At 39.0% G+C, this 72089-nt stretch overlaps 1 protein-coding gene across 1 annotated transcript; it reads right to left on the reverse strand.

Moving 5' to 3' along the window:
- Positions 1–6804: 6804 nt before the first annotated feature.
- Positions 6805–36542, reverse strand: CPO (carboxypeptidase O). Its single transcript, XM_025850510.2, is given in 9 exon segments — positions 6805–7169; positions 8007–8091; positions 13766–13949; positions 15084–15179; positions 16540–16649; positions 17517–17621; positions 18544–18664; positions 26473–26602; positions 35775–36542. Coding segments are annotated over 8 exon segments (1032 nt in total). The 5' UTR covers positions 26541–26602; positions 35775–36542; the 3' UTR covers positions 6805–6906.
- Positions 36543–72089: the final 35547 nt, after the last annotated feature.

Genomic DNA, 72089 nt, shown 5'->3' on the forward strand with positions numbered 1-72089 from the left:
TTTTTATTATTATTGTTTTAAATGAATGACTCCTTAGAAAGAAATAAAATTCCTTTTTGGGGACAGCTAAGAAAAGACTGTGCAGTCTGGATTACAGCAGAGTGGGAAACTGTGGTAAGTGGCATTATTTTCTCATAAACTTTTATCATAACACCAAATACTTCAAAATTTACAAGTCCATAAAGGCTGATCTTTTTTTACTTTGCCTTCAATAAAGACAAAACTGGAAATGCATATGTTTTCCTGAAATAAAAGTCTTATCTGAAACAAGATTCCTCATATTCTAGAATGATAACGTCTTCAAAATAAGAATATTTCTGTCTATACAATGTTCATAATCCCCAGACATATTCTGATTATGGAATCCTAGTATGACTTTTATTAAAGGTCATTTTAGGAAATTAAGAATATATTTTGTTTTGGTAAGAATTCCCAAGGGGGTTGTCCTACGTTGGGTTCCCCAGATGTAGACCCACAAGTGAGGATTCACATACAAATGGTTTACTCAGGAGGTGCTCCCAAGAGAAGCTGGTAGGGGGTGGGGGCAGCACGACAGGAGAAGGGAAGAAGCCATGCACAGTTGTAACCTCAGAGAAACTTCTTTGGAGGGTAACTTCAAACTCATCCCACAAAATCTCTGCAACATGAGTTATACTTCAGAGTTTTCCCCAACCCACTACAAGGCAACAGGGTGTTATACTCGTGAATTTGTCAGTTCCCATCCAGGCAGGTGCTAGGGGTTTCTAGGGATGGGAACAAACCCCATACATGTCTCACTCTCTTTGGCTGCAGGCAAAGTATGTGCAGTAACCAAAGGGCAGCCATCAGAAGAAGAGTCACATATGTGTGAGCTATTAGAGGCAAAAAAAAAATGTCAAGGACAGAGAGAGATACAAGAGATGGGGTCCAAAGGGATCTGTATGAACCACTGATGGTGGCCACTAGAGCTTCTGATATCCTAGAGCCAGAAAATTCCTATAAATATGAAATTCTCAATAATTATTTGATCAATCAACAATTATTAAGAACAGTGTCAGCATGGGCATGCTACTTTTCTTTGTCTCGATTTCTTCATCAAATAAATAGAAGTACCTAACTCAGGATTCTTATGAGTATTACATGAGGTGATATACATAAAGTATATCAATCACTTCATACTGTAACAGAGATTAATAATTATTCATTTTAGTTTTTTAACTCCTTTATAGTTAGTATTGTAATTTTATATATTTGGGCAGTGGGCTCCTCTTAGTGTCATGATACATTTAGGCCAGATTCAAATTATACATATGAGATAAGAATAACTGGGGTGATATGAAAAATATATATTTTAGTAACATATCAGAAGATGGTTAAACTACATAAGAAAAGGAAGGGGAACAGGAGCTTGGTCATACAGAGTGGTAACAAAAATATAACTCATTTTGACACTGATGTAGAAAAAATAGGAGTTAGAGGCTTGGATACCATCTGAATTTATCATTTTGCATCATTTTAAACTCTAAATTTACCTGTAAGTCAAGAAGATTTAGATCCTTTGTAGGAACATTTATGGAAAAAAAAAAAAAACCACCAACAGGGTTTGGTGGGAGAAAAGAAATAGTAACAGAAAATGCAGTATATTCAAACTTTCTAAAAAATTTTTAAAAAGGCACCATGGAGGCACCTTTATTAACACTGAGAAATTATGTTGAACCATATAAAATCACCAATACTTGGAATTTTTGACCTATGAAAACAGCAATTTCACATGATTCAACCTAATACATAAAGCCTGTTGGAAGACAGTCATCAATGGGCTTCTCTTGCTCCTAACACCTTGCTGTCTTTGCTAAGGATGTGAAGCTCTGGCCCATTTCTCAGAGTTGTGTTTGAAGCAAGCAACTGTGAATAATGAGGAAGTGTCTCCTACTGGGATAAAGAGCAGGCTTGCTTACTGCTTGCTATAAAAGCAGTGAAGTCCTCGGTGTTTCTCTCCTATAACACAACTCACTGCATCAGCAGGTGTCATCTGGGCTCTTTTGGAACTTGAGAGCAAGAGGAACCCATGTAAATATGTTGATGCTCAAGCTGCTTACTGTGCTGTGAGTAATGCTGTCCTGTGTCCCTGACTCTGGAGTCTCATGTCTTCCAACATACATGAAACAGTAACAAGGTAACTTTTTAGCTTTTAAAGTAGGGTAATATCAAATCCCATACCCAACAAAGTCACAGGACAAGATACTCTCAAGATTTCATTAATTGCATAAGTTGTGAAGTTTTCCCAACCTATTGCCATTTAAGACCAGGAAGTTAAAACTTCCTTAAGAAATATCTGTGTTTTATCACCTTTCCAACCTTACTTTTAGGATCCTGTCACAGCAACAAACAGAAATAAAACGCATCCGATTCGGCAAAAAGGAAGTCAAACTCACACTCTTTGCAGATGATAGGATACTTTATGTGGAAAACCCAAAAGACTCCACCCCAAAACTGCTAGAACTCATACAGGAATTCAGTCAAGTGGCAGGATATAAAATCAATGCACAGAAATCAGTGGCATTTCTATACACCAACAACAAGACAGAAGAGAGAGAAATTAAGGAGTCAATCCCATTTACAACTGCACCCAAAACCATAAGATACCTAGGAATAATCTAACCAAAGAGGCAAAGAATCTGTGCTTAGAAAACTATGAAATACTCATGACAGAAATTGAGGAGGACACAAAGAAATGGAAAAACGTTCCATGTTCATGGATTGGAAGAACAAATATTGTGAAGATGTCAATGCTACCTAGAGCAATCTACACATTTAATGCAATTCTTATCAAAATATCATCAACTTTTTTCAAAGAAATGGAAAAAATAGTCCTAAAATTTGTATGGAACCAGAAAAGACCCCGAATAGCCAGAGGAATGATGAAAAAGAAAAGCAAAGCTGGTGGCATCACAATTCCGGACTTCAAGCTCTACTACAAAGCTGTCATCATCAAGACAGTATGGTACTGGCACAAAAACAGACACATAGATCAGTGGAACAGAATAGAGAGCCCAGAAATGGACCCTCAACTCTATGGTCAACTGATCTTCGACAAAGCAGGAAAGAATGTCCGATGGAAAAAAGAGAGTCTCTTCAACAAATCGTGTTGGGAAAATTGGACAGCCACATGCAGAAGAATGAAACTGGACCATTTCCTTACACCACACACAAAAATAGACTCCAAATGGTTGAAAGACCTAAACATGAGACTGCAGTCCATCCAAATCCTAAAGTAGAACACAGGCAGCAACCTCTTCGACCTCAGCCGCAGCAACTTCTCCTAGAAACATCACCAAAAGCAAGGGAAGCAACGGCAAAAATGAACTATTGGGACTTCATCAAGATAAAAAGCTTTTGCACAGCAAAAGAAACAGTCCACAAAACCAAAAGACAACTGACAGAATGGGAGAAAATATTTGCAAATGACATATCAGATAAAGGGCTAGTATCCAAAATCTATAAAGAACTTATCAAACTCAACACCCAAAGAACAAATGATCCAATCAAGAAATGGGCAGAAGACATGAACAGACATTTTTCCAAAGAAGACATCCAAATGGCCAACAGACACATGAAAAAGTGCTCAACATCGCTCAGCATCAGGGAAATCCAAATCAAAACCTCAATGAGATACCACCCCACACCAGTCAGAATGTTTGCTAAAATGAACAAGTCAGGAAATGACAGACGTTGGCGAAGATGCGGAGAAAGGGGAACCCTCCTACACTGTTGGTGGGAATGCAAGCTGGTGCAGCCACTCTGGAAAACAGTATGGCGGTTGCTCAAAAAGTTGAAAATAGAGCTACTATATGACCCAGCAATTGCACTACTGGGTATTTACCCCAAAGATACAAATGTAGTGATCCGAAGGGGTACGTGCACCCCAATGTTTATAGCAGCAATGTCCACAATAGCCAAACTGTGGAAAGAGCCAAGATGTCCATCGACAGATGAATGGATAAAGAAGAAGTGGTATATATACACAATGGAATATTATGCAGCCATCAAAAGGAATGAGATCTTGCCATTTGCAACGACGTGGTTGGAACTGGAGGGTGTTATGCTGAGTGAAATAAGTCAATCAGAGAAAGACATGTATCATATGACCTCACTGATATTAAGAATTCTTAATCTCAGGAAACAAACTGAGTGTTGCTGGAGTGGTGGGGGGGTGGGAGGGAGGGGGTGGCTGGGTGATAGACATTGGGGAGGGTATGTGCTATGGTGAGCGCTGTGAATTGTGCAAGCCTGTTGAATCACAGATCTGTACCTCTGAAACAAATAATGCAATATATGTTAAGAAAAAAAAAAGAAGAAGAAGATAGCAGGAGGGGAAGAATAAAGGGGAGTAAATCGGAGGGGGAGACGAACCATGACAGACGACGGACTCTGAAAAACAAACTGAGGGTTCTAGAGGGGAGGGGGGTGGGGGATGGGTTAGCCTGGTGATGGGTATTAAAGAAGGCACATTCTGCATGGAGCACTGGGTGTTATGCCCAAACAATGAATCATGGAACGCTACATCAAAAACTAATGATGTAATGTATGGTGATTAACATAACAGTGAAAAAATTAAGAAAAAAGAAATAAACATGGCAAAACATGAGATTATTAAAAAAAAAAAGGTGCGGTATATATATAATGGAATATTACGCAGCCATCAGAAAAACGAAATCTTGCCATTTGCAATGACGTGGATGGAACTGGAGGGTATTATGCTAAGCAAAATAAGTCAATCAGAGAAAGACATGTATCATATGATCTCACTGATATGAGGAATTCTTAATCTCAGGAAACAAACTGAGGGTTGCTGGAGTGGTGGGGGGTGGGAGGGATGGGGTGGCTGGGTGATAGACATTGGGGAGGGTATGTGCTATGGTGAGCGCTGTGAATTTTGTAAGAGTGATGAATCACAGACCTGTACCTCTGAAACAAATAATAAATTATATGTTAAAAAGAGAGAGAGAGAGAGAAGATAGTAGGAAGGGAAAAATGAAAGGGGGGGAATCAGAGAGGGAGACAAACCATGAGAGACTATGGACTCTGAGAAACAAACTGAGGGTTCTAGAGGGGAGGGAGTGGGGGATGGGTTAGCCTGGTGATGGGTATTAAAGAGGGCACATTCTGCGTGGAGCACTGGGTGTTATATGCAAACAGTGAATCATGGAACACTACATCCAAAACTAATGATATAATGTATGGTGATTAACATAATAATAAAATTAAATTAAAAAGAAAAAGGATCTTGTCACAGGAAGTAAAAATCTTTCAGAAGAAGTAAAAAACATGTCCTGGACCTCAGATCCCCCCATGGCCTCAGAACCATGTGAAGCCCCCCAAGAAACCTATGATTGTGTCCTAGACTCTTGGAAGAATCCATGTAAGAAGTTTCAGGCAAGCTAATAGCTTGCATCTCCATCTGTTCCCTTCCAATTTTATTTGCCCATAGGCTCAATCTTTAGACATAAATTAAGCTTTGTAGGTCTGAGTTCACATAATACTTAGAGATCCAAATTGTTAAAAGACAGTCATAGAAACTAAAACACAGGCTAGATGAAAGCTGATAATCCATGTTCCAAGGCACAGCTCCCTCACTTTTTTCTTGAATAGTGCATTGGTGGTCACACTCTTTTTCTTCCCTCTGAGGCTGACTACTGTTGAGACTCTACCATTTCCTCCTGACAATGCCACAATTGTGGAGTTGGCATTTTTATGTAAACAGCTGTTCTCTGATTCATTAAGCCCTATTGCCCCTGACATTTTTTTTCTTTCTGACCCTTATCAGCCACACACTGGCAAAACAGGAAGAAATAAAGAGGACAAAGAAAGGCAATAAAAGGGTTACAACCAAGAAGTATATTGTGACTGTGACCAACAAGGAAATTTAGAAATGGGTGACTGAACACCCAAGGATGCTCTGTCAGCTGGTTACAGCTACAACATTTGTTCAAAGCCTGACAAGTGCTTAGCACCATTTCAAGGTGTCACATAGAGATACATAGGAAATGACAGTCATAGACACTACCTTAAGAGCACTTGCAGTTTAATAGACAAGATAGCATAATTAAATGCCTATATTCTTGTATATGTACAATCTGGCCCTTGCTTACCTCTCTACTTACTCTTTATTTCTCTCATAGCACCCGTTACAAGCTGCAATATTCAGTTTATTTATTTGTGTTCTTGATTATTATGGCTCCCCTGAGCCAGAGTGGCCCTTTAAGCAACAGTGTGTCCGTTCTAATTATTTATAGCTACCATCCCCAATCTCACCCACTGGAATAGAAATTCCAAGAGGACAGGGGCCATGTCTATCTTATTCACCACTGTAACCCCAGAGATTAGCAAAATATACCTAGCAGATTCTGAAAAAGGATTTACGAATAAATAAATAAATACAATATTAAATAAAGCCAGCAATGACTATATAAAAAGATTATGTAATATCTTCTGAATGCTGCTACTAATTCAATAATACAAAATTAAACATGAACCTGGTTCCAAAATAATGAGCAAATTTTTCAAAATATGTAGATGAGAAAAAAACATCTCTAGGCCCCAGGGTAGCTGCCCTGAAACTGACCACAGATGCATAAATGTGCATGGCCAAGATCAGCAGAACTTCCCAGCTGACCTATAGATTCATGAGTCACTGAACGTTAGAGTGGTTCAGTGTGGCATTGTTGCAGCAATAACTAATAGTATACTCTTTTAAAGTAATAACAATTGATTATCAGCAAAACACACCTGAAAATACAAACATGATTCCTCTTTATTGAAGTGGAAAGTATCTTTAAATTATTTGATTCCTCTTTTTTCAGACAAACACCTTCCCTGCAGCCACATTCTCATGACTGGGGCTGAGCAGACCTGGGTAGGATAGACTCAGAGAACAGACATGAAGGAGACCAGCAGGCCCAGCACCACAGCAGTAGGTGTCACCTTTCCAGCACCTTCTGAGTCCCAGTATTTCTCACAGACATCATCCAGGACCGAGAGCACAGCCTCCATGGTCTCCTCACAGGTGGCCTGAATCTGCGCAGCTGGCAGAACAAATCCATATGTACCATTTTCCCACAGCTCAAACGTGTATGAGAAGGGAATCCCAATGTCCCGAGCCCAGTCTCTTGAAGACCCTGATGTGGTATCTACAAACAAAAGCATGAAGGCAGAGGTAGAAATTATACTGCGAAAGGACAGGTTTCTATGGCTATTTCAGGGAATAAAAGTTCAATGCAGCAACATGAGTGAACTTTTTCATATTAAGGATTCTCCCTCTCATTGATATGATGCCCTGTAGGGCTGGAAGTACGTCTCATTTAGCCCGTCTCCCCTCGCCACCTCCCAGAATACCTAGCATTATGCTTGGCATATAGCAGAAGTTTGGGTAAAGTTTCTCCGCTGAATCAAAGACTAGACAACCTATTATTACAAGGCAAGTGAACTGACATATAAAGGAACAGAAATAAAATGAGCAACAAGGAAAATATTATGCAAATATTATCCAGGTGGTCCTCAGGCGGGTGGAGGAGGTGGTGGCTGGGGATGGGGAAAAGCTGTGCACTGTCCTTTTAACTAAATTCTTTTCTGTGTTGGATCCTTTCTCCAGGCCCCACCTGCTTTGCTTTCTCAGACTGATAGGTCCTCTGAGAACTGAATCAACTGACCAAGGATCACGGGAAAACGTCCTTCCTGTTAACTCCTGTACCTTCTCACTTGCCAGCTCTTTTTAACTGAAGCCAGAGGGAGTTCTGGTCTGAGCCAGTGTATTAATTTTTTTTTTCTTTTAGCTCACACCTTATCCCTAGAGAGCATAATTCTATATTTGTACAGACTCCCTTTTATCCTTGGTCATTTTGATTTGTACAACTTCCTGTTGAACCCAGGAGCTCTTCCATCCCTCTCCTGCCTACCCCACTCCCCAAAGTCCACTGGCTTCTTTTGTGCCTTAGATACTATTGAAGAGGCAAAAAAAAGCTACTTACATAAAATATCTGCACTCGATCCAACTCTATAATTGGTTCCATGCTTTTTTTTCAATGCATTTGCTGCCTTCTGTCCAACTTGGATCTGTAGGTGGGAAATGCAGAGACAGATATCTGGTGTTAAAAATAAATCCAACAATCCAGAGGGTTGGGGATTTTGTCCAAATCCATCTCCAGAGTTCCAGACCATCTTTCTAACTTCCCATTGGACCTCTATACCTAGGTAGCCTTCTGGTACTTCAGACTCAACACACTCACACCCAATTTCATCATTCCCCCACTAATAAAGCTGTTCTGGTTTCCATATTTCTGACTGATCTGCTCCCCCAAACACATGTAAAATCCTGCAGTCACCTTTGACTCTCCTTCTTTCAAATGGTCACCAAGTTGCATTTCCAGCACCATCACCCTATTTTAGTCTCATTACCTCTGAAATGGATTATTGTCATCTTCTAGTAAGTTTCTCTTCCTCTCACCAATTCTTATCTCAGTCGATCTCCTTTGGATTCCAGGTGAACTTCGGTAGAATAGAACTATGATCATGATCCTGCTGAAAAGCCTTATTCTTAATTGCCCACCGAATTAATCATAAGCTTCTCAGTTTCACATTTGAGATCCTTTACGATGTGGCCCTAGCCCACCTTTCCCACACCATATTCTTTACATCCTACCTTAGATGATAGTCACTCTCAAGTTTTCCCACTGTTCCCCAGACATGCCCATTTCTTCAGACTCTTTACCTTTTCTCTGGATATTCCGTCCACCTGGCATGCCTTACCTCTTTTCTCTGCCTGTTGAAATTCTACCCAACCTCAAAAGACTTCAAATGCTGACTCTTCCATGGGATCTTTCCTCATCACCCCAACTAAATCCTCTCTCTCCCGACTTCCCCCTCCACGTGGCCCTTTGTTCATACTTCTCTTATAATTCCCTTCTTATTTTTCCTTATAGGTATTTGATACTTATCTCTTATAGGCTTATAGAATTTCAGAGCTAGAAGCTACACCCCTCCCCACACCTACCACCATGTCACCTGACTACAGTGGAAATCTCTCAGAACTGAATGATTTCTAATGTCTTAGCCTTGCTCTCTGCAAACCTTTTCCTGAGATCAGAGCCACTAACACTGAGAGATCCAAGTGTATTGGCTGTGTTTATTAACCTTCTGATAAATTTCTTCAACAATCTTTCAATAGTCTTCTCTAAGTTTTCCCCAGCCCAGACTCCCTAATATCTCCCCTTAGATTTCACACAAACACCACCAAAATCCCCTTGACCACTCCCTGTCTGGACTGTGATCCACCTTTGCTTTCTTTACCCCTTAGGGCAGCCTGACTGCTTTTGCAGGTGCATCAGCTCCTCTGACTTCTGACTAGCGATGAGTCTAACTTTAAACCTTCTTGGTCCTGCATTGTTCTGCATTGTCCTTCATTGTCCAGCTGAATCCTGGGGTATGACAGAGCGGTGCTTGGGTAGAGAAGGGATAGGCATGGTGAAGTTCAAAAGGAAGAGTAGAAAAGGGAGTAAGTGGTGGTAGGTCATATACAGCAGCTGTGAGCAGCATTCTCAGGGCACTTGGGACTTCCTGTGTGTGGCAAAGGTAAAAGAAAAAGACATTCAGCTGAACATATTTTCAAGAGCTTTGCCTCCTCTTTACTCACTACTGAGAATTCTGTCTTGGGCCAGTCACCTCTCTCTTCCTAAAAAAAGGATTCTAAGTCCGGCTTAGTTCCTGGGCTCATTGACCAGAATGACATGATTGGTAAGAAGGGCTTGAGAAGTGCATGAAATAAAGCTGGTTTGAATCATTTACACTGCAAAGAGGTACAAGAGCTGTTTTTGTAGATAGAAGAGAAAATAAGAAGGGGAAGAGAGTCAGAATAAAGATTTCTGGAGAGATAAATTCTGCTAAGGAAATAAAAATGACGGGTGAAGAGAAAGGATCAGGGTAATTGCTATCTGTGAGTGAAATGAAGAGCATGAGGTGGGGAGGGGGAAAGAGTTGCTATGATTTACCAGCTACACTCCCTTTTGAAGTTCTTTCAAAGTCTGGTAGAGACATGAATTGCCTTTAATTATTTTTAATTCCCATATGTTTCTGCATTTCTCTGAATGAAACTCCATGCTAACTGGTCCACGTGGGACCTTAACTTTTATTTGGGTTATATGCATCAGCTCCAGGCTACATTTTCCTTCCAAATGACTCTTGCATTTTTTTCTTGTCTGCAGTTCACCCCAGACAACCATTTCTTTTTTCTGATTGCCAACCTTTACTTATTTTATCCTATATAATTCCTTTCCCTCACATCCTGTGGGTTGGGAACAGTCTTCCTACTTTCTTCTTCTTACTATGGAGAGGTCGATAGGAGTAGGAAGTATAAGGTTTATGAGAAGTATACAGTTGTGACCCTAGCTTGTAGACTTGGTTCTTTCCAAGACGAGGAAATAAAATCTGAAGACTCTGACTTCTATCCTTAAGGGTGGACCTCCTGATTATTCTTCCCTCTCCTTTTGACAATATACCACACGGCCATGGGGAGCCAATTTCTCTGCTGACCTTCTTCTCAGCCCAAAGGAACGTTAGTCAAAACAGTAAAAATCCCTTTGCCAGTAGTACATAATTTACATTTCTAAAGACCTCAAGCCTCCTTAATAACTCCCAGAGAGTTTCCTATAGGCATATATTCACAGGGAGGCACACAAAAAGGTTGATGAAGGCCCTGGCATGTGTGTGGGAGGAAGGAGCTTGGGATGAGAGCTAGAAGTTGATATGGGAAGAGTTCAAATGGAAAGAATGTCAGCATTTAAAACATTAGAATTTTTATAGCTATTCTAATTTCCAGAGCAATTTAGAACATGGCTATATATAGTTATGTTTCCCCTACATAGTGATTGCCAAGTTGTCTATCATGCAGTATAATATTTATCATGATTTCTACAAATTTTTGGTTTTGTAAATATATAGAGATTAATTACTAGTCTCTGGTAGTTGTAAATAGTACCAAAAATGGAGATCTCCTTCAACAGTTGGCTTGATTCTGTGTCTTTGTGCACTCTATCAAACAAAGCTTACTCATAAGAACCTAAAACCACTGCTAGCTAGCTTCAATGAGGTTGACACAGGTGGCAAAATTTTCACATTGTCTTTTTACTGACAAGTCTTAGAGATGAATGTTTATGCTAACTCTTCAGCACCTGAGACTGTAAGAGATACAGAATGGAAGTGCCCTTTCTCAATTTGATGTGCCCATTTCTGCATATGGTACTAAAGCGTTCTCGGTAATTCCCACCCAACCCTAAACTTCCAGCCATGGCGATGTCAGTGCCATAGGTCTCTCCTGCCAGTTTGCCTCCTCTAGTCTGTGGCCAGAGGGCTCTAACCAGAGAACCAACAGCACAAGACCCTCTCACCTTTGAATACAAACTTTGCAAAATGGTCATATAGTATCTGTTTTCCTGAGCCAAGAAGGGAACAGAATTCCCTAAAAAAAAAAAACAAAAACAAAAACAAAACCAGGGGTTACAGTCTGCTTTTTTCTGCTGGTGGAGGGCCTATTCCATTAAAGATCTATAGCGGCCTGCCTTTGGTGGTTCATACGTGTTTGTCACAGATCCCTTTGAGCAGAAAGGAGACATCTACAACAAATACCACAGGAACTGGGAGATAAAACAAGTACTGGGCTTCTCAACTGAAATCTCTGTTTCTGCAGTTTCCTTTACTGAAGAAATGAAATTTCTAGAGCTCAGGAATAGGAGAAAATAGGACACAGTGATCTGGTCATCAAAGTTAAAAGGAGCTCCTAGAAGTCGCATGCCCTTTCTGAGCAGAGAGGCAGTATGAGGAGGCTGAATGAATGTAGCCTCTGGAGTCTGAAGACATGAGTTCTAACCTGGGTTCTACCAATCACTGTCTATTGTTAACTCAAGGTCTCAATTTCCACATCTTCAAAGTGAGCTTATTATATTGTCATCGGGTCAGATGAGATAATGGTCCTAAAATCCCTTTGTAAATTGCAAAGTGCTAAGCAAATGTTAGTTATTGCCACATCCTGCAAAATGATCACACAGTACAAATGTCCAAAAACACTGTGAGAAAGATATCAAAGTACTACTGGATATTCTTGGTTGTTGGGGGGAAGAGCTTCCTTCGGCAAAGATCGGTAATGGTTTTTCTTTTTATGCCCAGACATGTGTTCTCTGGGTCATGCTCCAGTGGGAGAGGGCCAGGACAGGTAAGAGAACCATTGGGTTCCCAAGCCTCTGTGACCTCAAGACCAGACTGAGCTTAGCCTCCATCCATCCCAGCATTTGTTGATAATGAGGGGTTTGTTCTAAAAAATAAAAAAGATGAGCAGAGACTAACAAGTGTTGATGAGTATGTCGGGGAAATTGGAACCCTTGTGCACTGTTAGTCGGAATAGAAAATGGAGCAGCCACTATGGAAAACAGTATGATTGTTCCTCCAGAAATTAAAAACAGAACTGTCATATGATTCTTCAACTCTACTTCTGGTTATATACCCCCAAAGTTGAAAGTGGGATCTCAAAGAGATCTTTGTATATCTATGTTCTTAGAAGCATTATCTGCAGTAGCCCAAAGGTGGGCACAATTCAAAAACGCACTGACAGATGAATGGATAAAGAAAATGTGATACATACATATGACGGTATATTATTAAGCCATAAAAAGGAAGGAAATTCTGACACATGATACAACATAGATAAACCTTGAGGACATTATGCTAAATGAAATAAGCTGGTCACAAAAAGACAGATACTGTGTGATTCCACTTGTACGAGGCATCCAGAGCAGTCAAACTCACAGAAAATGAAAGTAGAAGGGTGGTCTACAGAAGCAACGGGGACCGGGAGTTGTTTTTAATGGGTACAGATTGCCCACTGTGCAAGACGAAAGAGTTTTGGAGATCAGTTGCACAATAATGTGAACATACGTAACACTACTGAACTGTCCACTTAAAAATGGTGAAGACGGTAAATTTTAGGTTTTGCGAATTTTGCCGTGACTAAACGTAGAAAAAAATAATGTGTTTTTTTTTTAAGATAACAAATATTACAACAATTCTAAATTTGCCCTCCCTTTGATTTGTGTCCGCTGTCCTCAGGTGCACGAAAGGGCAAAGAGAGCGGTCCTACTCAGCAGTTGTGCCTGGTGCTTGGGTAAGCACAGCTTCAGAGGACCCGGATGTAGCAAAGGGCACCTTCCCGGCACCGGCTTGGACTTCACTGGCACTTCTCCTTACACATATCCCTAAGCAAATACTAGAAGCGGAGTATAGAAGAAAATAAAGCCTTGCGTTTAGCAGAGAAGAGAGCAGATATTATTTAGCCATGTTATTTTAGATATGCCATATTCCACTAACTGCTGGCAAGTTCTTTAAAGCACGGTTCAAAAGCTATAATTGCTGAACGGAGCTTCAAGAGAATTTACAGAAATGAAAGCACATTCCTGCAGATTATTAACATAATCGTCTCATTTATATTATAGACGAATACCTAAGATGTCTCCCAACTTGACACTTTACGAAACAGGTAGTTAATTAATGTAGGTAAAGCGGCATTTAACCTGAAGCCTTCCCAGCAGGCGTCTGGCAAGGTGTAAAAAGCAGAAGAAAAAAAAATAAGGAAGAGCAGAGAGAACAAAAGCAGGGCTGGAGCCAAAATCTTGAAAATGGAAACCAGAGAAAGGAAAGCCAGGGTCCCACGGGGGCTTTTGTAAAGACTCTGGTGCTATGGTCTTACCAGTTCCTCATGGTTACTGGACTTATTTTTAGTGTAGCCATAAGGCGTGAGAATGAGCTGCCCCTAAGAGTGCATGGTCAGGAAGCACACAATGCTTTCCTTCTTGCTCTCTACAAAGCTGGAAACAGCCTTAGTCTCTGGCTCCGAGGCTGGTCCTGTCCCACAGAATGTTAAATCGTGACAGCTTTAGAGGCACCAGTACCTGGAATATACAGAAAACCATGAAGAAGTCAACATGATACCAGTTTAGAATGGACTGAGGGCAAGGAGTCCCCCTTGCTCAGGGCAACCTATGGGTGGAATCGGGGCTTGCCCTGGCTTGTCTAAGTTAGTTCAGGTTAAATCAGTGAGCGAGGGTAGTCATTCAAGGAGGAACTCAGAAAGGCAGGAGGGCTGACATTCAGATTTGGAGACAACCTCCGTGCTTCCATGGCCCACAAAGGAAGACGCAAAACGAAATGGCATTTTCAGTCATCTTTTACTTAAACCTGTGGTGGGCCCTGAAATAGATGTTTGGGAACCAATTCTTGGGTTCCTAGGTCAGGCTGTCTCCCTCACTGTCTTACTGGTTTCCATCTCAGTAGAGCTATTTTGCAAGGACACCATAGTCTGTTCTCCTCAGTGATGATAATAAGGACCAGCAGCTGAGCACCTTGTACCCACTGGGCATGGTGGTCAGCCCCTCCTCTGTGGCAACTCATCAAATCCCCACAACTACCTACTGATTGGATGGTAGGACTACGGCCCACATTTTAAATAAGAGAAACCTAAAGCAGAAAGATGAAGAGATTTTTCCAAGACCACACAGCAGCCGAGTCTGAATTTTAACCCTTGCCATCTGGTTTTTAACCAGATTGCTCTTAACCATTTCTACCTCCTTATTTGCTTCTGATTCACTGGACGTGTTGAAATTCAGAAACATGAACATGCCTTAAGGAGAAGGAAATGTTTGCCTTATTTACTCTGCCTTCCCGTTATAAAAATAATCTGCAAGGATAATTCTCTGACTTTTTCTTTTCTTTATGAAAATTCATATATTTAAAAATAAAGTGATAGATTTCAAACATATTCACTTTGATCTAGGTCTTCTTTGCCCTCATTTAGCCAATCCCACTTGAAAAGAGTCCTGCACTGGAGTGCTGCTGGTTCTTCCTACATAGATAATGTCATCCCTTAGGGTGAAAACACTGGTCAAGAAGTCCAGGGAACTGTGCAAAATTAGATGTTTATTTTTGAAAGTTTTATCTCTAGTAATTCACCTCCATCCTAGCTTCTCTTTTCCATTCTTTGCTCATCAAGTCATCAACTAAACATGTACTTACTACACCAGGCCACATTGAAATTTTGATTGAGATCTGTCCCAAAACATGTGCCATTATTATGGTATGAATGGGATTTCCTCCAAAGCCGATCCTGTAACAGAGGAACATAGAAAAGCTGCTGTTCTAGGGTCTCATAAATCACAGTGTTGGGGATGAGTGGGTGGCCCTGGAACATAAAAAATAGTCCCTAGGATTGTCTGGGAAAACTTGCCTTTAACATAACAAAGCTTGTGCCTATAATTTTTAGTCTCACAGATGGGCCAGCAACACCCAATAACAGGAACATCTGTCCAACCCAAGCGTACCTACATGTACACCATCAAATTGGAGGGAGTATGGCTTTTTCCTCATGAGCAGATTAGCAGTGCCTGGTGGACGTGATCTGCTTAATCAGGGAAAGCTTCAGAGAGTCATATTTTATGTCCAAGTGATACAGGATGAAAGGTAAATAGCTTGGCAGATGGAAAAAGGCTGTTCCAGGTGTATCAGTGATGGTCTCTGCACATTTCTGGAAGCAGAAGACTGATGAGTGGAGATGAGCATAAAGACAAGTTTCTCCAGACAAGCTTGGAGGGAAGAATTTGATTTACACCCAGGCTGAAAGGCTGCTGCAGGAAAAGGGGTCCCAGGAACCGCTTTTGGGGGAGCAAAGGGGAAAAGGGAGGAACGGATATTCTCTAGGAACGGGTTCTTGTTTGTGGAGTGATCTGCTTTTGAAACATTTTAAAGAGGAAGTTTTCTTTTTTTTTCTTTAAGATTTGTTTGTTTGTTTATTTATTTGAGAGAGAGAGCATGCAAACAAGGCACGCGAACAAGAGTGGGGGAGGTACAGAGGGAGAGGGAGGAATAGGCAACCTGCTGAGCAGGGAGCCTGATGTGCGGGACTTGATCCCAGGACCCTGGGATCATGACCTGGGCTGAAGGCAGATGCTTAACCCACTGAGCCACCCAGTTGCCCCAAGAGGAAGTTTTCCCTTAACTAAAAACTTTATGAGATGTTTGCCCCCTGTGTGAATGATCACAGTGGAAAATGAAAGTTGGGTTAGAATTTATACATCATTTGTGCCCCTCATGCTTCAAAACTGGATGGTTACAAGGTAGTATATGAACTTTATACCAATCTGACAGGCAGTCCACAAACTGGAAGGAGGTGGACTTGGAGAAAAGTTAAATCTGGCTTAAAAACTGGGAATATGTCAAAAAACAAAGAAACAAACAAGCATAAAAACATGTGCTGGATTTCAACTCTAACAAGGCCCCCACTTTCTCCATCCTAAACTTGATGTAGATTGTTGGCTTAACAATACTGAGTTGATTTTTATCCCAAATGGGGTTTCTTCCTTTACATGGCCCCAAAACATTTCTGTCACTACAATGACTAAGGTCAGAAAAATGAACCGGAGTCAAGATCTAGTTCACGGATTCATCCCAGAACCACACTCGATGTACTCAGTTGTCCAAGTATAGATATAACCATCTACATTAAGAACGGGAAGCACGTAGACGTCCAGGTTTCTAAGGAACCTTCCTATCCTTGGGTTATCTTTATAGTTTTGTAGAATCTGAAAATTTAAGAGAGAAACATTTGAAATGCTCCCGGGAAGAGGTCTTTTTTCAATTTTCTAACAATTTCAACATAATTATAAGAGGTGATTGCACATGGAACTTCTACTCTCTTGCCCTCCAACCCTGCTTCAGTTGTCCTATTTGTTATGGTAGTGATTCTCAAGCTTTATTTTCCATCAGAATCACCTGGAAGGCTTGTTAAACTACGACTGCCTGGCTTTCCTCCCCCATCCCACCCTCTTCCCTTAATTCACTAGGTCTAAGGTGGTGAGGTAAAGCCCCAGAATTTGCATTTCTCACAAGTTCCCAGTTATGTTGATGCTATTGGTCTAGGAACCACACTTGGAGAACTGCTTCTTGTGGGCTTCTTTCTGTTCTGGTTTCTGAAAAGACTGACACAAAAATTATTTTATAGGGTATAGCTAATACGTAAAAATTCACTGAAGCTAGGTATTTTCCACATGCTAAATCTCTTCATCTGCACTATAGATCCCCTAAAGAGGCCATTCCAAGCTCCTTCTGCAGGTGAAAAACTAGGGGTCGGTCCTGGTGTTAGAAAATTTGCTCAAGACTCTCTGAAAAAGGCAGCACCAGGCTTTACCCATCTCTGACTTCCACAATGTATTGTCTTTTTCGCTTAGATATGTGGTTTACCTTCCAGTACAAATTATTGTGGAGATCATAATACCTAACTCAGTTTTCAGTGAAGCTACTTATAAATTCCATTTCCCTTGGGGTGAAGGAGTAACTCAGTAGGGAGCTGCATTGCCTACCTGAGAAAGAAGCAAGCTTTCTAAATAGCTAAGATGTGACAGGTATTTTGTTGGGCAATTAACCATTATAAGAAAGCTAAAGACACTTACTTCTTTCACAAACCATTGACAAGAAGCTGGGGCAATCCATTCCCTGGCATGAATTCCACAGTCCATCCAGATGATCTTCTTGGGGTTATTGGATGGTTGGCTGATCTGGAGGGGACATCCGTGCTCTATTACCGAACAATTGCTTATAATCATAAGCTGCTGTGCAAAGTTATCAGGTCCCTTTCTTCCTCCACTCTGTGATTCCAAGCATGAGGCAGGGATGATGGGAAAGACACCCACCACTATCCACTTCTGGTCAACCCAGTCTTCTTTCCTTTCTCCCTGTGCCATTCTTGTGCCTCAGTTTAGCCTCACTCCAGCAAGAAAGATCCCCTCCTCTTTCAGAGGGGTGGGCCAGGTAGGAATTAACCTGGCAAGTGTGGATTCTCTTTGATGGAGAAGAGGTCGTGAACCCTCTCAAGTTTGTCACAGTCATGTCTGTTTTGAATGTAAATGGCCTAGACTCGAGCTGTTCATTGAAAGCCACTGGGAGCTGGGCTGATGAAGGCTCTACATCCTTATCAGTGAGAAATTTACAAATTGGGATAAAGACAAGACTGGATCCATCATATTCAAGGGGCTTTTTCCCTAGAGCCTCACCCATTTTCCTAATCCAGCCAGCATATTTCCTAAACCACCTTTTATCTTCATTCCCTCTTACAATTACCCTTTTTATGAGTACATGTGTTTGATTATATATTTTTCTTTATTGCTTCCTTATTATATACCAATTCTACTCGTTAAAATATGCCCCAGGCAGAGGATATCTAGATATCTTTTTTGGCTGACTCAGCTCTGAATTTGACAGCCTATCCAAAATCAGGTAGGTAGGTGCCCCATCCTTAACATATTAGCCAATCATTCACTCAACTCCTGGGTAAATTCAATTTCAGAGCCAATAGATTTTTTTGTAGTTCTAGATAACTCTCAAAATTGGGAATGTGCTTTGTAAATTAACATGTCCACAATAAGTGGTAAGAGGGCAATGAACTAAGTAATTAAGGTAATTTCCAGCCTTTTCACTCACCTTCAAATAATACATGGACCGGATCTCATAGGTCATTCTGAGGAAATGCTGTGTCACCACTCCTGTGTACTTCTCACTTATCTGAATCATTCACTGATAGATCTGAAACAGCCAGGGAGGACTGTGGATATCAATAAGAAAATTGTTTGCTTGCCTCTAATTAAGATAACTGCTTCTCTCATTAAGATACTGAACTCTGGACTATTCGCTCTACATTACAACTGTGTGCTAAACAAACTACAAGACTAAACCAATGAACTGTGCTGACCCCCTCCCATTTTCTGTAAAGATCGACTGTGCCACCCAATCTTTGAACACCTATTGAACTTGACAAATAGGTTATTGAGCATTAGTAGATTCAATAATCCACTGATAACACTTCAGAAACATCATATCCTTCAAATGGCCACATACCTCTAGACTTCCATGTGGTACCCAATCATGCCAGCAGTTTCAGGTCAGGCTGATTTGAGGGGATCCTTTTGGATCCCTATATATACCATATATATATGTGTGTATATATATATATATATATAATGTTCCCCCTACACACATCCTCTTCCGCTATTAATAATCCCACACCACAATGGAACATTTGTTAGATTCAATGAACCTACATTGACAGACACATTTTTATTTCCCAAAGTTCATAGTTTACATTAGAGTTCACTCTTCGTGTTGCACATTCTATGGGTTTAAACAAATGTATGATGATATGCATCTACCATTGTAGTATCATAGAGCACAGTCTCACTGTCCTAAAAATCCTCTGTGCGCTGCCTGTTCATCCCTGCCCTCCCCAACCACTGGCAACCACTGATATTTTTATTGTCTCCATTGTTTTGCCCTTCCCAGAATGTCATGTACCTGGAATCACACAGTGTGTAGCCTTTCAGATTGGCTTCTTTCCTTAGTAACATGCATTTAACTTCTCTCCATGTCTTTTCATGGCTTAATAGCTCATTTCTTTTTAGAGTTGTATAATATTTCATTATCTGGAAGCACCACAGTTTATTTATCCATTCACTTACTAAAGGGCATCTTTCTTAATTGTTTAATTGGCAATTATAAATAAAGATACTATAAACATCTTTGTGCAGGGCTTTGTGTGGGCATAAGTTGCCAGTTCATCTGGGTAGATGCCAAGAAACCTGATTACTGGATCATGTAGTAAGAGTATGTTTGGTTTTGTAAGAAACTACCTTCCAAGAAACTGCCTTCCAAAGTGGCTGGACCATTCTGTATTCCCACCAGCAATGTATGAGAGTTCCTGTTGCTCCACTTCCTTACCCGCATTTGGTGTTGTCACTGTTCTGATTTTGGGCCATTCTAATAGTGTGTAGTGGTGTCTCATTGTTTTCACTTGCAGTTTCCTAATAACATATGATGTTGAATATTTTTTGCAGGCATATTTGACATTGGTATGTCTTTGTTGGTGAGATGTATGTTCTGGCGGTTTGCCCATTTTTGAACTCAAGTTGTTCATTTTCTTATTATTGAATTTTAAGAGTTCTTTGTTTATTTTAAACAACAGTCCTTCATCAGATGTATCTTTCGCAAATATTTTCTCCCAGTTTTTGGCTTGTCTTCTCATCCTCTTGACATCGTCTCTTGCAGAGCAAGAGGTTTTTAATTTTAATGAAATCCAAGCTATTAATTATTTCTTTCATTGATTGTGTTTGTGGTGTTGTATTTAAAAAGTCATTGCCATATCCAAGGTCATCTAGGTTTTCTCCTATATTATCTTCTAGGAGTTTTTTAGTTTTGCATTTTACATTTAGGTCTATAATCTAATTTGAGTTAATTTCTATGAAGGGTACAAGATCTGTGTCTAGATTCACTTTTTTTTTTTTTTGGCATGTGGATGTCCAGTTGTTCCTGTACCATTTGTTGAAAACTCAAATTTGCTCTACAGTGTCATCTTTGTTCTTTTGTCAAAAATCAATTAATTATATTCATGTGGGTCTATTTCTGGGCATTCTATTCTGTTCCATTGATCTATTTGTCTCTTCTTTCATCAGTACCACATCGTCTTGATTACTGTAGCTTTATAAGTCTTAAAGTCAGGTGGTGTCAGTCCTACAACTTTGTTCTTCTTCAATATTATGTTGGCTATTCTGAGTCATTTGCCTTTCCATATAAACTTCAGAACCAGTTTGTCAGTATCCACAAAATAACTTGCTGGGATTCTGATTTGGGATTGCATTGAATCTATAGATCAAGTTGGGAAGAATTGACCTTTTAACAATATTGGGTCTTCCTATATATTTATATGGAACATCTCTCCATTTATTTAGTTCTCCTTTGATGTCTTTCAGTAAAATTTTATAGCTTTTCTCATATAGATCTTATACATATTTTCTTAGATTTATACCCAAGTATTTTATTTTGGGCGGTGATAATATAAATAGTAATATGTTATTAATGGAAAATTTATCTTGCTCATCACTAGTATATAGAAAAGCAATTGACTTTTGTACATTAACCTTGTGTCCTACAACCTTGGTATAATTACTTATTAATTCCAGGAGGTTTTTCTGGTCAATTCTTTCAGATTTTCTACATAGATGGTCATGTCCTCAGTGAACATAGACAGTTTTATTTCTTCCTTCCCAATCTGTATACCTTCTATCTCCATTATTTGTCTGATGGTATTAGCTAAAGCTTCCAGGGCAATGTTCAAAAGCAGTTGTGAGAGTGGACATCCTTGCCTTGTTTCTGATCTTAGCAGGAATGTTTCTAGTTTTTCACCATTAAGTATGATGTTACTGTAGATATTTTGTGGTTACTCTTTATGATGTTGGGCAAGTTCCCCTCTATTCCTAATTAACTGAGTTTTTATCACAAATGGGTGTTGGTGTTTGTCAAATGCTTTTGCTGTATCCATTGATTCTGTATCACGTGATTTTTTATTTTGTGCCTATTGTTGTGATGGATTACATGAGTTGATTATCAAATATGAAATCCAGTTACTGGATTGACTAAATTTCAATTTTTTAACCTGGTTCATTTAGCACATATACCACAATTACCCACTGTAATAGAAATCAATTTCCCTACACAATTCTATGACTTTAAACTTGGAACTATTTGTTATTTTTAATTGTTACTAATATTTATAAGAATAGCTAATATTAATAAGAATTGTTATTCTCGATTTAATAAGTTCTTCACCCTCAAAATTGTAAATGTTTTATTACACTGCTGAATGAATTTTACCTATTTACCTTGTTCAAATGAAAATTTCATGGGATAGGATTGTCTAAATAATCAGTTAAAATAATGAAAATGAATTTTAGAAGGAGATTAAAAGAAACAAATGTAATTAAAATTATAATAGTTGAGAAGCAATATGTTTCTCCATGTTATTCAGGGTTTTGTTTCTAATACTTAGCATTCATTTGATTTTTTTCTTAAATAAGCAAGAGTGCTTCATTCAGAGTGAGCAAGTCTAATATAAAATATATGTACTGGTGGAAGCAATATATTGAGGCTGGTTTTTATAAAGCAAATATGTACAACCATTGGTGTGTTTAAATTAATAAAAATTCAATCAGGAGCACGGTTCATGTCTTTATTAAATAATCAGGAAATATATGTATATCATTACCAGTTAACATTTACTGAGCACTATATGCTAGGCACTGACAAAAGCATTTATATTATCGTCTTATTTAACCCAATCAACAACCCAAGGGGTTGGTACTCTTGTTACTGTATACAAAATCAATAATATATAATAGTAGTAGAAAAGTAGATTTCTTTCTTACAGACCTTAAAATCTTCTTAAGGGAATAGACATAAATACATGAAAAGCAAAATAACTCAGCCACTAAATAATAAGGCATGAAGTCTGATAAGAAAATTGCCTGATTGACTACCAATTAAATGGTACACTAAGTGTATTGAAGACAAGGGATAGAGAATTCCTAACTCAAGCATAGTCAATGATAACAACCAGTGTTGTCCTAGTAATTATGCATGCCAGCACTGTTCAAAGAACTTGATATATACACACTTATTTAACCCTGACAAAAATCATTAAGGGAAATTATTCCAGGTTGTTGTTTTGTTCTGAAGATTTTGTTACATAGGTTAAATTATGCTTTTATTATACCCTAGAGAATCAGCATAAAATATTTATTAGCCCATTTAAAAAATTGTCTCGCTCTGGTTTGGACTACGAAGAAAGAAAATAAGTATCAGCATTATAAAGTCACTAGAAAACAATTCCAGTGCTTTTTCAGAAAAGAGAAAGCAGAAGAAATAAAGTAACTGAGAAGGATATCTTTTCAGCCCTCCCTTCATCCTTCCCCACACTGGCTATCCTGCCTGTCCAGTCCTGCCCAGAAATGAGATAATCAGAGATGGTGATGTTCAGAGCAACCTTGTTCCATCCTTCATACAGTTCAGCAAATGTTTGGGTCTTTATTTATCATAGTTATCTACTCAGTGGGGTAGGAAAGTGAGTACACACAAAGCAGGGCTGGTCCCAGTGAATTCCTGTTTCAGTTGGGTTGGTATTCCCTGGCAATTCCACAATATAGAATGGAAGAAATTAAAGGTAACTGGATACCACCAAGAACCAACATTTGGTTTTTCCCCAGCTAATGTCTGTCAAATGTGTGAGTGCCTTGCCTCCTAAGCCCAGCATTGAATGAATAGGTCCACGAAATATGCCAAAAAAACACAAAAAACTGTATGGGATCTGAGTGAAAACCTCTGCTATTAAAATTGCTTATCATTTTACATGAGATTAAACACAATACTTAAACTCCAGAAACCCAAATACTTAGTTCAAGCAATGTTTAAACCATATACTTAGAAAAGGCAATTCCTTGTTTCTAGGCAATTTCTTGGGTAATGCATAATGCATGCAGAGAGGGAGGAAAAGCTGGCTAATCCCCCAAATTATCACCAGTCGCATCTCACCAATCAAACGAAAAGATTATTGTACTTTGTGTATTCTTTTTGAATAGGAATTCATAAAACGTTTAACAGAGAAAATGATCCTTTGGGTACATTATTAATAAATACTATAGATCTAAGATTGTCTAGTGAAATTTTGACTGGAATGTATAAAGAGGCAAGAATCTAATGAATACTGAGGCGAATTTTGTATTTTCAATACTTAGTAAGGATACAGTTATATGAATATTTCATGACAGTAATGTATTTTCAAACTTTTTTTATTCTTCTTACAAAATTAGCATACACTTATCGTGGAAAATTTAGAAAGTACAGAGAGGAGAAAAACAGAAAAGAGAAGGAAGGAATAATCTTCAATAATCCCACCTCCCTGAGTTCATTCTTGATATCTTGGCATATTTCTCATCAGTCTTTTATCTGTGCATATTTTTTTCTTAAACACAGTGCAGATTATATCTATATATAATTTTGTATTCACTCTTTTGTATTGCATAATATTCTACCGGAAGCATTTCCTCAGACCAATGAAAACTTTTTATAAATATTATTTTTAATGACTGCATAATATTTGACAGTAGATGTATATTACATAGCATCATTTATTTAAATATTGTCATCTATGCTGGATATTAAATCTATTTCCCCTTTTGGTTTTTTGCTATTGTAAATAATTCTGGAGTTAATGACTTTTTGCCTAAGTCTTTGTGCTCATTTCTGATTATTTCCTTGAGCTACATTCCAAGAAGAAGAATTAGTAGGTCAAGGAGGATGAGTATTTTCAAGGCATTTGGTTCATACTGCTAAATCCCAAATGATTCTACGGATTTACACTTTTATTGGGAGTGTGCAGTACATATAAGGGTCCACCTCCCGAAATACTCAAAAGGAAGGTTACAAAGCTTATAATCTTTGTTGATCATAGATTTTCTAGACTATTATTACATCTTATGTAATGAATAGAGTATCAAAAATGGCAGGTAACCTATGTTTTGCATTGGTAAGAGCCATACAAAAGTGAACATTATTTTCTATTAGTAAATAAAATGAAGATGCAAACAGCCACTAAGGACCAGGACTAGAAGATTTAAAATGTTTTCCTCAAGTGCAGTCAGAAGCTGCACTTGAGTTATCCAATGGGACCTAAGTCCTACTGCCTGAGCCACAGCATTTCCATAATTTAACCTGGGTTTGAAAAATATTTTTTTCAAATCTTCACTAAACAATATTTACAAAATGAATAATTGAAGGAAGGGGGCGGAAATCACCAACCAAAGATAACAATGACCATTTTGGTACATATTTTTTCTTTTATTTTTCTAAGTATTTTATTACATTTCCTATCCTGCATCTTGCTTTTAGCATAAAAGCTTTTAAGTGTATTTTAAAATTTTCTCATGCTATTAAAATTTTTTTGTAATCATTATTCTAATGGATAAATAATATTCCATTGTCATATATCACATATCAACATTTATATAACCTAATGTGGGACATTTAGGTTATTCCCAAATATTATAATATTATATATAATATTTATGTTATACAGAAAGCTACATCTCAGGGCATCAAATTCTTTCCATACTTAGTTTATTTTCTCAGAATAAGTTTCCAGAGGCAGGGATCAATGTGTAAGTTTCATTCAAACAATGTGTGAGTTTTAAGGCTCTTGATTCTTTTTCCCAATCAAAGCTCTGTGATATATGTCTTTGTCTCTAATTTATGAATGAAGAATATCAGAAAGATAAATGCAGTATCTATATGAAACTAAGTAAACTGATGGAAAACATGAGATGGCAATGTCCAGACAGGTTTTGGTGCCATGGAGATTGTGGGCTCTCTTTATATATCTGAAATCAGACTGTCTATGAAGCTAAAAGATAAGCTGAGATTGCAACATTCATCCAGGGCAAAAATCAGAGTGAATTTCCCTGTTCTGGGAGAGTGAGTTTGTTGCAAGATTCTTTTAACCATGAAGCAAAAGAAAAAGTACTATCTATAACCACACATGCTTGATGAGATATGCCAAATGAGCAGGATGAACCATGTGTGAACAAAGGAAAACATACACTTTATATGAAAATTATACCACACACACACACACACAGAATTTGATATATATTATATATTTAAAGAAGCTATAATTCACTATGAATAAGAAAGAACACAAACATAAGCAAATAATAAGAGTGGACAATTTATAAACTTAAAATGAGTAATAATCAAGAAAAAACACTTAAACTTATTAGAAATCAACAAAATGCAAAGTAAGTCAACTGGGTATTTTCACATGTAAACTGATGCCATTTTTCTAGAGGGCAATTTGGCAATGCAAAGCAAGATTCTCACATTTTTCTCAGCTTCTACCCAGGAATTCCACTTCTTCTATCTTACATTAAGAAAATAATCAAAGATTTGCAAAAAAATTTCATGTGGCTGAATGCTCACCATGGCATTATTTGTAAAAATGACAACATAGAAATTAACCATATGCCCCATAGGGTATAAATGATGGAATATTATTTTTGGTTGCAATATGTTTTAAATGTATTATGAATGTCATAGGAAAATTTCTATAATACAATTTAATTGAAATTTTCTGGCAACAGTACTGAATACATAATTATCTACCTATCTATCCAAAAATATTAAGAGTAACTATATCTTGGTGAAATTTTAGACTTTTAACATTTTTTTCAAAAATTAGAATAATCTAATTTACCAATTGTGACACTGTAAATGAAGAACATAGAATTTTCATTATAATTTCCCTCTTTCATTCACAAAACATGATATATCTATTGGTATTTATCATATTTTGTGCTTGAAAATGTAAGATATTTATACATTTATGTTGAATGATAAAACTTTATTTTCCTCATCTCGTGGTAGTGTGTATGGGTAGGAAGAGGGGAGAATCCAGCTACACTAATCTTGAAAAAAGCTTTCCACTTAGACAGTCTAAGTCAAGATAGTCAGCCCGTCTTCCAACTTCATACTCACCCATTATATCCCAGCCCCTCAGGAACCAGGATCCCCAAGAGGTAAAGGGTCCCAAGGAGAGGCTTCATTCTTCAGCAGAGAGAACTAGAAAATCCTAGGCTTCTCCTGCAGGTCAATGGATCAAGCATCTCTGAGAATGCATAAAGGCAGAGGATCTTACAATCAAGGTAAGTCAGTTAATGGATGTCTCAGCAGAATTGTAAGTGAGCAGGTGTTTTATTAACTCTATCATGTCCTCAAATAGCTTCTTTCTTATATAGTAGAAAACACTACCATTTGATTTTTCATTTCTCCTTGAAAACCAAATTTATACAAGCTCTTGGCCTCAATAGATCCAGAAAGAAGTTTCTTCCCAATGTGAAGTACTCATTTCTAGGAATCCCTATCACCTGTACTTACTTAGGAGCTAATTATTCCTGCTGTTCCCTCCACACAGTTTTCTGGGCATAATGGGTTGTATGTCTTCTGCCCTGGGTATGGTAGGCATGGTTATTATTAGGATTTCCACTCCCCTCTTAAAGCTGTATTTTGGATCAAATGCCTTCTCTTGTTCTGAGAGATCACACCACCAGCTTCTTAAACAAATCCAGGTCTCTCCAAATCTGAGCAGTGAAAACATTTTAAACCCTTTCTCAAGTGGATTTTCTCACACAGCCCTCTCACATAAAGGACAATGTCAGATACCCCACCATGTTTTCAGACAAACCCAGATATGCCTGAATCTCAAACATGACCACTAAAAAGTAAAAGCTCAAGTTAAGATCATTGCTAAAAGTCTAATTGAGCAAGGCAAGCTTTAGCGCAGTAAAGTAGATTTAAACAGGGTCCTTGGCATTTGGGGGCCCAGTCTAAATCCTCTGTTCTGTATTCATTCATTCATTCATTCACTCACTCACTCATTCATTCTACAAAAATGTCACAAGTACCCACTAAATGCCAGGCATTAGTACAAAGATGAAAACATACCAAGATGAATGAGGCAGACCATGTCTCTGCTTTATAGACCTCAAAATAGAGCTGAGAGAACAATAAACAAGTGTACAAAAAAACCACAATTTCAAGTAAAGGAAATCAAATTAAGGAGATGGGGGTGATCATGGGCCAAGACTATATTGAGATGGAGAGGCCTGTCCTGATTTATTTAAGATGATTTCTGAGTTAAGTTCTAAATGATATGGCTCATGCAAAAGGTTGTAGGAAAAGCGTGCTAGGTAAAGGGAGGAGCATGTATAGGGGTCCCAGGGAAGAAGTTAACGTGGTCCCATTAAGGAAATGGAAGAAAGCCAGTGTTTGAGTGAAGTGGGATTGAGAGAGGGATGGGAGATGAGGTCAAGGAGACAGGCAAGGGGGCGGACCTTGTAGAGACCGTGGGCCATAGTGTGGACTTTGACTATTATTCTAAGAAATCACTGAAAAGGTTTTGGTTTTATATTTTAAGTAATTTGTCTGGCTGCTGCATAGAGTGTGGGCAACAGACAGAATAGAAACAGAAAAGCCGGCATTCTAAGGGAGAGATGATGGGGCCTCAGGCTAGTCAGTCATAGTGATATGGTCCAACATGGCCACACGGGGAATTTATTTTAGAAGCAAATTTGCTTATGGAATAACTGTGAAGTGTGAAGGAATTAGGAAACTCAAGAACAATTCCTAGACTTTGAGGCCACGTAATGGAGTGAATAGTGGTGACTTTTTATGAGATGAGGAAAATCGAGGGAGGACGAGATTTGAGGAGAGGAAAACTCAAGAACTGTATTTGACTCTGATAAGTTTGAGATGCTTATTAGCTATCCAGGGGATTTCCAAGTGGTTAGCAACTATGGCAGACTGGAGCTGAGGGAAGCTGGAGTGAGGTACACGAATTTGTGACTCCAGCTTATAAGAGATAGTGTTTGAAGCCACATGAGGAGCTCATGTAGGGTGTGAACATAGACAGAGAAGGCAAGAACAAAGACTGAGCCTTGGGCTGGTCTAACATTTAGAGGTCTTGGTAGAAGAGAGGAATCCAGCAACAGAAATTGAGAAAGAACAGCCAGTGAAGTAGGTGGAAAACTGCGAGACTGTTGTGTCCTACAAGCCAAGTGAGAAAAGCATTTTAAGAAAGTGGGAGTTACCAGCTGGGCCAAATGTTGTTCAGAAATGGAGTCAGATGAGGACTGAGAACTAGCAATCTTATATAGCAAGATAGAGGTTCCTGGAGACCTTGAAAAGAGCAATTTCAGTCAACATGTGGTAGAGACAAAAGCCTGACTAGAGTTGATTAAAGAAGGAGAGCCAAGTGAGAAAGTGGAGGCAGTGAGTATAGAAAACTCCATTGGCATAGAACATGGCTCTCACCATAATAGCAACTTCATCGTTAGGATCTTCCATCGTCCCTTTGGGATATTGTTGATTCAGAAATCTTGAATTTGAATTTTGTTGATGTTCAGAATGAGAGGTAAAATGCAACACCACAACACTTTTCCCCTCACCCATGTGAGGGCCAGAACAGTCACTTCAGTCATCCTAACTCTGAAGCAAAGGTTTTAATGGGGCTGTGAGTTCCACAGAGGGAGAGTGGAACTAAGGAGTTGAAAGTGTTTTTTTTTTTCCATTCTCCTACTATTTGGAATTGGACCAAGATGGACTCAGGGCAGAAAGATGCATGGTAATCCAAATAAAAAGCAAGATAAGAATAGGCTTCCCCCTCCAACAGATATATAATTCTATGCTGTTATTCTGAAGCAAAAGGACATAAATAAAAACAAGAAATACATGAAAATGTGCAAATAGTACATACAAATTGTTAGTAGAAACCTGCAAATAATTTCTTAAAGTATGTTGTGAGGACATTTGGCATTGCTACACAGGGTTTTCCTAACAGTCACTGATAATTGGATTTTCCTCAATCCCCATGTCCAATTGCACTGCAATATGTGGTTTCCTGTCAATTCACTGGCCAAAGATTATCTTTCTGCAACCTTACGGAACGAAAGCAATAACCTAGAGCACCCAGGGCCAATGAACTGGAACCATGGACTCCTCACTAACAAGGATGAATTATTATCACATCTTTCCTGGTGATTAGATTATTCTTTATCGTTGTGTTTTATAGCTTTCTAGTTAGTCATCTCAAACAATTTATTCACAATAATAGTGTTTTTTATTATTGCTGTTTTATAGTTCCTATAACAGTAAAATTTATCCTCAACTCTATTATTACAATATTCAACTACTAATGGAATCCTTGTTTTTATTTGGTTGTGTTTTAAAGCTATAACAATAAAATTTACTCCCAAAAATATTACCACAAGTTTTATGTCCTTTAAACTACTTGATAGCATGCCTACAAACATGGTTCCTTAAGCCCACATGAGAGAAGACCTGCCAAAACATAGACATTGTTCTAGGAAAGACGTGGGAATTGGTTACTATTATGGTGAGAGCCATGTTCTTTGATAGAATAAGTAATAAGATAGAAGAAACTTCAAGACTACTGATTTAGAGAAAGGTTACATTCTAATTAGCAGATATGTTTGTTTAAAAAATCAACTTCATTTTTCTTACATGCCAAACCCTGGATGTTTGCACCATCTTCATCCTCCAAAATAATGTGCTCTCAAAATGAAGTCCCTGATTTCTCATGGCTGGTGTCCATATGAGTTAGAAAGAGGCTCTATGAAATATTATTAACAAAGACCAGGGTCATTTTGAAAGTAAACAACTTGAAGGACCTAAAAATTGAAAGGTATGCAGCCAAACCAGCTCACCATCTCTACTGTTCCTCAGTTTTTCTCACTGACCCTGACCCCACAGTCATCACAATGAAACTCCTCACTTGCCATGTACCTTTTATGCCTGGTGATGTGACTTTTATAATTGAGTCAAAGGGCTAGAACATGAATTATAGGCCACCCAGTGGAACAAAATATCAGTCGGACTCAAGAAAGAGGTGTGTCAGTCGGGCAAATGTTAGGGTGTGTTTAAGGGATTGATCTCAGATGGATAATAGGCTGACTTATGGTCACAAGCAGCGATGCAGGCAGATTGGGTGGAAAGATAAATACTGTAAGATATCACTTATATATGAAATCTAAACAAAAAGCCAAACTCATAGAAACAAAGAGAAGGATGGTTACCAGAGAAGGGGAGGTGAGAGAAATGGGGAGATGTTGGTCAAAGGGTACAAACTTCAGTCAGAAGATGAATAAATTCTGGGGTTCTCATATACAGCATGGTCATTACAGCTAATAAAACTGTATCATATACTTGAAAGTTGCTAAGAGAGTAAATCTTACATGCTCTCATCACAAAAAAAAAAAAAAAAAGAAACAGTAATTATGTGACATGATGAAGGTGTTAGCTAATGCTATGGTGGTTATCAGTTTGAAATATAGAAATGTACCAAGTCAACATGTTGTACATCTTAAACTTAAATAATGTTATATGTCCATTATATCTCAATAAAGCTATAAATATAGGTGCATATATATTGAAATATACATAAATGTAGGTTTATATAAAGGAAAGGCAACACAATTAGAACAGGCTTTCTTCTCTTCTCTGGATTTTCCCCCAGGTTCATTGTCCTACCCCTTTTCATTTTTATTGACTATATTTAGCAAAATCATTATTAAAGATTATTACATTCATTGTCCGAATCTCAGTGCAATACTTGATGGGCCATGTACAGAGCACTGGGTTAAAAATTAGAAGCCTTGGATTCTAATTTTTTTCCCTTATTTATCAGCCATGTGATTGGGGCAGACCTCACCTGTCTTCCTTCATAAGCAGTTGTAACTGTCTGCCCTCCCACTCAGAGTTGTGGAACATATTAAATGAAATAATGTATGTGAAAGCCCTGTACAGATTGTAAAAACTGTCAAAAATATATGGTGTAATTATCATTGACACTAATAACAAGGATCCGTAACCAGATTATAGTTCTACACAAGATTCTTCCAGTGTGATAACCATACTATATAGAAGAGAAAAACCAAGCTCCCAAACAGTAAAATGTAGAACTGTTTTCTCCTTTATCATAAAATTTCTTGACATGAGGTTCCCTAGAGAGTTTTTCTAAAGGTGGGGCAAAGCATGGAGGGGCTTCTCAGCTTTACATATATTAAAAAAAAAAAACACACAGATTTTTGAAAATGAGCATCTGTTGAAAAGGAACTGTATCTTAGTTACTAAAATCAGCTTACATAATCTATATAAATCCTAGCTTGCTGTTTATGACCTAAGAACATTTTCTAGCATAGCTGACTTTTAATATAAAATATCCCTAATTTAATGTAATTCCTATATTTGTATTCCCATGAATTTCACTATATGTCTAAAATAAAAAGATAGAAGTAAGACTCCTACTTTATTTCATATATTGAGATTCATTTTTACAGAAAAGTAGTACTAAAATTACTATGGGGTTTAATAAACCCAAATACATTAAAAAAAGTTCAGCTCCCCACTTGTATACTGAGACCCCCAAATTTCACAAGACTCATACTTGTTATTTCCATAGATGGAAATACTGTCAGCAAAGCGAGGGTGCATATCGTTTACCCTAACTTTCCTATGTCCTGTTTGCTTCTATTAGCATTTCCTTAACCCCCAGAAGGATGCCACGTTGCTCTGAAGAGAAGTCTTTTAAAAGTTAAAGCAAATTACAGAGTTATCATGAAAGTTTGTAGAGTGATTACTACATCCCAGATACTGTGCTTTAATGCATAAACAACTTTCATGTAGTAGTGACGTGGGAAACAAAGGCAAAAGAAAACATTAAATTTCCCTACTGCTTACAGCCCATCGACAAGTCCTTGAAACAGGCGGAGTGACCTTCCTCTAGGAACTCAGTTGCCTCAATGTCAACACTGCTACAGGCAAAAAGCAATCTTAGCTTAACATTACCCCGACCCCCCAGGATCCTGTGAGTCTACTTTATACATACAAAAATTCCTTTGGAAACTTCCTTTATCCCTATCTGCCCCACCAAGATATATGGCCCACTGATAAACATTTGGAGTCTCGTGAGTGAGTTTTTATTAATCAGTAATAAATGACCTTTTCCTAACAATAGCTAGCCCCCCTCAGGGTCCTGGAAACCTTCTTTCTAGATTTCCTTGCAGGCTTGTGCTGTCCCGAACCCCCTCCCAACTTGAAAGTATATAATCAGACACCGGTCACAACCCTAGTGCAGCTCTTTCTGCCCACGGGTCTTGTCCTCAAGCTTTAATAAAACCACCTTTTTGAACCAGAGATGTCTCAAGAATTCTTTATTGATTGCCCTGAACCCCAACATCTACATCAGTAGGATCAATTACTGACCCCAATTACAGAAAAAAAAAAACTGAGCCACAGAGGTCTGCATTGACCTCTAAAACTTACAATTAAAACTCAGAATGTGGGGGTCCCTGGGTGGCTCAGTCTGCTGACCGTCAGACTCTCGGTTTCGGCTCAAGTCATGATCTCAGGGTCATGAGATTGAATCCGGCATGCGGCACTGTGGTTAGTGGGGAGTCTTCTTGAAGATTCTCTCCCTCTGCCCCTTCCCCACTTATACATGCACTCTCTCTCTCTCTCTCTCTCTCTCTCTCTCTCAAATAAATCTTAAAAATACATCAGAATGTGCCCAGGGGACCAGCATCACCAGCATCATCAGAAAGGCAGAAATCTCCATCCCAGACTCTCCATTTTAGTAAGACTCCCCAAATGAGTCACATTTTGTTATCTTTGTATTCATTTGTTTTTTGTGGGTCCTATTTGCTTCTATTAACATTTCTTTAATACGCTGGAGGAATGCGATGTCACTACTCCAACTGCTTTTCTCTCCACCTGGAGTGTTCTCCACAAACCACCCACCACTAATCAAGATTTCCCTCATTGTCTTAGCAGCCCCTCGAGGCAAATCACCAAGTCTCTCTGAGCCTTTGTTCCCCCTTCTAGAAAACCAGGACAAAAATACCTCTCTTAGGGGGTTACTAGAAGGGTTAAAATTAAATCAAAGGACACTTGTAAATTGCATAGCACAGTAGTTCATTAACTTGGTTTCATTTTAGAATCATCTGGAGGATTTTCCCTGGCACCTCCCTTCCCAGATCAATTATATTCGAATTTCTGATAATGGGGCCTGGGCAGCAGCATTTTTACATTCCCACAGGTGATTCCAATGGGTAGTTAGGCTTGAGAATCTGTGGCATGCATTGCCTTGTACATAGTAGATGCCAAATAAAATTTAGCCTTGATTATTTATTTATTTATTTATTTATTTATTTATTTATTTATTTATTTTTGAGAGACAGAGAGTGGGAGCAGGAGGGGAGAGGCAGAGGGAGAGGGAGAAAGAGAAGCAAGCTGGGTGCAGAGCCTGACACAGGGCTCGATCTCACGGCCCCAAGATCACAACCTGAGCCAAAATCAAGAGTAGGATGCTTAACTGCCTGAGCCACCCAGTCATTTTTTCCATCCAGGCCCTTGTCAAAGAGCAAATCTCTCTGACCTGACCATGCTGATTTCCTCTCTATCTTACCACAACAGGTTCTATAGTCCATCTCTTCTGGGCTTTCTGAAGTCCTAGCCCTGAAACCATACCTTTTCTCTGAAATCTTTTTTTGGTGACTCCAACCCCAATCTCCCTCTTCTCTCAAATCCAGGGACAACCTGAAGTCTCGACTGTAAAATCTGCTTACTTGGCCCCTTCCGTTCGGTGTAGTTTGCAACTCTTTCATGTGCATCAAATTGTGTGTCTCACAGGCCCCCAGCTCAATGCTAAGGACACTCTAAACTAGACACTGAAAAAGGATAATTTTTTTTTTTTAACGTAAAAACAAGACTTTCATTTAAAATGAATGCAAGTCAGGGCGCCTGGGTGGCTCAGTCGTTAAGCGTCTGCCTTCGGCTCAGGTCATGATCCCAGGGTCCTGGGATGGAGCCCTGCATCGGGCTCCCTGCTCCGCGGGAAGCCTGCTTCTCCCTCTCCCACTCCCTCTGCTTGTGCTCCTGCTTTCGCTGTCTCTGTCAAATAAATAAATAAAATCTTAAAATAAATAAATAAATAAATAAAATGAATGCAGGTCAAAGATTTTATTTACTGCATGAATTAATGAGAGACTCAATAAGAAGTTAGAACCTGTTCAAAGGAAAAGTCCAAGAAACACAGATGTATCAGCAGCAGGAATGCTGAAGTGAATTTATAAAAGATGCAAAATTAGTCACTTCTTTTCACTAAAAACTATTCAATGGTATTTCTATGGACAAGAATCATTTGGATTGTTATTTATTTTTCACGATGTACAGAACTGTAAAATATATCAAAACAATGAAAAACAGATAATCACAAATAGTGTCCTAGACAGTGTCTAGTTTTACCATTATAGATGCCCCATAATCTTAGTGGTCCGTTACAAAGCTTTTCACAATTTTTCCTGACAACACTCAGGATTTTTATGGTCTATTCTTTTTTGACGCAGTTAGAACAGTGAGTTGAATATCAGGAAAAAAGCTTCACTTAATTAGGAATTTATGTGAGATTAATTCGGCTCATGGTATCTTCAAATAACTGCAACCAAGGTAAAGCCGAAATCCAAACTTTATCTGGAATAATCCAGACTTTTGAGATGTCTGTACAAATTTTACTACTAATAAGGAAGTCAAACTTCCAATATTGCTTGGAAAGTTGTTATCAATTTTTAAAATTGATAATGACAAAAAAATTATGACCTGTTGGTTGTTAAAAATATATATGGATTTTAACACCGACTTGGCTGCCTAAACCCATTTAGTTAACTTTATTCATTCCAAAATGTATGTTATTAGTCTAATGTTAGTCACTGATCATTTTTAATGAATGTACAAGTATTTGGGTATATTTTCTTAGGACATATCAAAGTAGAATGAATAGGTCTACAATTACTTTACGGAAAGTTGAACTAAATTATAAATTACAAGACTCCTGCCATAGTCTCCTAATTCACCTCCTTGCAGCCACTCATTCTCTCCTCTGATCTGTTCTCTACTCTGATTCCAGAAAAAGCTTTTCAAATCCCAAATTTCTCTATATCTTTCCCTGATTTCACATTGCTTTAAGGATTAAGACAATTACTTGTCATTTCCTAGAACCAAGTGGTTTGACCCTTTCTGATGAACCTACCCTGGTTTAGATAACCATCACCGTCCCCTTCATACCCCAACCCATTCATTTCTCAGGGAGGTCTTCCCCGGCCCCCTCCCACTCCTAATTGGGTTATGTCTTCCTATTATATGCTCTCCTATTAGCACTAATCAAGAGTCCTTTATAACACTAATTAAGGTCACAATTTCATACTTACTGATGTGATGTTTTGGTTATTGTCCATCTCTGCCGTTAGACTTATCCATGAGGGCAGGGGATGTATTTCCATTGTCTAGCATGGGCCCAGGCCCAGAAAGGGCACTCAATAATTAATGAATTAATAACTGTATAAACAGTCACTGGTTGTATACAAACATAGCAGTTTCTTCTTGGCCCCTATGGCTTAACTATTTATTTTGCTTCTGTGTTTTGTTTCGAGTTTTTCTTGTTTTGCTTTCCTTTGTTGCTGGTTGTATAAGATTACATCATAGAAAAGGGAAGGTGGAGGCATGAACTGAGCAGGTACCAGGACACTCGCAGAGTATTTTCACATGATTTCATTTGATCTTCATAATCTATGTAGTAAGTATTATTTTTCCAAGTTTATAGAGATGAAACTGAGGCTTAGTGATATTATACAAGTGATACCGCTAGAAAATGCTGGAGTTGAGTTCGAACCCAGGTTTGCCCTTTATCACTGGACTTGGTATCAAAGACCTTGTTTGGTCAGCAGGCTGGGAAGTCATCTTCTGCACCATCTTAACAAAGCTTTGGGCCTCAGTCTCCTCCTCTACAAAATAAAGGCTAGAAGCCAACGTTAATGTGCATTTCTTTAATCACTATTACTGTTAGGAAGTTTCCACACGATGATCTACTGTTCTCTGTGGTAGAGCTGACAGGCTCCCTTGCCAATTATGATGTGGGGTAGATGACAAAAATGGCCACAGATCTGCCCCTTCGTCGATTCCACACACTTTGGTAATGGCCTCCCACATGGACTCTGGGACCAACCATGTGATTGTTTTGGCTCATTGAACAGTAGCCATTGTGATGCAGGCGGACACATGTAAAGCACTTATGCATTGGAGTTTGCCCTCTGGCTGCACTTGGAACCCATCTGCCACACATGAACAAACCTCGATGAGACTTTCAGATGATGAGAGCAGGTGCCCCATTGCGTCAAGCCGACAGCTAGCCAACCCTTAGAGGCCAGACCACCTCACTGAACCCAGACGCCTGGGTAAGCCAGCAGAGACCAGCAGAAGGAGCAGTGCGTTAGTCCCAGTTACCAACCCATGGACTCAGGTGCTAAATAAATGGTTATCATTTTAATCTGCCATGTTTTGGGTTCTGACTATATATATATATACATATAAAATTTCTTTATTTTTAACAGTAAGTTTGTATTATATGTTGGTCTTAAAATTTTCCCATTCTAAGAGAAATGTGTCATATTTCTTAGATTTATTCTATTAAATGATATAAAATCTATAACTTAACAGACACATATCTCTTCCTCATAGGTGGGAGAAATAGACTCTATTTTCTTCTGATTGTAATACAATTTAACCCACTAATTCATTTGGAACTTAATGAAATTTTAGGAATGAGGCATGGATTTAAATTATTTTCCTCCACATTAATATTCAACTGTGACATCCTTTATCATTTAATAACTCCTTTCTCAACTGCTGTATTGCTTCTTGATCTTCAAGTATTAATTTCAGATAATGTATTAGTTATATTCCTTGGAATTGCTATGGCATTCTACGAACTAACTTTTCATTTTATGATTTAATACCATAATTTTATTACAATTTTACTATTCATCAATGTAAAATATATTAGTAATATGCAACTTATAAAAGTTGTTTATTTATAATAGTGTAATTAATGAAGGCCCTTTATGTACCGCAGAGCGCTGTGTCTTTCTCTCTGTTAATTTCCATGGCCTTTTATCTTCCTTCTGGCGCCTCCACAATTCTGCTTCTTTTGTAGTTATTTGTGTCATTCTCACCATTCTCCACCTGACTGTAAAATTCTGGAGAGTGGGAACCCCCTTGGCTCAGGGTTCTCCAAGAGAGGATATCCAGAACCTATTTGTGAGAGTGATGTGATGTTTCATATCCCAGCAGACATTCGTTCTTAATGCAGTCTTCCAGAACCTGTGAGGGTTCCTCACTCATAAAGTTCCGAAATCTGTACAAAGCTTGTCTTGTTGCCCTTCCTGGTATTACCTAAACAGAATATCTGCAAGCTAGAAAGGGAAACTCTTGGATAGCTCAAAAAACAGGCATGTGAATTTAATTGATCGGGATGTCAGCGGGAATAGGTTCTAATTATTAGCATAGTAATTAGGTGCAAGACCTGGGGATAGACTTTAGGTCAATGCCAGCCTACTGGACAATAGTCTATATGCTAGGCCCAGGGCCTACAAAGATGACTCGGGTATGGTCCCCGCTTTCAAAACCAAGAAAATAATACTGACCCAAGGCTAGGAGAATTGCAAAGTTTAATGACATGATTTTGTAAATCTCACGTTAACTATTTGAAAGAAAAATTCCCTGTAAGAATTTAATGTCAAGATTGTCACTTAAAAATCAAGTTCCAATGTCTGTTTTCTTCTCCCACTCACAAATCTGTTTTTCAAGTAGGATCTATTTGTTGTTTAAACTTTTTCCTCCTCCTTATCCTTGGTGGTGGGAGGTTCCCTAGGTTGTGAGGAATGCACTGAGAAGTAGAATGTCAAGGCCAGGAGCACATCTGGACCTGCCAACGTCACATCCTAGCCCTGCTCCAGCTCTAATGATTCCCATAAACACTCCACTCCCATGGCCTCACCCCAGACCTTTCCCTCACCTTAGCATGCACCACCTCTCAAATCCTGTCCAACCCAATCTTCACGGAGCATGTGTCAACAAGGCTCTTGCCAGTTCCCTTAACATCTTCATCCCCTGCTAAACCCACCTGAAAATCTTCTAATCACTCTGGACCATTTACACCACCCACCTCTTTTGCTTCTCTACCCTGGCATCTGAGAGTGATGGGAGAAATCTCACAACTGCCATATTGCTGATGCTTATTCAGCCAATATTTGTTGAGCATCTGCTATGCATTAAAAATAGTAGAAGAAACTATACTAGACTCAGAAAAGAATACAACAGTGAATAAGAGAGAGATTCCTCCTTCTCGGAGTGGGGAAGCTCAACAACTACACCATAGTGTGGTAAATAATTATCATACAGAAATTCAGACTACCATGGAAGCCCACAGGAAGGCACCTAACCTAGAGACTTAAGGGGTCGGGGAAGGTCCTGTCACTTAAAATTCATGGTCTTCAACTCCAGTGGGGCCCTGGGCACCACTCAACAATTGTTTTATAGTTGTCTAATCAACCACAATTCCCCAAAAGGAGTAGCTAAATCTTCATGGCTCTCCTCAAGACTCCCAGTCCACTCTTGTCTTACTCATCTCTCAGCCGACGAGACAGCCCTTGACTGCACTGAGGAAGTCCAATCCATGTTTACAAATCCATTTCCTCCCCCCTTCCCCTCCTGATTCTGTAGAAAAGGTGCCCTTTTTTGGATCCTATCTCTCCACCATTTCCCCCAATTCTAGGACCAGGACCCTGACAAATTGGTTTATTTCCTCCCTCACTTATATTCTTTTATGTTCAAGCTCTTCCTCTTAATTACTCAAACACAGCTAATAAACATATACAAATCTCTATTACACAAAAAGTAAATTATAAATAAATAAAAATATTATGGAACCCAAATGCTCTCAGGTTTCATCAGCTTCCAGATTGAACTCAAATTGCACCAAGTTAAAAAAAAAAAAAAAGTAGTTCACAAAAGTTTTCCTGCACCTTCCCAAGTATTCTAACTCCAACCTTCACCCACCTCTGTCTCCAGTATATGTGAGATCCCCAAAAGGAAGGGGGGATCTTACATATATTCATGAAAAAGCTGTGTTTGTTGCTCCTGCCTTGCCAGAGACCTTCCTCTCCCAGCCCACTCCCTGCCCCTGTGTCGAGGTTCTATCATCCACAGCTGGAGAGTTATTGGCACTGTTGTCTCCAGCTCAGCAGCCTCTGAAGATTCCAGCTGAATCTGTAATATATCTAATTGCTGGCCTCACCTCTGCTGAGCTAGGGCTCCATGCTGGGGTGCAGAGTCCTGCTGACCGTCCTGCCCGCCAATGTTTTCAGTGAGGACACTAGCATCAGTATATTGCATGGTGCCTGGACAACTACGTATGCAGACAGAAGAGAAGGTTATGGCTCTCAAACCTCTGCCCTAATGTTTTTTAAGAAGCTTAATGGCAAGTGTGTCCCAACAGACCTGAAGCTTTGTACAACTCCAGAGGGCTCCTTGCACACCATTTTCTATGTGAATGACAAACTCAGAACATAACTCCTTAGAGTTCTCTTGACAACAGTCCTGTCAAATATTCCAGTCTCTTCTCCACCCTCTCCAGTCAAACACCATTTGGGAGACATATTGATATACGTCTGAATCCCCATTGTGGATACAGCTCAAGATTTCCCAGGAGGACCCTATGTCTCCTGTAAATCAGTGGGTGTCAATAAATACCTGGGTGGGAAAAGGATGTCATGATTCAATATAATAGCTATAGGGAATGAACAAGTTTTCCTTGACTCTGTTGGGGTCCCTGGCTGGATCTGAATATTAAACTGACACAAAGAAAGGTTAACAAAAGAAAACCATACAAATATCTTGCACACAAGTTTTATGTGACATGGGAGCCTTCATAAGGAAATGAGGACCTGAGGAAACAGGTGGACCTGAGTATTTTTATGCTTGGGTTGAAGAGTAGGCAGTCATGTAGAAATATGATATTTCAGAGAGTTTGAAGGAAGTGCAATAAACTGGGGAAAATTACCAAGACCTGTTTGTTAGGATTCTTCTTGGTATCTCTTTGTCTTTGCAGATAAGGATGTTTTCTCCCTCCAGGTATTGAGAGGGCACCTCTCCTATGAGGGTCTTATGACCTCTTGCAGGGGAGACCAGTGGGGGTAAGGTCAGAGTGACCTTCCTGCTTCTGCTGTTTTCTCAAACTCCTTTAGCCTAAAATATTCAATATTCCAAGGAGCCATAATTTAGAAGTAGCATTTCCAAAATCCCATCATAGTCTTATACAAATCATGGAATAGCCATGACTCTGCTACAAAAAATAAAACATCACTCCTCAACCTTGCACCCAGTTCTGGCTCCTGCTCTTTTCTTTCCTTCACAGCCAGGCTCTGGAAAGAATCAGTTTAATCTTTACTTCCTCACTGTACATGCATTTTTTCAATTTAACATTATCTTCTTTTTAAACATAATTATATATTCACTTGGTTTAAATTTCAAAAAGTACAAAAAGCTATCCCTGGCTACCAAATATTCCTCCCTAGAGGCAACCAGTTTCCGGTGTATCCTACCAGAGATATTTTATTAAACACTAGCAAAAACATATCTATTTCCACTTTTTTAAAAATAGCAATTGCCTCCTGTATCTACACACTGTTCCTTTTTTTTGCTTAACACTATATTTTAGGGATAATTTCAAATCAACAAATAAAGAGTGTCCTCATTCTTTTTTGGAGGGTGCTACAGAATATTATATTGAATAGTTATACCCCAATATCGTTTAATTACTAGACTGTAGGTTGTTTTCAAATTTTTCATGACTTCAAGTAGAACAGGATTTTTTTTTTTTAAATGCAAGTTTCCACTGAGGCACCAAGATGTTACATTTTGTTAAAAAACAAAATCCAATGGAATAAAATTTAAAGATCTTATTGGCTTTATTTAATGATTCATGAGTCATGTAGCCTCTAATCTAGCAGATAGAAAGAAGCTCCACAAAGCCGTACAAAATGAAGGACTTTTATAGGCAGAAAGGAACAGGAATAAGGAAGTTATACTAGACAAAAGTAGGTTGGTTATCACAAGGTTACTTTCCTTTAAGGGATAGCAGGGTCTATCAGGAAGATTACCTAACTAGTGCTGACCAGGCAATTCCTGACTGACTGGTTTAAGATTCCCTTTGTGGGAGAGCCAAAACTGTTATTAAGTAAAGTTTTGGTTTGGTAACATGGGGCTTAACATAAGCAACTCTATGTAGGGCCTATTATCTAGTTTTTCACAATCCCAAAGTGAGGTAAAAGATCATATAATTTCTAAAGAAGGTGAAAAATCAGGTTTGTAACTCTTAAGCTTCTCACCCACAGAAAGGTTGTAAAGAGGTTGGGGTTTGGAGATTAGCAAGTATTTTGGAGACAGTAGTCTTGGGTTGTGAATCCTAATTCCCTATGGGGGAGCACTGGGGATCCTTACTCTTCACATCCTGACAAAGATGCTTCAAGATGGTTTCCCAGAGAGTTTAATAACGTGGCCATACAGTCCACCTAGAAAACCTAAAGGTAAGAGTTGTGGGCTAGCTGCTTAGAAGATAAACAAAGAGACAGTTGCAGGGGAACCTGCTCTCCTAAAGTTGGTCAAAGAATGTGTTTCCTCAGGGCAAGGACAGCGTGGAATGTCTCGGGTTTTGTTCAACAGGAACACCTGGAAGCAAAAGTCACAGCCAAACTGAAGCCAGAGAGCTAAGAGCTGAAGAAAGTATAAAAGACCCGTTGCAATAGAGATGGATCTACCTTCATGGAGGGTAAGTCAGGTGAGGGATTCCCTGATGATGAGGGAGATAAACACAGGTCTCCAAGAATCCATGAAAGATCTCAAAGAAGTGCTGAGTTAAAAAAAAAAAAAAAAAAAATCCACCACAGCCAGAAATTGGTGTTGGTCAATTGAGGCTTTTCTGCTTTCTCACTCTTTGCTCTCCCCACTCTCTCCACCTCGCAGGGGTCTGAAAGCAGATTAGCAAGACAGGAGGAAGGGCAAAAGCACAGGGCAGCTAAGAGAAAGCCAATGATGCCCCTTCTTCTACTGCTGGTGTCAAGCTGGACATGAGAAAGGGGAAACTTAAATGAAATTTTAAGTATTTATTATTAATTTGGACTAAGCGTTTGAATTGCTGACTGTAAGACCTTTTTATTAACTGAAAGTGATCACAGAAGTCATAGGCTTATACCAATTTTCACTGAGGGATTGAGTTCCACGAATAAATTTAAAGTGACAGCGGGTGACTGCCACTTCCTGTAAGGACGTAAAAAGTCACGAAAACTGTTGCTTTCATTCTAGCAGTAAGAGCACTCCAGAGAAGTTACTAAATCATAGCTGTGGGCCTTCTTTCCTTCATCTGTCAGAGAGATGAGAACACAAAGATATCTAAATGAACTACATTCCAGAAAGTGACCAGCCCTTCTTAGGAGAAAAGAGACCCAGGGCCACCTTCATCCCTGGCAGAGTGGAAAATCTGATATAGGGGAAAGGAAAAAACAGGCAAAATCTCAATGAACTTTTAATGACCTACAAGGGGTGTTCTGAGACCAGTTTCTAATGTGTGTAGGGTTCTTCCTCATATAGCCAACAATTTTCTGCACACTATCTGGGTGTCCTACAATTCAACTCAATTCTCATATTCTCTACCTGGAGATAGAATCAGATTCCACAGGTTAAGGGCTCAATCCTAAAAGACTGCTTCCTCTGCCACTTCAAATGCCAGCTGCAAGCCCAGGTGACCACCTGTGCTTCTGACTGATAGGCTATAGATTGGAGACCTTGTTACCAGAGGGACAGTCGGTACTGTGGGAATGGAGGTCCCGGCCCTCGGATTCCCGTGAGAAGACTTACATGAGGATCCACGCTCAGACAACAGATAGCCAAAGGGAAGTAGCAAGCACAAAGCAGTTTATTAAAGCAAAAGTACACTCTCAAGGTGGGGGAGGGGCCCAAGGTGGGGAGAGGCAGGTTTCATGAGATGGAACGAGCCCTAGGTTGTTCAGGGATTGGATAACTGCTGCAGCTTTCTTGGCTGGGAAGAGCTGTGACGCGCAGTGGGGTGTTCTCTAAAAGAGGGTGCTTCCAATCATTTGGAGAACTCCTCCCACAGGTTGGGGGGGGTGAGTTTTTGACCCTACAAGGTTTGTACCTGAACACTCCTGGCAGCCCTTCTCCATGGGGGTGGTAGGGCTATACCCACAAGGCAAATGTGTTATAATAAGTCTAGAGGTTACCCTGGGGCAGAGGAGGAAGAGGAGAGTGCATGCTCTACACCTGCACCTGTGGCTCTTGATCTGTCTTGGAAACTGCAATGTCAGGATGTTGTACTCCCAGGCTTTTCATGTGTAACCTTGTTATCAATGTCCTTGCCTCTAGCTCTTGTCTCCATCGTTCCCCTTCCAGGACTTGGGACTCTGCCTCTGGGTGTTCCTTCCACTGTTCCTATCTAGCTTCTACCCTAACAGTCTCAATAACTCCCTCCTTGGGTTCAGCTAATTTGCTAGAGTGGCTCATAGAACTCAGAGGAACATTTTACTTACTAGATTACCATAACGGTACAAAAGGGTATAGCTCAGGGACAGCCAGATGGAAGCAAGACCTAGGGTAAGGTGTGGGGAAAGGTCACAGAGCTTGCATGCCCTCTCCAGATGTGCCACCTTTCCTTATCTTCATGCGTTTACCAGCCCAGAAGTTCTCTGAACACTGTCCTTTTGGGTTTTTGTGGAGGCTTCATTACATAGGCATGGTTGATTAAGTCAATGGCTATTGATGATGGTTTTAAACTCCAGCCTCTCTCCCCTCCCCAGAAATCAGGGGGTGGGACTGAGAGTCCCAACTTTCTCTTCATGGTTGGCTCCCCCCGCCACCAGACCCCTTCCTTAGGTGCTTTCCAAAAGTTACCTCATTAACATAAACCCAGTTGTGGTAGAAAGGGGCTTGCTATGAATAACAAGACACCCATTTCACGTTTCTGGATCCGAAACAATTTCTGGAACTAAGGATAAGAGACCAAATGTAATAAAAGGTGCTCCCATTGCTGTTATCTCAGGAAATCCCAAGTTTGTGGGATCTGTAAACCAGGAACTGGTTTTATGGACAAGGACCAGATATATTACTTATAAATCACAGTATCACACAGTCACATGTATACTGGCATAGTAGATTTGAACCCCAAGGTTCCCCAGTCACAGAGCAAGTATGTATTTAGCAGCTTTTTCCCCCAGTCCTTCCCTAAGTTCGTGGGGTTAGTACTCAGAAGACTGGAGGCCTGGCAGGAGAATTGAGAGAAATCACCTCTCAGTATCTGCAAGGAGGAATGAGGAGCAGCAGAAATGGTATGTTGATATATACATCATACATATATAATTTTTGATTCTCTAAAACAAAAATAATAGCAATGTATTCTTGGACTTATATCATTGTATAAGTAAAATTTATAACCACAAGAACACAAAGGATTGAGGGAGGGGATAAACTTCTTTATACCATTGTAGGGTTCTTTCCATTGTGTTATATAATTAAATATTGTTTGAAGATACACTATGTTAAGTTAAAGATGCATGTTTTAATATCTAGAGCAAACACTAAAAAAAGTACAGCTAAAAAGTCAATGGAGGAGATACGTATAAATAAAAAATCATATTCAATTCACCCAATACATCAAAAAATGAACAGTGAAACAAAGAGTAAATGGAACTCTCAGAACAAATAGCAGTATGATATACTCAGATCCAACCATACCAATAATTATATTAATTTTAAATTAACTAAACTCTCCCACTAAAAAACAAAGATTGTCAGACTGGATTAAAAATATAAGACATAACTCTATGCTATTTGCAAGAAACCCACTTTAATAACTTTTTAAAAAAATTTCCTTAAGCAATGTCTACACCCAATGTGGGGTTCAAACTCACGATCCAGAGATCAACAGTTGCATCTGAGCCAGCTAGGTGCCATGCAAGAAACCCACTTTAAATACAAAGACACAGATAGGTGAAAAGTAAATATGTGCTATAAGATGAAACATACAAACACCAACTCTAAGATGCGTTGTGTGGCTATAATAATAAAAGACAAATTAAATTTCAAGATCAAGGGTACTACCAGGGTTTAAGAGGGACATTACTTAATGATTTTAAAAAGGTGAGTCATCAAGGAAACATAATAATCTTCTAAATGTTCGTGCTCCTAATAAAAGCATTTCAAAATACATGGACAAAATCCAAGAGAATGAAAAGCAAAATGTGTAAATATATCTTTTAAAAAAAGGTAGAAATAGGTAATCTTAACATCCTCTCTCAGTAATTGATGAAACAAAGAGACAAAATCAGTAATGATATAGAAAGTATGAAAACTGCCATCAGTCCCAGGACTAATTGATATTTTAGAACAATACCCAATAATTTCAATACTGAAGAGATAGTCTTTTCAAATGCACATGGAGCATTCACCAAGGTAGATATACAGAGAATGCTCTCTGACCACTATAATATTAAATTAGAAATTGATCATAATAAGACATCTAGAAAATCTTCAAATATTTGGAAAGTTGGCTACACACATCTAAATAACCCATGGGTCAAAGAAGAAATCACAGGGAAAATTAGAAAATACTTTAAAATGAATGGTAATGAAAATACCACATATTAAAATTTGTTAGGTACATTAAAGCAATCTTAGAAGGCAATTTATTTCATTAAATGCTAGAAAATAAAAATAATATAAAAAATTGATCATCTAAGTTCCCTTTTAAAAAACTAGCAAAAAAAGAGAAAATTAAGCCCCAAATAAGTACAATAAATATAATACATAAGAGCAGAAATTAATGATATAAAAAAGACAAAATTGAGAAAATCAATGAAGTCAAATTTGTCATTAAAAAATAACAATGATAAACCCCTAGCAAGACTGATAAACCACACACACACACACACACACACACACACACACACACACACACACAAGGAGACAGAGAGAAAGAACAATAAATTGAATGAAAGAGGCAGGGTTGTTTTTTTTTTAACTAATCTACATTCAAACAATAATTAAGGGGTATTGTAAGGAATTTATGCCAATTGTCAAAAAACGCAAAGTGTACTGAATTGTCAAGAACTGTAAAGATATCACTATATTTGCAAGCTAATGAGCTAGCCTGCCAGTTTTGTGTATGCTGGCAGAAGACAGAAGACTCCTAGATCAGAGACAAAGGATAATATTACTCACAGCAAGTCTCATGAGCTTCATGTTCAAACAGGTTCTCCCTTGATCCTTAAGTTCCAACTGGTCACACAGTAGTTCTGGAGGATGCTGCACACACAGTTGGTTTGTGTCATAGCTGAGGAATCCTGAGGTTGAAAAACTCCAGTCTTTGAAAAGGAACTGTAAGCAAACCTGCCTGACATTTGCCCCAGAGGAAGACATTATCTTTATTATACTGGACAATCAACAAACCTGCCCTCTATTCCAGACAGAGAAACCATTTCTATCTTCCAAGGTGATTTGCCATACAATTATCTTCAAAAGACAGTCTGGGACAAATGCTGTCAGTGCTTCAGCTCACAAAACATACAGAAATTTGACAAATCCATGGGAAATTATCTCCAAACACCAACTAGATGAACTTGGAAAAATTCAATTTTCAAGAACTGATGCAAAAAGACATACAATATTAAATAACTCTGTATCTAATAAATAGAAGCTACAATCAAAATGTTCCCACAAAGAAATTCCAGGTTTTATTAGTTTTTCTATTTAAGATTTTAAGAAGGAGACTCAGAAAATAGAAGTGAACACTTACAATTTTTATGATACTAACATAACCTCAACAATATTTCACAAAAATATTTTTAAAGTTACAGACCAATAGCCCACATGAATATAGATTTGAATAAACTTAAGAAAATATTAGCAGATTCAATCCAGCAATACAGAAAAAGCATGCCAAAGTGGATTTTATTCCAGGAATATAAAGTTAGTTTATTATTTGAAAAATGAGTGATTGACACTAACAGAAAAAATAAAAAACACAATTATCTTAATAAATACAAAAAGCATTTGACAAAATTCAATGCCTATTTATAATAGAAATTCTCAACAAGGAATGAAGTGAACTTTTTCAGTGTGGTAAAGGTTATATATGGAAAACCTATAGGTAATATCATATATCATAAAACCACAAACACCCTTTTTCTCTGATCCAGAACAAGGCAAGGATGTATACTGTTACCACTTCTATTAAACATTGTACTGAAGTCTAGTCTAGAGCAATAAAAAAAAAAAAAAGAAATAAAAAGAATAAATATTGAAGAGGAAAAAGTAAAACTGTCACTATTTACAGGAATGATTTGCAATTACAACACTCTTTAAAATTTGCCAAAAACTACTAGAACTAGAGTTAGCATGATACACAATTTGCAAATCTATCATATTTCTACATTCTAGCCATAAACAATTGGAAAATGACATTAAGTTTAAAATGTTATTTATAATAGCATCTAAAAAATCAAATATTTGAAAATTAAGCTAATGAAAGGTATGTAAGACTACACATTGTAAATTACAAAAGATTGCAGAGAGAAATTAAAACACAAAGGGGGAGAAACATATGATATTCATAATTTTTTATGAAGTTTTTTATTTTACTTCCAGTATAGTTAACATACAGTGTTATATTAGTTTCAGGTGTACAATATAGTGACTCAGCCCTTCCATACAACATCCAGTGCTCATCATGATAAGTGTGCTCTTTAATCCCCATCACCTATTTCACCCATCCCTTACCCACCTCCCCTCTGGTAACCATCAGTTTGTTCTCTATAGTTAAAAGTCTGTTTCTTGGTTTATCTGTCTTCCTCTCTCTCTCTCTTTTTTTTCCCCCTTTTTTCATTTGTTTTGTTTCTTAAATTCCACATCTGATTGAAATCATATGGTATTTGTCTTTCTCTGACTGATTTATCTGGCTTAGCATTATACTGTCTAGCTCCTTCCATGTTGTTGCAAATGGCAAGATTTCATTCTTTTTTATGACTGAATAATATTCCCTTGTGTGTGTGTGTGTGTGTGTGTGTGTGTGTGTATACACACACTATTTTAGTATAATACTATACTATATATACTATGTATATGTATATATTATATATATATATTTAGTATATAGTGTATATATATACTATTTCTTTATCCATTCATCTATCAATGGACACTTGGGCTGTTTCCAATATAATAAATATAAAGCTATTGTAAATAATGCTGCTATTAGTGTTTTTGTAGTTTTGGGGTAAATACCTAGTAGTATGATTGCTGGATCATAGGGTAGTTCTATTTTTAACTTTTTGAGGAACCTCCATACTATTTTCAACAGTGACTGCACCGGTTTGTATTCCCACCAATACGGCACAGGCTTCCTTTACCTCTACATTGTTGCCAACACTTGTTGTTTCTTGTGTTTTTGATTTTAGCCATTCTGACAGGTGTGAGATGATACCTCATTGTAGTTTTGATTTGCATTTCCCTGATGATGAGTGATGTTGAGCATCTTTCCATGTGTCTATTGGCCATCTGGATGTCTTCTTTGGAGAAATGTTTGTTCATGTCTTCTGCCCATTTTTTAATTAGGTCATTTGCTTTTGAGGTGTTGAGTTTTATCAATTCTTTATATATTTTGGATACTAATCCTTTATTGGATGTGTCACTTACAAATATCTTCTCCCATTCAGTAGGTTGCCTTTTAGTTTTGTTGATTGTTTCCTTAGCTGTATAGAAGTTTTTATTTTGATGTAGTCCCAGTAGTTTATTTTTGCTTTTATTTCCCTTGCCTCTAGACATACCTAGAAAAATATTGTTACAGCTGATGTCAAAGAAATTACTGCCTGTGCTCTCTTCTACAATTTTTATGGTTTCAAGTCTCACATTTAGGTATTTAATTATGGTGTACATTATTGAAAGATTCAACGTTGTTAAGATATCAATTCTCCCCAAAATTATCTATAGGTTTGAGACACTCTCAAACAAATTCAGCAGTGTTTTGAAGAAATTCAAGCTGATCCTAAATTTTTCTGAAGATGCTAATGATCAAGAAGAGCCAAAACAATTTTGAAAATGAACAAATTTGACAGTATGGAAGACTTACACTACCCAATATCAGAAATTACTATAAAACCATAATCACTAAGACAGTTTGATGTTACCATAAGGACAGACAAATGAAAATGAAAGAAAATATAGTGTAGAGGCATTTATCCACACAATTGATTTTTGACCAAGGCACCAAGTCAATTTAATGGGAGAAAGAAAAGTCTTTTTAACAAATAGTGGGAAGAAAAAATTGAATATCCATATGGAAAATAAAACAAAAATATCCTTGCAGTGGTGCTATAATGATGCTAGTTGCTATGGTGCACTATCCAGATTCCCTCTTCAGACTCATTTCTCTGCCACTGGAGTGTTGGCTGCTGAGGGCTCACAGCTGAGTCCCTTCCTCTCCAGAAATTGTTCTGTCAGCCAGTGTTGCAACCTCTCTTTGGTGAGAGCTGGAATCCAATAACTGGCTAATGTAGAGAGAGGTACAAAGGCCCAGGCCTCTTGAATCATTTGTAACAATGTTGAAGAGCCATCCCAAATCCCGAGAGCCTTTTTTGCATCACAGTTTAATTTCTCTCTCTGCCCAATCATGCTTCCTTCACACCTCAGAAGTATTTTTCCTGTGAGCGCTCCCCAATAAAGCTCCTGGATGCAAATGCATATCATGGAGAACTCAATATATGGCAAACTTGACCCTACTAATTCCATACTAAAAGGAATAATTTGAGATGGATTATAGAGCTAAGTGTAAAACCTAAAACTATAAAACTTCTAGAAGAACTCATGGGAGAATATCCTCATGACTTTGGGGTAATCAAAGATTTCTTAGGACACAAAATGCACTATACGGAAAAGGGAAACATTAATAAACTGGATTTCATCAAATTAGAAATGCTTGCTAATCAAAAAAATACCATCAAGAAAATGAAAAGCAAGTAACAGATTGGGGAAAAAATACAATATCTAAAAAAATAGCTTGTATCCAGGAATATAAAAAAGTCTTTATAAATCAACAATATTAAGACAAATGACCCAATAAAAATGGACAAAAGACTTAAGAAGAGATTTATGAAAGGCACATGTAAAGGTGTTTAGCATCATTGGCCATCATGGAAATGCAAATTAAAGCGACAGTGCAATACTGTTTACAACCACTTAAAATGGCTAAAATTTTAAAAGACTGACCACATAATGCAAGGATGGGGGAGCACCTGCAACTCTCATACATTGTTGCTGGAGTGTAAAATTATACAAAAACTTCGGAAAACCGTTTTTCAGTTTCTTATAAAGTTAAATATACATCTACTCCATGACTCAACATTTCCAATTCTAGATAAGAAACAAAAGGTTATATCCACCAAAAGACATGTACAGTAGCGTTCCTAGCAGCCTTACTCATGATTGCCAAACCTGGAAACAGCCCCATGTCCATCAAAGGAAGAATAGGTAAACAAACTCTGTTATGTCCACTCACTGAAATACCACTCAGAAAAAACAACAACAATAACAACAACAACTACTGACACACACATTAATATGGATGAGTCTCAAACATGTTGAATGAGAAACACCAGACACAAAATAATCATAGTGACTGATTCCATTTATATGGAGTCCAAGAAGAGAAAAATAAATCTATGGTGATAGAAAGCAGAAAATAATTGCCTCTAATTGTAAAGGAGCATGATGAAATTTCAGCTGTGGTAAAATATTCTAAAGTATTTTTACTTGAAGAGCTTTAAAAGGAGTTCAGAAAAATTGGGTTCTCCAAATAAAAGACACTGCAGTTTTGAAAAAAAACTCACAAGTTTACCAAGATTAAATTTAGTCTTTTTTAGGGTGAGATAAATAGCAATTTCTTCATACAATTATTCTATCTTCAAAGTACCACATATCTGCCAAATTCAGTACTGCAAAAATTAGGGATAACTTTTTCCTAAAAGAAAGGACACAATGCTTTATTTATTTTGGAGATTAGTGCTAAACAGTATATTCCCTTACTGTTTTCTTTTGTTTTGGTTTTATTTATCTCAAGAGGCTTATTGTTTTTTTCTTTGCTTTTTTTGCTAGTATATGATGCATTAGTCATTTGGCAACAAGACAAGGGATCAATTTTGCTTTCTCAAAATTAGAGACTTCATCTCAACCCCATAGATTCTTGGGAAGAATTATCAAGGTTGTTCTTTGGTATATCACATTGTCTTACTCTTGATAAGTAAAAGACCTCCCTTAACAACTGCTAAGAGATCATGAAGTACTGGTGGATCCTATTTTAATATAGTAATCTTTATAGCTTCCTTTTGTGGTTTTCTACCAGAAGTATTACAATCCCCCACTAAGGGGTATTTGGAATTCCTTAGGAGCATGTTTTGATTGTCATGGTGACAGAGTAGCACTACCAGTATTTCATAGTTGGGGACCAGACTAAATATTCTACAATAGGATTGTCCTATACAGTAGAGGATTGTTCCAACCAATGTCAGTAGTACCTCTCTTAGGCTGCTTGGGCTGCCATGACAAAATACCAAAGAGTGAGTGGCTTAAACAACAGGGATTTATTTTATTATAGTTCTAGAAGTTGGAAGTCTAAAATCAGCATGGTTTGGTTCTGGTGAGAGCCCTCTTCCCGGCTTGCAGATGGCTGCCTTCTTGCAGGGTCCTCACATGGTGGAGAGAGAGAGGTGTGGAGGGGCCGGGGGAGGCGGGTGGGAAAGAGAGATAAAGGGAGTGGGTGGAGGAGAGACAGAGAGAGAGAAAGCTCTCTGGTGTCTCTTCATATAAGGACACTAATTCTATCCGATTAGGGTCCACCCTATGATCTCATTTAACCCTAATTACTTCCTTGCTACAGACACAATGACATTGGTAGTTAGGGTTTCAACATATAACTTTGGAGGGACACAATTCAGTGCATACCACACCCCTACTGAGAACAGTGAATATTAGTCTGTTCCAGCTTAAGGTTAGATACCAAGATGTGAAAATTAACATTATTGCTTCAGGTTAAAATGAAAATTAATGCCTTCAGGATAAATTTAAACTCCTGATCATGATGTATAGGCTCTTCATATCCTGGCCCTAAACTATCTTTCCAAAGCCTCACTTCCATCCGTTTCCCTCAATTACTCACTATTTCCCAAATCCCATTCTTATTTTCACACCTCTGCCCTTGCCCCATTATTCTCTCACCCTGGAATGTTCTTCTCTTTTCAGTCTGCCTTGGAAGTGCCTACTCAGCTTTAAAAGGCCCAACTCACAGGATTTCCTCTTCACAACTTTTTCTCACCATATCACTACAGTCAGAATTAATTAATTTCTTCTTTGGATTGTATTGAAATTAATTACAGCCTGTCTCTTCTGACAGTTTGACCTTTATATCTCCAGCATCTTAGAGGACAGGTATGTGCTCACCAAATAGTTCTCAGATTGCCTTAAAATCTACTTGATGTTCACTGTGACATCATTTATATTTATCTACTTTCAACTTTGCCATTTATTTCTTTTTTTTTCCCCCTTGGCTTCCTGTTATCAAAAATTACGATTTAGCACCAAAACCACTCTCATGACTTCCTTTCTTCTCCCCCACTATTCTCCTGATTCTTATATCACAACTTTTTACAAAGTGAATAGTCATTGTTTATAATAACAATGCCTATATAGTAATCAATAATTATATCTCATTTCTTATTTTTTCTTATATATTTTGATTACCATATAAATCTTCTATGTGATTCATACTTACTCCTTGTCTTGGACAAGACACATCATGTATTGTCCTCACCACCGAAATTTTAGTAATGCCGGCGAATCTTCTCTCAATACAGTAGTGTCCCCTTATCTGCAGGTTCACTTTCTACCATTTCAGTTACCCAGGGGCAACTGCATTCTGGAAGCAGATGATTCTCCTTCTGACATATCATCAGAAGGTCAATAGTAGCCTAACACTATGTCACAATGCCTCTGTCATTCACTTTACTTCATCTCCTCACATAGGCATCTTATCAGCTCACATCATCACAAGAAGGGTGAGTGCAGTACAATATTTTGAGAGAAAAAGACCACATTTACATTACTTTTATTACAGCACACTGCTATAATTATTCTATTTCATTATTAGTTATTATTATTAATCTCTTACTGTGCCTAATTTATAAATTAAATTTCATCAGAGGTATGTATGTATGTATAGAAAAAAAAAACCTTGTATATATAGGGTTTGTACTATCCACACTTTCAGGCATCCTCTGGGAGTCTTGGAACGTATCTTCCAAGGATAAGGGGGCACTGTACAAATTTTGACTCTCTCAAAATCACCAATGACCCTTTTGTTGATGGGTGAAATTCCCAATCACACGTATGTGAAACAAAGAAGCTAAATTTATTGCTTACTAAGCAATCGAGAGCTACTTATAAATCGTAATCTTTCTGTACAAAGCAAAACTTGATATCATAAAGGTTTTAAGAACCATGGTGTTCAAGGATTGGCAGACTTTCTAAAGTGGGAGTGTTTAGAGATTGGCTGACTTTCAGCTGTGAAGTTTAGGGATTAGCTGACTTTCAGAAGCAGTGCCTGGAGTGATGTCGTTGCTGATTGGCTGACCTTCAGAAGCATGTGGCTATCACTAATTGATTAGTATGGGTTTAATACTTGTTCTATGGTTACTTGTTTACTACCCTGGAGTCAGACCGAAGAACAGTCTTTTAATCTTCATTTTCAAATCAGGAAGCAAGAGCTTTCCAGTTAGTGCAGGCATCAGAATCACCTGGAGTGTCTGTTAAAACACAGATTGCTGGGCACCACCCAAAATGTATTATGTAATAGGGCTGGAATTGTACCTTAGAGTGCACATTTCTAACAAGTTCCCAGGTGATGCTGCTGCTGGGGCAGAGACCACACTCTGAGAACCACTGAGTTAGAGAACGAAATGTCACAAAAGTAGATAGTAACTAGAGTTGGCCACTAAGAACTGTTTGGTGATGGTAACCTACAAGATCAACAGAGCTACAGTTGGATAGAGGAGTTTGGGCAATGGACAGAGTCTTGGGCAAGGCTAACCAGGGGGGCTCTCTCAGGGGCTCATGGATGGCAGAGTCTAAGAACGACTGGTGTGAAGTATCTGCTAGAGAGGCATAAAAAAAGACAGCTTTTGCTCTCCTCCTTCCACACAATTCATGACTGCCTTTTGTTTCTAAATTGTCAGCTAAACAAAGGAAATCGCTTTACCTTAATTTGTTTTCCTTTTTGTAAACATAAAATACCTAAATAAAACAGGATTTTAATCTCCCCTTTCTTCTCAGTGTATGTTCATAAATTTTGGCATTGCTAATTAGCACATTCATTCAAGGTAGTGGATACTTTATACATTTGAGCAGGCAATTTAATGCCTTAAGGAAAAGAAGATCCCCGAGGGAGGAAAAATGTGCATCATCAGTTCCTAACACATGGAAGATATATGTTGAAAAATCAAGGTCCATGCCCAAAAGTGCAATATATTTTTTGTCTTAAATCCATTCCAGCACAAGAAATATGATTCCAACTAGATTGAAGATTTTTCTTCTCCTAAGAAATGTGATAGCTGCCAACTCGTGATAGAGTTTCCAGAATTCTTCTCCCAATACTTAACAGATGAATTTATTGGATGGAAAAGTAAGAGCAAATCCAAGCTTCTTTGGAAGCATGCCCAAACTCAGCAACGGTGATATCAATAAGTGTCACGTGGAGGCATGTATAGAAGACAGGAAAAGAGCGAAGCAAACACAAAACCACCAAAAAGGCAGCAGAGTAGAGCATATCTAACCTTGATGGAGTACTAGAGTCAGGGTCTGAGCCTTACCAATCCATCAGCATTGCTTGGTGCTCATCAGGGTAACCATAAGGAATGACAGTGTCCTCACTGAAATAATGAATGCCCAGGAACACAGCATGTTCTCCTTTCTGTTCTCTATAATGCCTATGACAACTCTTACCCTCCACAATGGAGGTCTTTTCTACAGAGTGTTACCGACCACCCATTTTTGAAAGTACCAAGAGCTTCAGAAGTTTCCAAAAATCAGAGACTGTCAACCTCTACATTTTGAAATGATAAAATCTTTCTTAATGGTGGAGGGATGCAAAGAATTGGGCACAGAAATTCATGCTTCTCCCTACTTTTAACTCCAAGCATCCCATAGTTGATGGTTCTTCCCAAGTGAGTTTTCTGTGCCTGTTTCTGCCCACCTAGTAGAGTGAATCATTTAACAAATGTGCAAATTTTCAGCCAGAACAACATCTATTTTAACAATATCTTATTTTCAGTTTTTGTCATGGAGAGTGAGCAAGAACTCTGTAGGTAGGATGTGTTTGTTTGTTTGTTTGTTTGTTTGTTTTTAATGAGTCTCATGGACAACTCCAGAAGGCCCACAGTGGCACAGATATTCTGTGCACACAAAACTTGCATACTTTTTTTCTTTTCACTGAAGGATATGCTAGACTGGAATGACTTTATTGATTCAACAAACATGTCTGTGCACCCACCCTGTCCCAGGTGCTGTTCTTGGGGCTGCACTTCCTAAGTGAGTCAAGGCTGTGGTCGCCTATGAGTATGGTCTCCTGTTTCCTCACTAGCTTCTTAAACCTGACATCACACAATAAGAGTTCTATTCCCTCATTTCAAAATAAACAGAGGCTTTTGTCCTTGTTTAAAAATGTAAACAATATTAAACAAGTCACGGGATAGTCTACACTTTTCTGCCCCTTAACTCAGGAATATGTATGCTTTCCAAGAAATAGATTTTGGCTAAGGAAAGATGAAAAGCCCAGGATGTAAAGGATGAGGAGAAAAGCAGGCAGGTCTGGTAGAATGGAGACATGTAAACCTGATTTACTTCTTTCCTACTCAGGGCCCTAGCCACAGGGCTCCATTTTGGATACATTTTCCATAGCTTTGCTTCTCAAAGTGTAGTCCCTTAGCAAATGCTATCAAATTCACCAGGGAGCACTGATCTAGATACACAGAATGCAAAGTATGATAGACAAGTTGCAAATCTATGTGTGATTGACTGCCACTACCACCCCCTATAAACCCAGCACATCGTTAGTCCCTCCATTAAACATTTCGGGAATGCCTACGATGTGTCAGTCACTGTGCTAAGAACCAGAGGCACAGTAGAAGAAAACACACACATTTCTCTCCCCAAGTTTACATTTTAATAGTGAAGATAGATGTGGAAAGTAGTCATTTCAGTATTTTATGATGAGTGCTATAAAAAAATAAGAATATGCCAATATAGCAGGACATAATTGGGGCATCTATCCTAGTCTCGGGAGAGCTGTGAAGGAAGACAAGGAGGAATTAGCCAGGAGGAAAGGATTTAAGGTTAAGAGTGGGAACATCATTTGAGGTAAAGGGAATAACATATATAAAGGTCTACAGTGAGAATGGGTGTGAAATAATAAGAATATATTGGTTTCTTCCCCCATTTCCTGCTAATATTTGGTCTTTGATCCTGGTTTCTGACACAGAGATTTTAAGACCCTAGTAATTTCCTGAGTAATGGGGCTGATAGAGGCATCTTACACAGGGTTCCCAAATCCCGTAGAATTTTCTGGGTGACAGGGGCATCTTTATTTCTAATAAAGTAACTCTTAGTGGGCTCCTGGATGGGTGCTGGTCACCAGGAGGACCAGTCATGACAAGAAGCTTGGAACTTTCAGCCCCACCTGCCATCCTCAGGGGAGGAAAAGGGGACTAGAGACTGAATTAATAGTGGATCATGCCTACATGATGAAGCCACCATGAAATCCCTGAAGTACAGGATAGGCCATGCCTCAACCTATTTAGAATACAACTACTGGATACACAGTTGTTTGGAACTTGATAGTCATAATAAGCCCACTTTGCAGAAAATCTACTTACTTTATAATTTTGAGGTCTCAAAGAAGAAATTAAAAGCTATTCTATTATGTTGAAGGGAAGGCTGTTACCCCTTTGCTCTCTTGCCCACACTACTTTCCAGTCTCCTTGGTCATCTAAACGGTCTTCAGCTTTCTAATGCAAAGGAATCTGTATCCCTGGAGAACTGCAATAAAACCCAGCTGAGTTCTGACAGGCTGGCCCCCAACCATGGACTATTCTTCCCTCCTACATTATTTCTCCCTCTCCTTCTCCTCCTCCTTCTTTTTTTTTTTGGCAATGCGTGTCTTCCCTAAAGATGAAGCAGAATCTTATTAGGTAAAAGCATAGAGTCTATGAAAAAGTATCTCCTGGTGGGAGACAGTAATTTCGCCTGTTATTTTAAAAGAAGGAATTTGATATTAACAATTATTAATTAGATAAAAAGAATTGCTGACTGAAAAAGAGAACGCTAAGGTAAGATGAAGTAACAACTGCTGGAAGTAGCTCTCACTCCTTAAAGAGAAACAGCAAAGGGAAGAGGTTGGAATTACTAAAAACATAGGCACTTGGAGGAAGGATTCTTCTGAGGTGGGCATGCCAGTCCGCTAGTGCAAGGAGTGTTGGAAACACTGGAAACTGGAGCCAACTGCAGCCACTGGAATGAACTGCTGTTGCTGAGATTAAACACTTTTGCTGGGTTATATTCACTGGAGAGAGAGCTGAAAGGAAGCCCACAGGAAGCAAACAAAAAGGAGAAGGTTCCTACTTCCTGCTCTAACCTGGCAGTCCCCTGCAGCAACCCCTGCTGGCAAAGCCAAGTATGGAATCAGTTGGCAAGGCAGAGATGTGGTCAGCTGAGTCCCAGCCTCAGCAGCAGAAAGAAGCAGATAGAATGGTGAGTTTAATTTGAGAGATAATAAATGACATTCTTCTATTTTTTTTTTTTTGTAAAGAGAAGGTCCTTGGTAAAAAAATAATGGAGTATAACTTCTGAATTACAAATCAACATCAGTGTCCAGAAACAGAAAAAAAATAAAACATGAGTTAGCCATCACTTGCACAAGCTACAGTAAATGATGATACTGCTCAATTTTCTTAGAGATGATGAATCTTATTTTCAGCCAAATGTGGTAGATTTGATTACTGGTTCCAATTGCTTCCTCCCCCATAATAGAATCATATAACCACACCCCTGCCTGGCTTTATGGTGGGCCGAATGTACTCTTCTGGCTCTTGATTTTGTGCTCTGACGTGTGACTTGCTTTAATCAATGAGACATTAAGTAATGTGACCAGGGCAGAAATGAGCTTGCACAACTGAGCTTCTGTCCTTTGATGATCTACTGTGAGATTAACATGTTCCCAGAGCAGTTGCTACCCTTTCAATCTCGGTTCCAGAAGAAGATACATGGATCATACCATATGTTCTGGATAACCACTGGTCCAAGAAAGAGGAGAGACACATGGGACAAACTTGAACTCAGCTGGAAGCCTGGAGTCCAGCCTTACCTGGCTAAGTAACATTCAATCTACAGATCCATCAATATAAGAAGAAAATGTGTTACGTTAAGCCTTTGAGTTTTGGAGTTTGTTATGCAGCATTACTGTGGCAATAGCTGACTAAAACATTAGGTTTCTCAGGCTTCATTGATGTAGTAGTAGATCTAATCAGGAAGCAGAAAACACTCTGATTATTTAATAAAGAGAAATTTAATGCAGAGAATTGATTATATTCTATCACTCAATAAAAAAGGCTAAGAAGTAAACCAGAGGACATTGAGACAAGCCAGAGATTAGTAATAATAAGAAACTGCTTCTACCCCTAGAGTGGTGGGAAAAAGAGAAGGCGGCCAAGGATCACCCTGTGGAAACTGAAACCTTGACAGGCCTTTCGGATGGCAACTGAAGGCATCAAAGATACATAATCACTGCCAGAGATGCCATCTAAAGCACAGAGGGAGAGGGAGGAATACCCTGGTTTCTCCCTGATTTCCACCCTCCAGTCTCCTTCCAGTGCCTCTCATTGACCAAAGCCCCCAGAAACAGATGATGATGCCTGAGAAATGCAGCTCTGCCATACAGAGCTGAGCAAAGGAAGGGCAATGAACGGATCTATTGGAGATTCTCTAATCAACATTAATGCTTACCTTATGTTTTGACCACAGGAAAGCCGGTCTTAGAGAGTCCCTTTCTTCCAGAAATTCCTAGAATGCCCCCCCCCAATGCTTACATGCACTAATTAATCGTCTTGATCATTGTCACTGTGGTGACAAGTTCGAGGACTCAGGCCCTAGCAGTTTCACAGTGGTTTCACATCAAGCTACAACTCTGCTTCAGAGGCCATGCTATGCCACCATGTCCCTGGAGCTGGCACTCCTCGAGGCCCTGAGGTTGATGGGATAAGAATGCAGCAGAGCTGGTATAATACCACCATTCTTTAAGATCAGAGGTCCACATTACTGATTTTAAGAAAATGAAAAGGAACACATCACTTTTGTTTTTAACTGAAAGAAGAGGAGGTCCCAGAGCTAGACTGTGTGAATCCTAAAGCATTATAGCATAGTGATAAAGTTTTTTCCATTCCCATATGTTATTTTCTCCCAGATCATACAACTTATGCCAGCGATGACTAGTGTCAAATGAACTTTCCTACCACTCACCAAACAGTTGATGGAAATATGACCCTCCTGTAATATTTAGAGTTTTTGTGTGCTTCACATTTTTTTCACTTATGGTGAGTTCCCTTGGAGGTCCTTAATGACTTTTTCTATGATAGGGCCTTAGTCAGAGACCCCCAGTTTATTAGACATGCTTTACATGAGTGAACCTCCAAAATTAAAACCTTGGGTAGTGTTTTAATATTTTTCCAGGAGACTGCTTAACCCCATTGTAAATTGGTAGAAGCAATAGTTAATGGAATGAGTATGACCACATTCACTAGCCAGAGCATCTGGGCCTCAGCTCCTTCCCAAATGAGTTACCTTACTCTGCTCTCGGTTCAAGCTAGAGAGAATCTAGAGGTTTCATTTAATGGTGTCAATATAGATTTCAGAAACATAAAATTATTTGCCTGAGGTATAAGGTTAGCTAGTGAGATGTGAATAGGTATCCAAATAAGCCAGATAAAACACAAACTAAGGGAGACTCAGTGGCAGGCAAAAGCACATGAATGGAATGCTGGAAAAGAAAATAAGACCAGGGAGAAAGTAGCTTAATTTAAAGAAATAAAGTCAGAAAAGTCAAAAGATTGTATATGTATATATGTACGTAGCTACCTACCTATCTACTTATCTACTTATATTTAGGCTATGATGATGGAGCTCTGTTCTCTTCAAGAGCCCTACCATGTCTTTTCTTAATTCCTCTCTTCTTGAGTTGTAGAATTACTTAATTCATATTTTCCCAAACTAAGTAAAAAAACTCTCAATGTATCTTGGGATAATATTGACTGAGAGTCCATTGGGCTTAGTAGAGCAGAACACAAAGCAAGAGAGACAGGCTGGCCTCCTACATTAGGAATGAGATAAGGTTATCAGTGGCTCCTCTACTATTCACAAACGAGGTCTCACCTCAAACATTTCATCTTGCCTCCCTATGTCTGTTTCCTCATCTCTAGAATATTATTAACTCCATGAGACCCCATCCCTCTCATGGAACTGCTGCTAGAATCATATTGGGCATGAGATGTTTTTTAATTCTTAGGATTGACATGAGAATACCTAAGGAAAAAGCAATGAGTTGTGGCAATATAGACAATTATTATTTTAGATACATACAATTTTAATAATCAGGAAATAAAAAGAAATAGAAAACCTGGTCTTATTGGAGTTTAAGATAATAATCATTCCCCTTGTCTTCTTTGAGCTCAAATCCAATTATAGATAAAGGGGTTTTAAAAAATCTGATTAGTACTAATAAAACTATATTAAAGAGCAAAGCTTAAACTTGAGGCCAATGTAGACTTCAGGATACTCCTCCCTCACCCTTCACACACTCAAAGACTTCAGACCTGCAGAACAGACAGACACTTGCCCCACTAGGTACTGGAAGATCTTGGCTTGCCTCATCCCTTTTGAATGCAGAGGGTCCTATTAACAGAGACAAAGGAAGGAGGCCACAAATGCCTGCAACCTTTCACACATTCACTCCACCCAACAATAAACAGCTAGATGCTCACCATCACACCAAACAGATAAATACCACCCCTCCTTTTATGGGAGTGGTCCAGAAAAATAAAAAAACAAAAGCACTTCTTTCTCTTACCTCAAACTTCCTCTTATTGGCCAGGAAAAATAAGAATAGAGGGAGAGGATGTTTCCTCTATAGGTCCTCACCACCCCAGTGACCCTGGCAAAGAGGAAAAGGCTATTGGTGTGCAGTGTGCAACTTCTAGCTGTGCTCCGGCAGCTGCCTGGACAGGGCACCCGAGTGAATAGCGGAATGGAAGCAATGGAAATGATGTCTGTAGCTGCCTGGGCCGAGGCTGACCCAACCAAGTGATGTCGGGACTGTAAAATCAAGCAGAAAAAAACCAGTTGACCAAATAGTAGTTGTCTAGAGACTCTTCATTTCTTATATGGTTAACTGGAATTTGGGGTTTGGAAATGAAGTCTTTTTTCCCCTTTTGATAGATAAGAGGGTGGATCTTCATGATATTTAGGAGGAAGCAGCTGCATATTTTGGCAACCATTTAGAGGAAAAGAGTGAATATATGAAATATTACTGCAAAAGTATAAGGGAGAAATTTGAGTAGACAGCCAAGAAAAAAAGTGAGGAGTGGAGAACAGTAAATTTAGGAGATTGCCACCTGATGCAGTTTCTCAAAGGTGGTGTATTTAAGAAAGAAAGAAAGAGAGAGAGAGAGGGAGGAAGAGAGAGAGAAAGAAAGAAAGAAAAAAAAAAAGAGAAAGAAAGAAAGAAAAGAAAAAGAAAGAAAAAGGAGCAAGGAGAGAGGGATGGAAGCAAAGGCTTAGACCAGTGAGCAGCAAATTGAGGAAAAACTTTCCTGAGAGACACTTACAAAGTAATCAGAGAAAACAAGTTAAAGACCCAGAAAGGGCAGTTTGTCTGGAGCTTGAAATGGAAGGAATCACAAAGAGATTCCCCTCCGATATCAAACTTTCACTGGACCGAGAAATCTGCTGTGCTACTAGCTCTGAACCAATTACTTTGCATGAAATCTGGGCTGGTCTAAATGACTTTGTCAAACTTCAATTTCCCATTTTTAAACACAACAAATAATGATTTTGAGGTGTATATAGCATCAGAGCTATCAAATTAACTCCTTGCAAAGAAGCCTAGTAAGTTAATACACTCCGGAGTTTTCTCATCTGAGTCTGAGAAAGGCTGGATTAGCTGCTTCTGTAACACACCTTTCCCACCCTGCCCTTCTCACCTTCAAAGTGCACTTTGCTCCCGATACTAACTCATTCCTGGAGAATGCTGTGTCACCATTCCCCTCTTCTTCTACCTTATCTGGATCTCTACCGATAGACCAACAGGGCTACAGAGAATTCACTGTTGATATAAATTCAAAGTTTCTGAGACTTTAGATGACTCCCTGTTCTACACTTAAGCTGACTTCTCATCACACTTGGATAAAAGATGTGCCCATTCGTAGGTAATCAAGTGGCATATTTTGCTGAAAGCAACCCTAAAAGCTGTCCTAGGGATCTAACATTTAGATCAAGTAAAATCCCAGCTGATCAAAGCAACAATCATTAAGGGGTCTCGATATTGAACTCTGACTGAGCAAGGGGTCATTTAATCAAGGCTTAAATGTCTGATTTTCTAAATGATACCATCTGAAATTGATCTTCCTCTGCAAATCAGCCAGGTCGAGGGGCGGAGAGAAGTGTTCGTCAAAATATCGTGGGCTGCCTTCTAATCGATGGAAAGAAACTAAAATTCAAATGAGAGTCTTCTAAATTCCACAAACTTTGCCAACTGATTTTATAAACTTTATCCCGTGGTGGCACTGGCATCAATACTTTCATTTTAAAGGTGCATAAACTTAAAATCAAAGAGGTGATGTCACTCATTCAGATTCACACCACTGTTAGGTGGCAAACCCAGACTCCATGCTCCTGGCTATTTAACTCTAAATTCACTCCCATTCCTGAGTTCTTACAGAGTTGTCCTAATGGATTTTTTTTTTCCTCTTTGGACCATAGCTCTGGGTCTCATCTCATGGGAACTCCCAGAGAGAAGTCAGCACCCACTGAAAGAACAGACTCTCCTCTGTGGAACTGGAAGAACTCATTGAAGTCCAGTGGACAGCACATCTAAAACACTATGATAGATGCCAGGACAGGGAGCAGAGAATTTGGAATAGAAATACAAATATAAGTATGACATGTCTCCAACCCTTTGTAAGAGTTTTTCTTCCTATGAAGTCTTTTTTTTTTTAAAGATTTATTTATTTACTTATTTACTTATTTGACAGAGAGAGAGAGAGCACAAGCAGGGGGAGCAGCAGAGGGAAAGGGAAAAGCAGGTTGCCCGCTGAGCAAGGAGCCCGATGCGGTACTCTATCCCAGGACCCCGGGATCATGACCTGAAGGCAGACTCTTAACCAACTAAGCCACCCATGCGGCCTCCCTTCCTATGAAGTCTTTTCTGCACCTCCTTCCTGGATTGATATCTCCCACTTGAGGCCCTCACTACCAGAGACATCTTCCACCACTGCACCTCTGATGTTTCATTATGCTTGGAGCCTATTTCACAAAGGAGAATTCAGCAGTTGGTCCTCCTTAAAGGGCTAGAGGAGAGGAAAAATTTGCAAATGAAGTGAACACTTAGTTTTCTCCCTATATATGACTGTACGTTCCTTGAGAGCAGGAAATGCATCTGTACCGAGGGTTTAACACAGGCTCTGGAGTAATTCAAAATGAATTACTAAATAAATGAATTAGTCTAGTAGTGGAGAGAAATATTTAAACAACTAAGTAAGAAACAGGACAAGTTAATAAGGGCCAACTTAACTGATAAGATTTTTCCAAATAGGGGTTCAGTTGAAAAAAAGAATCATCCTAAAACAGACCAAAAAATGTTGAAACATCAAAGAGAAGAATCCATAAAACATGCAGTATGACATTATCCTTTTACCTTTTTCATGGTATCTTCTACAAGCATCTGCAGACACCATAATTTATGCTGCCCAATGTTCTCCAATTGCAAACTGCAGGCAAGGTGTGTGGCATTCATTGTAACAATATTTGTTTTCTGACCCACTCCCTTCATCTTCTGTTACCTGCTTCACACGCTATGAGACTACATCTGGCACATGCCTCATAAAAGGGATTAAACACCTTCTTAATTCATAGTAACGTTAATGGCTTCTACTTATTGAGTACCTACTATGACTGGGGCACCCACTAGATTCCTGACACAATGATTTTATTTAATCTTCACAAATGTCCTGATGAAGTGACTATTAAGTTTCCACATTTCCCAAATGAGATTTCTGGGCCTAGGTTAAGGAATTTTCCCCCAAACTCCATGGTAACAGGAAGCAGAGTAATGATGTGAATTTTGGTTTTTCCGACTTCAGAGTCAGAACCCTTAAACACCCATCTAAGCTCAGCAGCCTTAGAATCATTTTGTAGGAAACAAGGATACCGAACAGCACTCAAGTTCTTCATTTCCAGAGAAAAAGGACCCTCCTCATAATGGGTCCTGCTGCACTGAGCTGCCCTTATAGGGCAAAGTTCCAACTCTAATATGTGATTCCAGCCCAGCTCACCCGCCTTCAAGAACAACAATCACACATGGGTACAGCTGGGAAGAAAGTTGGGTCTGAAATGAAGTCACACTTTATTTTGTCGGGTCATTTTCTGCGTCAGAGAAACATTTTGTATCAGCAACAGAACAGGGTGACACCGAATCCCCAGTAATCTCGAGAGGAAGCATTTCCCCTTCTCACCAGTCACAAATTCTCGGCTCCACTCAAATGCAGGCACGTAAATAATTAGAATAACTAGAGTCAAACTCAGAGTCTCTGGGGAGGGAATTCATAAGCTCTGTGCAAAGTGGTTTATAAGTGTCGTGTTATTATTTCTTAAAATGGGTTAGGCAGGTGTTTATCCACACTTTGTAGACCAAAATGATTTCATAGTCTCAGAGCTTTCTCCTGTGGACTAAAAATGGTTACAGGCTGTCTCTACAGGAGAAGCTGAATGGATACAAGCACATGTGTGTTAGGGCTGGAAGGAGCCTCAGAGCTCAGCTAGCCGGACCCCTGTCAGCTGAGGCCAGGAGAGCCGGGGATTGGCCTCAGGACACATCCTGGGCACATCAGTAGATGAGCTCAGAGCCTGGAACCCACATCTGCCTGCTCTCAGTCCAGGATGACTTTCATAACACCCCAGAGGAAGCAATGTGGTTTCAGAGAAGCCAGAGTCAGAGTGTCATGTAATGGCTTGGAAGACTCAGACTAAGTCAATATGCCCCAATATCTTTTTTAAAGTAAATATAAGGACTTTTATACAAATAATACAGTTTTTTTTAATAGAGAGATAATTAAAAAACAAATGGATGGGGGGAAATGATACAATCACCTTATCACCTAGAGACAGTCACTGATTAAACCTTGGTATCTATGCCTCTGGATGCTTCTATGCTTACATGTGCTTATAAACTGATTCCTTTATACACATTGGGACCACACATAACACTGTCTGATAATTCTTAGCATATTTCAAGCATCTTTCCAAGCGGATGTATCTTCATCTATGTTATTTTTATGGCTGACTAGCAGTCCAGGGCATGGTTACTCCATAATTTATTATACCAGTTCCCTAATGGGAGACCTCGGCTTTTTTTCACTAATAGAGGCAACAGGAAACATGGTGTGATGACTGAATGGGCTCCGCCCCCTTCCAGTGGCGTTAGCTTACAGCTGTGTCAGCGTGGACAAGCCACTAACCTCCCCATACCTTTTCCTCAACCAGCAGTCACGCCTCTCACAAGGGTTATTTGGCATCTTAGGGGAGGAAGCTCACGTAGGAAGTGCTTAACACATGCTAGTTGCGTTCCTTGTTCCTATTTAGTTGGTTGGTGTTATTATTACCAGCAACTCCTCCACAAAAATCTTTTGAGCTAAATTTTTGTGCTCACCCTTAATTATTTCCTGAGAATAAGTCTCAGAAGTTGCATTATTAAAGCAAAAAAAGTACAGATTTTTCACATTTATTGCCAAGTTGCCCTCTTAAAAGACTGTGCCAGGTTACGGTTGCCTGAAAAGAAACAAGAATATTCATTACCTCACACATTTTCCACAACTGGCATTATGTTTCTCTTTAAATCATCTTTGCCAAATCAAGTATTATAAAGACATGTCATTATGGTTTTTAATGTTATTTCTTTGTGTATCAAGAAGGTCAACCATTTCCATCTATGTTTTGGCCATTTACATCTCTTCTTCCTCCTCCTTTTTGGACTTGTCTCTGGCCCAATATTATCTCTCTGAAATTGTTCATGAAGTTCATTTAGCAGCTGCTTTAGCCCTTTGGGTTTTTTTAAAAAAAAAAAAGGCCACTAAACTATATAAGTACCATGAGGACAGGGATGGAGACTGTCTTCTTTGCTGTTCTCACTCTCCATAGGGCCTAGTTGTGAAATGGCCCCAATAGACATTGATGGAATGACTGATGACCGAGTGGGTGATGGATGACGGATGGAGGGCCATAAGAATATTCCCTAGAGCAGCCCTGCAGCAATTGCCATGACATAGGTCCCCAGGTTTGCCAAGCCCTCTCTTCAAATTCATTCAAATAAAGATGCCCAGACTCAGGCCACGCCTCTAGTGAGACCCTCACAACTACCAGAATCTCCTTCCCATCTTGAGAATGTTCTTGTCACGAGGCTGTGCATGCCATCAAGCATGCTGGCAACTCGCATTCACTGTACCTGAGGAGGAAAGCCTGAGCACACAGTAAGCATTCATCGAATAGATGATATGACCTTTGATTTTCAACAATACACCAGTATAGTGTACCTACCAAGTGAAGGAACTAAGCTCTGGGAGAAACAAATACATGAGGAACATAGAGGGAGGAACAGGGTGTGCTGTCTCTATCCTCAAGGATAGGAGTTCTTTCAGTCCTTCCAGATGTTTCAGGAGCCAGGCAGGTAAGTATTTCAGTGACACAGACACCATCGAGGGTGAGGGAGCATGACCCTAAAAAGGGCAGTCACTTCTCTGCTCTAGTCAATTGCTGCCAGAGTAAGAGCATGGGTTTGGAGCTGCCAGAATCCATCTGGAATGTGATGTGAAATCACCTGACTGAATGTTGATTTAGTTTTCCAACATTATGTAGGTCCAACAAAAGGTCAGAGCTGGCCCATATGGGAGTTCTGCCCAGGAAGTAGACGGCTCATAGGAAATAAAGTAGCCACGTTGTCAATGGGGGGCGCAGGTGGTAAAGTGAGGGGGCACAAGGGACAGGGTAGTGCTTGTGGGAGAGGCAGCACAGGTGAGGCATGAACCTCATTTTTGCAGGGCGATGTTCAAATAGGCTGAAAGGACTATTTGAATGGACACTGAATGAATTTCTTGATCTTTCAGTAGCAGAGAACTGGTGTGCAGGGCATAAAGGCAGAGTCAGGGCAGAGTATGGTAAGTGAAGTGCATATACAATCCATTGTGATGACAGGACCTGGTGGATTCAGCAAGACAGTAGAGAGCTAGTTTGGGGAAGATGGCAAGCCCAAGTCTCCACCAGACAGAGTCCTCTCCAACCTTCACAGCATTATAGATACAGCTCTTACCCTGCATTTTCCTCCCTGAAAGTTACCCAGGACCCCAGCAGTTTTGGACACCCGTGAGCAGGTGTGCCATAGCAGCCCTAACTAGCCTCACGAAAACCAGAAGACTCCTGAGACTGACATGCAGAATTTATAGTGGCAGACTCCCATTTTTCAAGCTGCTGCCCATCCTTTTTCTCTTTAAACAGCAGACTCATGTATGATGTTCTATTTTTCCATTTGAAAACGCTCCAGCCCAACCACTTGCATGGTTACCATGGCAACTATCAGGTAGCATCGTCTTGTGCCTGAAGCTGAGACTGCCAGCAAGAAAGCCAATGCAGTAGTATATTGTTTCTTCCTGGACTAATCTTTTAAATTGTAGCCTATAGTGTTCCCATAATATATTCGATCAGAAGCTTGAGTGGTTTATTGAATTTAATGTGCCATGGCTCTCCTTTGACTGAGCAATCCATTCAGTAGTGGGCCTTTATTTTGAATTTTCTCCTTGGCAATAGAAAGTGCAGGGCCTACCGTGGTGCATGTTTTGTGATTTCTAAGATTCTAAGAAAGGAAATGGATTTGCACACACAAACAGACTCTTTTTAATCTTACGCTAGTTGAAGAATTATTCATCTTATCCTGACTGGACCCAAGTGGGCTATTTGCCAAACATCTGATTTCTAGATACTGTATATATTACCAGGGGAGAGCTAGTACATTTCTGTGATTAGCGAACGCTATAAGGAAGCAAGAAGTAAAAGCCAGCTGGCTCAGCCAGACAGTGGCTATCAATTCTAAACTCTCCAAGGTGCCCCCCGCACCTATGTCCTTATAGAGTGTCCATGCCTCCCCCCCAGCTTTCTTGGGCAAGGGAGGTAAGGTAAGGAGAAAATGGGGGTACGTTTACCACAGAATGGGGCAACCCAGTAGGACACCATGAACGGTAGTCAATAAAATGAGAGGTTTGATTGTTTCACAAACTTTTAGAGTAAACTAGAGACTGGAAGAGAGCAGGGGATTTTAAGGAGTTGTACACCTGTGCATGGACCTTTAAATGTTTGAGAGAAGTGTGGGTGAACACTGGAATCCTTTTGGGGGCTATGCTTCTTTGAATGCGAAACCACTCAAGATAGGGCTGGACTGCATAGGTCACAGCTTAGTTAATTGGAAATCTAACTTTTCCTAAAATTTAATTAATAGTCATATCAAACCACTAACTAGTTACAAAATAGTTAACATTAGGCTTTTTACTCAGTGGATGTCAGACACCTCCTGTGTTTTGATTTTTTAAAATCAGACCTTAGGCACACACTCATCATCTGTCCAAGAATGACCCCCTTTGGTAATTTACTTATCTACACATTTGTTTATTTATTAATAACTTAGGGACACCCATGAACCTATCATCCTCTATTCACCATTCTAGATGTTGTGGGAGGTATAAAGATGAGGAAAATGGATCACTCCTTTCAAAAAGCCTCTAATTTGGTGTGATGGGTTGATAACAGCTCCCAAGGACATGTCCAAATCCTACACCTTGGAACCTGTGACTATCACCTTATTTAAAAAAAGGATCTTGTAATTATGATTAAGGTAAGGATCTAGTAATGAGTAGATTATCCTGGATCCTCTGGGTGGAACTTAAATGCCTTCAAAAGTGTCCTTATAAGAGAGAGACAGAGAGATCTGACCCACACAGACAGAAGAGAAGACAATGTGAAGACAAAGGCAGAGATTCAAGTGATGTGGCCACAAGCCAATGAACACCAAGAAATTCCAGCAGGCGTCAGAGGCATGGGACAGAGTCTCCCCCAGAGCCACCAGAGAGAATGCAGCCCTGCAAACATCTTGACTTCAGACTTTTGGTCTCCAGAGCTGTGAGATAATACATTTCTGTTGTCTTAAGCCACCATGTTTGTGGTGATTTGTTATGGCGGCCCTAGGAATCAAATACATTTGGTACGATAGTGAGGCACGCATGTGAGCAGCGGCCATGGCGACAACTACAATAGCTGGCACGTACTGAACACCTTCTCTGTGCTGAGCATTTTACCTGCATTCAGACCTCAGGGTAACGGTAGACTGCAGGTACTTCAGCAAGAACAGGGAATGTGGAAATGGAAGCAGACAGGATAAACTCCTCATTGGAAGTGTCGGGCAGTGGAAGAAAGGAGACAAATAGAATGAGAGCCAGGGGGCAGGTGGGTGTCTGGGCATCAGCAGGTCAAGTCTCTTCCCTATAGGAGAGACTGCGTGGGCGTGGGGCCAAAGGAGACTGGAAAGGAAGCCAGGGATTTTTTTTTTAACTGAAGTATAATTGACACACAATGTTACATTAGTCTCAGGTGTGCAATATAGTGATTCCACAAGTCTATACATTATGCTATGCTCATCACAAGTGGAGCTCCCATCTGTCACCATACAAAGCTATTACAGTACCATCGACTATATTCCCTAGGCTCTACCTTTCATCCCCATGACTTATTCATTCCATAACTGGAAGCCTGTACCTCCCACTCCCCTTCACTCATTTTGCCTATCCCTCTACTCCCTACCCTTGGAAGCCAGTGATTTTTTTAAAGCCCCAGGGTAAAAGCAGAGGCTCTTCTTAGATTCTAAAGCAAATGGATTAAACTCAGTTTGGTAATTCTCAAAGAGTGTTCCAGGAAGGCATTGGGGTGTGTGAGGTCCTTAGAGAATCTAAAATCAAATTTCAGAGACACTAATGCCTTGATAATGTCTGTTCTTTAGTTTTTGCATGAATCACTATCTTCATTAAAAAACATTTTACTAATATTTAAAGTAGCTGAGAAAAGAAATTATGTTTCTTTCTCACCTTGGCCTAACTCTGATTCTGTGATGCCCAGCACAGAGGCTGTGTTTAAATAAGTGTGAGCTGAAGTAATGAAGGGTGTCTAAAAGCATGACTCTACCATATAAGTTCTATGACCTTGGGCAAGTTACCTAAGCTGGTTTCTTGATCTCTAACATGCAGATAATAATACCCAAGTCACAGAACTGTTGTGAGCATTAACAGAGATAAAGAATGTAAAGCAGATAGCATGGTAGCTGATACACAATAGATGGGGAAACTACTAAGTTGTTGAGACCATGTTTTGAGAAGTCATGTAACGGAGTTGTCAGGAGAGAAACTATGAATCAAGCACACTTGACTTCCAATCCAGTTCAGCTGCTTACTGTCTGGATGACTGTGCGCAATTTACTTAACCTCCTTAAAGCGAATCATTCATTTATAAAGTGTGAACAATAATATTTACTTTATTAGGGATGTTGTGAGGAATGAATGAGGTATTATATGTAGAGCTGGCCTCTTCTTTTACATTAATATACAAATTTAAAAATAATATTTCACTTTTAAATGGAAAAAGAAAGTTGAAATCTCCAATAAAAATTGTTTGGATACATTCTCTTCTTCAAAATGAACAGTGCTATCATTTCTTCTCTATTTTCCTTAGTTTAAGAGACAGAGTTATGCACTGATAAATTTAATATCACCCATTCCCTAGATTAAAAGTATCCCCAACCTCTCCATTCTGAATGGGGTAGAGCTTTACAAATTTACATGTAGACATAAGAACATGAAACTCCATAATGTTCCTTATTCTAGTCTCTCTCTGGTTGGATTCAATACTTCAAGGTATATAAGACGAAAAAGGTTCACACTTTCTATCCCCCCAGATGATGTGAGACAAATGGGAAGGATGGCAAGTAAGATTTGAGAAGATTTTGGAATGTAGATTCTCACAGTTCACACAGCTTCTGAGTGCCAGGCCACAATATCACTTCTAGATGATTATTGAAGACATGAACATGAAAATACAACAATTAGATATGACACTTCAGGGTCTATAATCCCACAAGGTTCTGCTTGATTAAAAATGGTCCATGTGGAAACTTTTAA

Source organism: Callorhinus ursinus, unplaced genomic scaffold (genome assembly GCF_003265705.2).
Source record: "Callorhinus ursinus isolate GAN/ISIS: 27379988/994484 unplaced genomic scaffold, GSC_fseal_2.0 scaffold2, whole genome shotgun sequence".
Taxonomy (NCBI): domain Eukaryota; kingdom Metazoa; phylum Chordata; class Mammalia; order Carnivora; family Otariidae; genus Callorhinus; species Callorhinus ursinus.